Consider the following 72,089-nt stretch of genomic DNA (forward strand, 5'->3'; position numbering starts at 1 on the left):
ACTTGGTCCGGGACCAAGGGCAACCCACCGAGCTCACGGTTCGGGGTTCAAATCCACGTACGACAACCTACAATGACTATGTACAGATCATCAACACACGGTAATTCTATCAAAATCCAAAAACGTCAAATTCCTCCCCTACACCATGGTAGGTTCGGCCATTGTAGTGCAAAATTACAAAATATTTTTCTTTATTTTCTTTTCATTTTTCTTAAGCATCTCAAGGTTACCCCAATGACATTTTAGGTGCCAATTTGCATCCTACATCATTCAAACATCATTATGCCAATTAATTTACTCTAGGTTCAATACATAATCCAACACCATCCAATATTTTTCCATTGATTTTCCAAGCTTCCAACCATCACACAACCCTTCTAATTGCCATTTAACAACACAACACATCAACCAATTAATTTTTACAACATCCAATCCTCATTTTCCCTCACAAGGCCGAAATGCACATAAGCATATACCAAGGGATTTTCAATCCAATTCAACTTCTCCAAACCTCATACAATCCTATTATTAACTCATATAAACATCCAACAATCCAATTACACAATCCTAACAACAATCTCCAACACAAAGTCATAACATTTCATCCAAATTTTCCTAAGTTATGAGCACATTTTCTTAATAATTTTTAATGCATTTATAGCTCCAACACATCATTCTAAGACATATTTATCTAATACACAATCTCATTTTCAACTCTCTAACTCCATAAATCAAGCATACAAGCCCTAGGTTTTCATGAAATTAAATCATCAAATCAATCCATGAAAGTTGTTGAAACTTACCCACAATTAAGTCACAAGACTCCTCCAATTGATCTCCAAGCAATGGCTTGAGCAAACAACTCCAAAATCACAAAAATCCTCTTCATTTTCGTGGCTGACTTTGCCCTTTATCTCACAAATGAGAGGTTTCAAGGGAAACTAATCGGTGGGATGTGTTCGGGTGATGATTTCTGTAAGAACCCGCACCGTTAATTAAGGAAATTAATCAGTTAATTATGAGTTTAATGAGATAATTCTATAATTGACCCTAATAATTATTATGAGGCTCTAATAATTATAGTAAGTGAGTAATAATGCTGAAAGTCGCTTTTCTGACGAAAATTGCAAATACCGGTTCTGCTAATCGGTATAAATGTGTACCGAAAAAGTATCCTGAAAAATTATAATAAGTACATGATAATTACTAAAATAATATGTAGGACTTGTAAAATGAGTTTCAAGTTAAAATAATGAGAACTGGTGCCAGAAACTGGGACTAGCTATGAAAAACGCGTACCGGAAAGGTGCTTTGAAAAATATAAGAAAAATATGATAATTCTTGTAAAATTGAGTAGGTTAAGAATCCTGAGTTTGGGATTAAAATGCTAAGAGTAGCAATTAATGTTAATACTGTGTGTTTAATTCTTAAGTGGCCTATATATAAGACTTTTGCACAAAACCCTAGGCCATATTGTTGCCTCTACGTGAGTTTTTGCTGAGCCTTGTAGTAGCCATCCATTGCCACCTTCTCCTCCATTTTGGGAGCCAAGGAGCCTCTTTTCTTCTTGGTTTCTTCTCCAAAATACCTTGGGCTTGTGAGAGCTTGCATGGTGAGGGAGTGTGAGTGTGCATTCTAAGTTTTCAGCCACTGTGAGTGGGTGTGGGTGCTGACCTTGGGTGGTTGGGTGTTGTGAAGCCATGTTGTGAAGCCATCGTTATGACATTTTGAGCTTCAAAGTGTCACCTTTGTGAAGAAAGAACCAACCTTTGGTGTGGCATTTTCGTGCATCATCTTGGTCTGCATATTTGGAGCTGTTTGGAGAGCTCCATGAGCCTTTGCTTCTGAGTTTTGGAGCTTGGGTATGTTATACCAACCTTTGACCATGAGTTTAATGCTTAAAACTGGAATCTTGATGCATATAATGAGCTAAGTTGATAACTTAAGGGTGGGTAACGTTAAACAAACCTAGAAATGCATGTTTAGGCTTCTGTAAATGGGTAAAAGTGGTACCTTTGAAGGATATCTTCACGAAATGCAGAACTGCATTCTGTCGTGAAATATCCGGATATGGATATCCAGATATGCATATCCTGATATGATATCTGGATATTGATATCCGGATATGGGGTCTCTGATATCCAGATATGAATATCCGAATATGCCCCCGAGGAATATCCGGATATTTTGTGTTTTCGAGGAACAGTAAGGTACTGTTCATACAGAACTGAGCTATGAGTTTGTGGACTCTATTTTGATGGAGTTGAACTTCTGTAAATACTTAACTAAGTCAGAATCAAGTGATTAATGGCTTATGGCTTTGTGGGAAGCCTTAAGACGTAAAACGTAAAAGGAAAACGTAGTCTTTATGTTTATGCTATGGAGCTATGAATGTTGATATGCTTGCTGGTTCTAAATCAGATTATGATCTGCTGTGTTTGGACATTGAGCTTGTGTGGACTTGACTTGGATTGATTACTTAAGAGGTAAGCTTTCGTGTCCTCGGTTTAGCCATGTTGTGGTTTCACCATGTCCCATGGGGGTATGATTATATGCATGTTGTGTTCATGTTTTGGATATTTGAAATGCTGTTGAGCTTTATGTGTAATGGCTTTTAATATGCATGTGTTGTTCCATCTTGACGGTAAGCCTGAGTATGTGGCGCCATACAAGACGGTGATCCGGGGTGGATGCAAGTAGCATCTTGCACTATTTGTGGGTATTAGACGTATATAAATTCTGCATTTCTCTGGCCAGTAGAATAAAATTGACACACATGACATGATTATCTGCTGCATTGCACTATTTTAGAACTGATGATGATAAACTGCTTTTGAACTTATATTGCACATGTAAGTGAGCTTGGGGTGGAAGATCCTTGAGGACCCCTTGCCTTACTGAGATTTCTTGTTTAGAGATCTCACCCCACGTTTGGGGAATGCTTATTTCAGGTTCAGGTAGTATGGGGACTGATGCCTCTGGCGGCAGGAGGCCAGAGCTTAGTTGATGTTTAGTGCTGTTCATATTATGCTGGCATAACTAGATTGGATGCTGTTTATGTTTTCTGTCGTTTATGATTATTGAGTTGAGACTTATGTTGGGCTTTGTTGCCTTATTTGGGTGAGCATGAGAGTTGTCCATGCCACTATGTTGTTAGTAATTTTGAGTTGAGTTGTATAAACTGCTAGTTGGTCCGGTCTACGTGTGGTAGTTCAGTGACTAGAGACATACTTATGTTATTTAATTAATGGGGTATTTCAGTTAGCTGTTTATTGCAATGTACATACAGGCGATGTTTTGAAAATGGTTAAGTAATCAAGTTGGTAATGATTAATGACATCATAATTGAAAAGAAGTTATTCCGCAATTTTTAATTAAGCGCAACTTAATACGATAGTTTGATAACATTACCGGATATATACGGGGTGTTACAATTTCCAACAACTTTGCTAACAAACTTTTCTTGATTTGAAGTAGTATTGAAGGAGTTATTAGAGGAAGAAATTTTTGGAAGCAAAGGCCATGGAGGAAGGGGCTGATCGGTTTTAGGAGAGAGAAAGGGAGGGGAAGATGAACATGAATAGTGATTGTCCATGTGGCTTAAGTGATTTAAGTGGGATGGGTCCCAACGCCACCTCACGCGATTTCAAACTAATTTAAAACTCCCGCTTAATCCGCTAAACGTCCGTAAATTCATAACCTATTTAGAAACTCTAATTTTTAACATTAACCATTGTTCTTTAATTACCCTTGATCAGATGAATCCTGAGTTTTTCGGTCGTTCGGAGAAAATGCTGTTTTAAGCTGTTATGCGCGCTGTAGGCACGCTTCCCCAAACTCACTAATTTCCGACAAATTCCATCAAAAATTATATTTTCTAGTCCTATACACCATTTATAACTTATATCCAAAACCTAGAGCTCAAAATTCAATCGACACGATTTACGGTGCAACTGTACCGCGATATTTTTACCCGGTAAAAATACTATTCGCTGAATTTTCTGAAACTTGCCTAACCACTCAATTTTTCGTTCTGAATCCGTTTCCAGGGTTATTTTTATCATTTGAGACCTCCTACTCAATTTTACCTTCCTAGGGTTGTATGTTTGGCTAACTACCGGTTTACCCTTCCTTTGTATTTTGACTTGATTTTCAGGATTTTCACTAATTCTTCCCTTTAATCCATGTTTAATATATTAATATATAATTTAGAAATGCGAGGTGTTATAAACCACTACTCCAAGCCCTCTCTAAACCTCTCAAAATACCCCACAATTCTGCTTTAAAGGAAGAACAAAAGCCCAACCTATAAGCAAATCCGTCCAACCAAATACCTTGAGAGTTTCTAATTACTCCTCCACAAACTGCCATGCTAGGATTACCACGGGATGCTCCATCAGTATTCTCCTTCACAAAGCCTTCCTCAGGAAAATTCCAAGTTACTATAACATTTTTGAAATGAGGATTATATCTATATGAATTTTGAAGTGATGCAGCCATATCAATATCTTTAACATAATTTTTAATTATTTGTACTCTACTCCCAATCAGTCGCACATTTCCACCATGATTCAACATATTCCTCCAACTCCAAATTTTCCAGCAAGCGACCATAAAAATAGAAAGCCACCTGTCATGATCACTCTGAAAAAAATCATCACTGAAATTAAATGTAAGCCAGTGATCTATTGTAGCATTATAAAAGTTAGCACTATGTGTAGTTGGAATAAGACAATCCCAAACCATTTTAGCCCTGTGACAGTCTCTTAAAGAATGAATAATAGTTTCCAACTCACCACTTCCACAATTACACAATCCATCTCCACCATACCAAGAGGAAATCATACTATTTGTTAACAGTTTCTAATGCAGCAGCTTCCATGCAAATTTTTTGATTTTGCGAGGTCCCTTCCAAGACCAAAGCCTACTCCAAATCTTCTCAGTATCATCATCAATAACTTCATTGTTAGAAAGATAATCATATAAAGCACCAACAGAAATAGAATGGGATTTTTGGATCTCCCATATCTTTTTGTCAGGTCCATCTTTGACCATGGGAGGCAAAACACTACGAATAATATCAATTGGTAACTAATTATTCAGCTTAATAAAATCCCACTCACCTGATTGCTTTACTACATTAGCAACCTTTAAGTTATCCAGCTGTTGTGTGTCCTCATTAACAGCAAAATCTTCCAATGTCAAGGAGCTTGGCAACCACTTGTCCTTCCAAAACCTAACCTCCTTACCATTTCAAAATTCCCACACCATATTATCCTCGCCACATCCTGCACACATTTTTCCATAGACTAGAATCACCCTTTTTTGCAGCAAAAAAGGAATTTATCCTATTACCAACCTTGTATTTAGCTTGAAGCACTTGCACCCAAAGCTGGTCTGGCTCTGTATAAATTTTCCACGCCTTTTTTGCCAGAAAAGAATCATTCATCTGAGCTAAATTTCTCAACCCCAGGCTAACATGAAGTTTAGGAGATGTGACTATATTCCAATTAATGGAATGATGTCTACGAGCCTTTTCATTATCACCCCATATAAAATTTCTTTACAGCTTCTCTATGTTCTCACACATAGGGGTGTTCAAAATGTCCAAAAGAACCAAACCAATCCATAATCAAACTGCTCCATATTTTAAAAATCTGTTATTTTTAAAAACCGGTTTCATATGAAACTACATTTTATTTTATAAACCGGTTATTTACCAAAACATAAAAATAATTGGTTATCCATAATCAAACTGCTTTACAATTAAAGAACAAATAAGTATTATCTTTTATCATGTCTATTATATTAGTCAATTAACTCAAACTTTCAAACAATAAACTAGCAAAAAAAGTTAAGCAGCTCAAGTAGAAAATATTTATTTAAAAAAAATTACACATAAATCGAAAGGTCACATCCTAAGAAAGCACTTCTTATGTAATGTAACAACTTTTTTTCCAAAAAAAAAATAACCACATAAAAACCTCCGGGTAAACTCACAACTTGACAAGGCAAAGGCTTTGAAATGGCAAAGATGAAGTTAAAAAATCATAAACGAAAAGAGCAACGAAATTAATCAATTGACTTAACATCTCTAAGATGTTTAAGATGATGAATCAACATCGTTAAAAGGACAACTCACAACGAATTTACTTATTTGTTCTTTAATTATGGAGCAGTTTGGTTATGGATAACCAATTATTTTTATGGTTTGATAAATAACAAGTTTATAAAATAAAATACAGTTTCATATGAAACCGATTTTTAAAAATAATCGATTTTTAAAATGTGGAGCAGTCTGGTTATGGATTGGTTTGGTTCTTTTGGACATTTTGAACATCCCTATCCATACCTTCCTCCATCAGTTCAAATGAAACTCTAAGTAACATAAATCTTGAGAGAACGAAGAACAATTTTTTTATAATTTTAAATTAGTTCAACAATTCTTCTATCAATCACTCTAAAAAATAACGTGAAATAATTTCTATAAGAATCATTTCGTACTTAGAGTTCCAAAACAATGAAGATTCTTGCAAGAAATAGTTGGTCAACTACCTATAACTGGGAGAAACAAACGACTACTTATAAAATAGCACAATTAATCAAAAACTGATTTTGAATTTGTTAAAATACCGATTTTGAAATTGATAATCAGTTTATGGTTCATAACAGGTGTTGATTTAAAACCGGTTTAAAATCGATTTTCAATCAAAACCGGTTTAAAATCGGTTTTAATTCAAAACCGGTTATAAACCATAAACCGGTTTTGGAAACGATTTGAAACCGGTTTAGAAAATTAAAAAACTGGTTTTAAAAGAAAAAATCGGTTCGGTTTGAAAACCAAACCATTTAAAATCGGTTCGGTTCTTGTTAAAACCGGTTATGAACCGCTCCACGCACACCCTTACTCACACACCATCAAAGGAAGTTTACAACTTTGCATTTGATAAGATGGAATTGTAGACAAAATAGATTGAGAAAGAGTAATCTTACTTGCTTGTGAAAGGCACTGTTGCTCCCAACTTTTAAGCTTGCTCTTAACTTTTTCCACCAACCCTCCATATAAGTTCTTAGAAACTCTACCTTGACACATCATATCTCCAAGATACCTTCCTACATTTATCTACTACTTAAACATAAAAGGAGCGACCCCATCATTTTTTTGTTTCTCATTTCTTTCTATTTTCTCTCTCTATTCTTTTGTCTACTTTAAAAACAGAAATAATATTTCTTTAAATTAATTCTTCAATGATGGGATTATAGTACCTTAGAAAGCCCCCTCAGACACAAAAGCATGGTGGGGCCTCCCATATTTAAAAAAAATATAAAGAAATTTGAGTCTATAGACACCGATACATTCCGACACGCGATCAATATTTTTGGATATGCGGTCAATGCTCCGACACGTTTCGACACTTTTTTTGGACACGCAGTCAACATTTTCCGACACGCGGTCAACGTTCCGACACATTTTTTTTTACTTCTTAATTTTATTTTATTAACTAAAAATAAAAAAAACTAAAAATCAATTTTTTTCTGTTATGATATTTACATGAAAAAATTAACAAGGTACGAAAAATTAATTTTGTTTATATTTATGTTATGAAATTTGAATATTTGATTGGGTATATGACTTATTATAGGTTGTTATATGTATAAAATATAAATTATATTATATATTTTAAAAACATTATTTAATATCAAAACGTATCCCAACGTGTCGAAATATGACATTTTCTGGAATTAACGTGTCGGCGTGTCGAGTCGTATCCCGTGTCTCGTGTCAGTGCCGGTGCATCATAGTCTATGGCATAAGAAAAACACTTTTTTTTCCCATTTTAAAAACCAACTTAATAATATCATTTTTAAAGAATTATGTTGTGATATATTAATTTTTCAAAAGGATAATTTAATAAAAAAATATTTAAAATAATAATGTAGTAACAACATAATTTTCTAAAGACATAAAAAAATCACTATTATTAAATTAAAATTAGTATCATATTAAATATTAAATATCATTTTTATTATTATGAACTATGAATGTATTTTTGATAAAAAAAATGTTTAAAATTCTAGTTTTTATGCATGATATAAATATAATATAACTAGTACATTTCAAGTGTGGTTATTGTATTAATAAAATTTCATTTTTTAAACCACCAAAAAAACCTCATTTTTAAATTCATTTAAAAAGCTTTTATTTGTCATAGAATATAATTATTTGAAAGCGGAAATTGTTGCAAGCGGCAAAAGTTTTTTTTTTCAGTTGTATTTAGAATAATGTTCTTAGTATTAGTTTAGTAGCAAGAGTTGTAAAATATGATTTATGTTTTGAATAATGTTCTTAGTATTAATAAGTATAACATCTCCCAATCATAAAATATGATTTTTCTTTTGGAGAACACTTATTTATAAAAATAATTATTTTTTAAAGTTATCTTAAGATTAAAATTAATTTAAACACGAATTGACACTAAAAGAGTAATAATATCAAACCAGCCTAGCATGATCAATTTGTCAAATTATGTAAAGTCGGATTAACAAACTGAAACTCAAAAATCAAAATTGTTTAAAAAAAATTAATAATAATAATAATTGAAAATTTCATCTAAATTAATCTAATCAGAATTATTATAGGGTTCGTTTTTCCTGATAAGTTATCTGCAGTAAGCCCAATACAACATCGTTTTGAGGCGAAAATTTATAATTTTTTAAGATTTCAATATCAAAACGACGTTGTTTTGAAATAAATGCAGATAACTTATCTGCATTAACTGCAGAAATATTTTTCTCATTATTATAACAAATTACCATTTAAGTTAATTTTAGCTTTACAAATATTTGTTTTTATAAGTTTTTATTTAACTATGAAAATAAACCTAAAATATCTTATATCAATTTCAAAAGTTGTTTCAATAAGCTGAACTAAACATTGCCAAAAACTTCGTAAGTGCTCATTACCTTAATAAATTCATCAAAATAGAGCTATAGCTTGACACTGTACAGTAGAATAAATAAGCTGCAAGGCTATTTTGTGACTCAGAGATAACTTTGTCCTCGTTTAATATTAACTTGTAATCATGTGATGTGACAATACTGCAATTAGAAAAATAACTATAATTAATTGTCATTTAAAAAAAAATTCAGTATACCATAATTTTTCTGAAAATGTATTAGATTGGTAATATTAGTTTAAACATAAGCAAAATCTGAATACATAGCTATATTGGAACATGGGTCAATATGACCCTGGTTTCCTTGACAAGGACAAAAAATGCTTACAAAAACAACCAAAAAAATGAGAATCCTAAGGCGAGTCCTATCAGAAAACCGTTCTAACAATTAATAAATTACCGAACTATCAAAATTCACTAATAAATAGTTTTCCCAGCTAAAAGCCTTCATCTTCTCTTGCATCTTAAGAAGCTAATCTGCTACTTAACAAATACTGGCTTCCTCAGTTTCTGCAACTTAAGCATGATGTTTATGGAGGGCTTCTTCAGGTAACAAAACCCTGAAAACAGCATAATGATGATTTAAGCTCTTCTCTCCCTGTAATCTGTGAACACTACCCAAGGCACCGGCATTAGGGTTTGGGAAAGCATAAAATATCCGCCTAATTCTCTGATGGACAAGAGCCATAGCACACCTGGCATCACAGTGGAGGGCAAATTTAGGCAAATATATCAGATAAGATTTAATCATCTGAAAGTGAAACCTCATATAAAAGGAGAATCAGAATTATAAAATTTCTCTCATCATTCTATGAGGCACAGGGCATTGGAGAATCAAAATGCTATTGCTAGCCTCTTATCTTGGTATTCCCCTCATAGATAAGTAAACAAGACCAATTCAGACTTCAAAGGGAATTCAACGAAGTTACAGAAGTATCTTGTCTATAAGCTTACATTGGGCATGGCTCCCAAACAAGATAGATGTCATAACCAGTGCATAAGTACGGGCGCGCTGACAGCTGGTCAGAAGTCAGACTATGAGTATTCAATTTATCATCATCCTCAACCTGAAACCCCAAATCCAATACCAAAATAAAGATTTCAACGTAATATACTCGATTGAAAATGATCAACAACTATAATCAACATAAAGGTCATTGCATATGTATATTATGTTTCCATATTGCCAATGTTGACTTTGGTGTGAAATGCTTCATTAGGTTTAGGTTATCAGCAATAACTAATTGTCAGAGTTTTCCATCTAGACAATTCTTTGGACAACTGTTGTAAAGATAATATACATGTCAAGTAAATGCATGCTTCTGCCTCCTTAGCCATCTGCACAATATTTATGCAAACAATATTACAGACTTAATATTTTAAGGTCATAAAAACCTCCATAAAGTTTCCTACAGAATAAGTTACTTGAAACTAAGAAAGCGATACCAGGAGTTCAGGACGTTCTTAATATTTTTGTTGGAGTGGTAAAGTTAAAACTTCATATAGATGAGCAGCTGCAACTGGTTACTAAAGTATACACTAGCCAGGTTCCTTAAATAGACCAAATATCAGGTGTCCGTAAACTTACATTCGCACAAACAATTTTCTGTCTCTTTGTAGGAGAGCTTGTCCAAGAAGAATTCTCGTGATCCAGTTCCAAATATTTTTCTTCATTGTTCCCCTCACTGGGAAAAAAAGATCTATCCCTGGCAGCAGATGATTCTATAGCTGCAATGGCAGCATGTTGCAAAGGATGCCAATGACATGAACTCTGTGAATGTGATTGCTGCTCAGCCCATTGCCAAGGATATAAACAAGCAACACCCTTATATGGTTGTTTGAGCTGATTGGAGGAACCATTTGTATGCAATGGTTCATGGGGTGTAAATCCATTGGAAATAGGATTGGAACTTAATAATTCTGGTTTTTTATAGAAGCTGGAGTCGATGCTACTGTCCTCTTTGCAAGAGTTCCAAGCAAAAACCTGATCACGTGCACTAGAAATTATTTGCTTAGCTGAAGGATCCACTATCACTGCAGCATTGACTACCTAAACAGATCAAAATTTAGGTAAGTAGCAGCTGAACGCATTAAAAATAATTCAAGCTGTTTCTCATGAAGTGAAGCAACTGAAGTTAAGTCAGGTATGAGTGCATTATTTCTTGTGCACAAATTGTATGAAAAAGGAAAAAATTGCACATTTACCAAGCCTTCAGATGTTGCCAACTCAATAGATGATTGCATAAACTTCAAAACTAATTGTGAGTCCTCCTCGCTAAATCCAGTAATGCCATCAATGTTGCTGTAATTTAATAGAAAATGCCAAGCCAACTCCATTAGCAAAGTCAGCTATTATCATACAAGACAAGGTTTTGTATTCTCATCTAGTAAGATTATTGACAAATATGAAACCAATACATGTTGAGATATCCAACATATGACATCCACAAAATTTCACTCAAAACAATAAATAAATAATACCATGCTTTAATATGTTTTGTAAAAATTTGATGATCAGAATTTTTCTGACGTGTGAAACAAATAAAAACAAGACCTCGATGGACCAGAGGGTCCTCACATCCACCATGTCTCCAATTTCAATATTTACACAGTCCAAAATTTCAAAAACCTCCTTTGTCCCTTTCCCAGTCAAACTCCCAACACACCCAGTTTTTACCCACAGAATATACTTTGCTTAGATCAATACATAGAATAAAACTTTCATACAAACCACCGACAAATATTATATGTCAGATACTATAATTACAAGATATATCATAAAAATGTAATCAAGCCTGGGTTATTTACGAAAATTGAAAACAATGTGTTAGGAACTTCCAATTCAATAACAGCAATCAACTCAGAAACACCAGTTATGGGACTGAATAATCCATTTTCATATATTTGTGAAACAAATTACAACCGAGACTAGAATTCAAATACAATGCTTAAGTAAACTAACAACTCTTCTGTAAGAAAAATAACAATGCAAAGCAGAACGAAAAGTAAAGATAAGCGTGAGACAGTTGGAGAGGTCTCACTCTCTCCCAAGCACCAATGTTCTACTATTTTCTCTTGATATCTGGTATCATGCGTCTCCACTTCCTTATAACAGAATTCCCCCAGCCTTGCCCTCCCACGCATGCATTCTGTTAAGGGGCAACTTGGTCATCCCCTCCAGCTGTTACAGATTCATTACCCAATGGCCCTTCAATCTGGCTTGAGCCCATTTCGACATTGCCCAATTGATTTGAGCCCATTTCAGCCTTAGCAGCCCATGTTCGTCTGTTTTTATCCCTCTTATACACATGTGTAACTGGGTTCCTAACACAATGATTACACACTGGATATTAAAAAAAACAAGGGTGCTCACCCTAGTTTATTATTCTGATCCAGGAAGCGCCAGTAATTACAACTACTGTGTGAATTACCAAGCAAACTAGACACGTTGGCTAACAGGTAACTCTCATAGATATTTTATATTAAGTGTCTGGCTGTCTTGCCAATCAGCACTTCAAGTTAAAAGATGTATTCCTTGGAATTTCATTTAACAGTACTTATTATTTTAATATGGATTGTTTTATTCATCTGATGATAGCTTTCATATATAAGCTACCTGAACTTTAATATACTTAAAATGGAACCAACAGTTTTTGATTTTTTTATAAAAGGCAGCAAAGATAATGCAAAAGAAAGAGAGAAAGAGTAACAATATGAAGCTTACTAAGTCCTCGGATGATATGACGTAGGCCAAAATTTGCATTGCTCTTGCCACTCTTCTTTTGATGTGGCAGCATATTTGCAGACCTAAAGTAAATTAAATACAAATTTAATGCACGAACCAACTTATGTAAAAACAACAAAGACCAAGAGTCCTCAGGATTCCAACCAAAACTCACGGTAATTTCTTAAATTAATCAATAATCTTACTTTGTCTACATTGACAGTGGACCCTAAAAAAATATTGGATAGGCAGTTAACTAACATACATTGACATTTGATAAACAAATGATTAAATTAAACTAAAACTCCATTCAAATGTAAATTACTGATTTCCAATGCTGAGGGTTTGCTGTTTCTTTTAAATTGATGATTTAGTTAGCGAACTTTAGAAGACCAAAAAAAAGGAAGAAGAAGAAATGATAGAAGCTTTGAGATTAAATTTTAATGATTAACTTAGTATCATAAACTAAAATATGAAATTACTTACATGAAAATGAGAAGTAAATTACCATTCATTCCACTATAAATATCATATAGCTATACAACTTCAACCATAATCACAATAATCAAAACAAAATAAGTCAAAACTCGCCATAACCATTTAGAAATCAATATTTGAAACACTCTTCATATTTTTCATCTTATATCTTTCTATGATCAAACCACAATATAAGCAAGTATTAACTAATGTAAAAACAAAAAAATACCAAAATAAACGAAGACCCACTTTTGTGATAAAAGGACTCAACTGATACGAATTGATCAACTCCTGAAGATGAGGTGGCACATTATCCAATTGATTGTCACCTTCAGATGCCAGACACAAGATCACAGATAGATGTATTTGTCCTGTCAAACATTCCCAATGCCACCAGCAATTAAATTCCACAACAGTTGATGACTATGATTTTTCAGGACTCATAGGTTTTATACACACTCATATATATTCCAATAACCTTGATTCACAGCCAAGAATATTTTCAACACTTAGGTGTGAGAGTTTATGCATTTGTTAAAAGTGAATATACTCACTCACTAAAAATAAAATAAAAAGGATCAATTTAAGAGCTTCATCAATGATATCCATTTAATAAAAAATAATGGAAATTAGACAACAAATTGACACAAAAATAGCATTAAGAAAAAAAGATATGAGAAACCATCAGACCTCCTTCTAGAACGTTCTTCTGAATTCGTTTCACGTGACGGAGGTTTTCGAGTGGTGCTATCTGATTCAAACGCCTAACAAGAAATTTAACAAACTTCCACAAATTAGTTCATAAAGCTCATAGGCATTAAGATTTCGAACAAGAGCTAACCTCACAATCTGGTTGGCATGCTTTGGGTCTATGGCTGAAGCAAAAACGTTCTCTGCAAGTAGCAAACAAAGCATCACTGTTCAGTTAATACCAAAGAAAAACGAAAAGCTTGAAGTAATAATAGGTTTTGATAATGTTACCAGTGGGTTGGTGGTGAAGGTCGTGTAGCTGCTTGTCTGGGATATGCACAATCAAGTGGTTATTCATCGTTATTTCACTGTTCTCGTTTTGCTACGTTTCGTTACGTTTCGTATCGTTATGTTTCCCCTAAAACTGAACGATGCTGATGCAGTGAATGAGGAGCGTGTCGAAAATTAAATGGGCTGAGAATTGGGCCAACATAATGACAATCATAAGGCCCAATTAGCTAGTAATTGACGTGTCACGTGGAATGGGTGTTGTGGAGTGTGGAGAAGCAAAAGGGATAACAGAAGTTGAAAGCTAAGAACAGAATAAATTGCCAACGTTGGAAAACAAAAACGCAGGACTGTCTGTGTCTCCAGTGCACGAATACCATACTATACAATCTTTTAAACATTGGTGCCTCTTATGTTGGTTTCAATTTTGTGTTTCTCATAATTTAATGGTTGATGCATATTTAATGGGATGGGAGCTCAGAAGAGCATCCATGCTGGCAAAGGTTAGATTAATCAAATGCTCAAATCTTTCATTTTTTGTTTGCTCCCTTCATTGCAAAACTTTTTTTTTTTTTTAAATATATTTGTTTTTACTGATAAGTTTTTCTTTTTGCTATCTGTTCGGGTGGTTTTACAGCAAAGATTGACGTTAATGTTGATTTTACTCACAAGCTATGCGCTTCTATGATGTTCCCTACCCTCAGGTTTGTGTTGGCTTCATTTATTTCAGGAACATATTTGAAAAATGTTATTTTTTTATTTATTTTGTTTAAACTCATAAATATGTTACCGATTATTATTTTGCATTTTCCGCTAACAGAAGTTCTGGCAGTCCTCTTTCACTGGTGATTGGGAGGTAAGAATCTCAGTTTTTGTTAGAGATATTAATATAAAAATCATTAATGCTGTCATCATTTTCCGTCTTAAACTTTTAGATTGAATTGTTTCTTTACATGATAATAGACCTAGAGTTTTCCTCGTAACCCTTATTCTATTAATAAATAATTAAATATTGTGAAATTTATTTACGGTTTTTTTTATTTTTTATTTTTGTAACTTGGTTCTTTATAGTTTGTTTCCTTGGTGTTATCATTTTATGTAAGTGAAATCTTGGTTGGATCTGTATGGCAAAATTTAGAACTTGGTAACTTTGTGTTATGCATTTTGTTGTTGAGGGAATTGCAATGTTCTCCCAGAATTGTGGAATGAATAATTCAACTTTTTTTGTTCTGATTAGTATTTGCATCAAACATCCAAACTTATTTGGTGGAAGTGAGAAGCTCGATCTTTCATGGGACAAGGGTCTGTATGATTCAAATGTCCTAGTCGCCTATAGAAGGCCACTTCCAGAATGGCTTGCTCAGCAGTCTTTTGTATTGCAGGTTGGCTTTGTTTTTCTATCATTATATTTTATGGCATGAGAGATTATGCAAGACCATGCTGTTCAATAAGCTTATTTTCAAATGGAGTTTTCTTTGTGCCAGCGGGAGGATAAATCAAACCATTAAACCCCGACTAGTTGGAGGATCTTAAGCTGAATTTAAGTTATTTAATCTGTGAAACCTACAAATTTGGGTGAAATTTTGTAGCAAATTCTTAAAATCTACTTGTGTGTCACCCTTTTTCTTCTTCCAGCATTCTCTTTCACCTGAGATTGGAGTCCATGGTATCCCTGTAAACAATTTCTCCCGCTCAGGAAGTGGAGGTGTAAATTTATCTCGATTATCAGTGGGGCTGGACCTGAAGGAACCTGCGAGTTCAAAATGGAGCAGCACAACCAGCATAAAGTTTGAGGTTCAGCTAGACTTTTCTTGAATCTGTCATAATATTAAATTCCAACCTACATGTGTTTATTTGCTTCACATTACTCTTTGATTTGGTTATAAAGTGCAAACTAATATTGTAAACCATCATGCAGCATGTTCGCCCATTGAACAATGATGGTCGCTCTATAAGTAGAGATTATGATGGCTTTCCTTTGACTTGCAGGTAATCAAGGAGTCTAGTATTCCAGTTCTCAAAATGTTGAATTTTTTTTTTATTTTTTGAAAGAATGTTGAACTGATTTTGATCATATGATGTACATTGCTTGTTGCAGTGGCAATCCACATGACAGTATGGTGGTGTTAAAGCAAGAGTCTCGATTTGCAAAGGCCAATGATCGTAGCTTTTTTCATGTAATAAGATTTATTTTTTATTTCCAGTTTGCTTCCTAGTTCCTATTTATATGATTGTGAAACCATTAGTTTGTATGTGTTTTTATCTCAAAAGAAATTGTTGTGCATGTATTCCACTGACTTAATGCCTGTCTTTTTCAGTTTAATCTTCAAATAGAACAAGGTATTCCAGTTCTTTCTAAGTGGATAATCTTCAATCGATTTAAATTTGTTGCTTCTAAAGGAATCAAACTGGGACCAGCATTGCTCTTGACAAGGTTGGTACTTTCTGGCAATTTAAGTGGATATATCTTTCTATTTGTCACAGTTAAGAGACATCAAAGGATAAATACTAAGTGCTATTAGACAAACAACCTCACCGAGCTGGGAATTAAGTTAAAACACAGTAGTGCTTGGATTCAGATACATGACATATTGACATAAACTCTACTACTTCATGAATCCTAATTTCAACCTGAAATCTAATCCCACTTTTTCCATTTCCTATTTGTTTTATTTGACAAACAGTTAACTATGTGGTTATATCTTTTTTTAATTATCATCCTTACCCTTTCGGACAGACTTACTGGTGGTTCAATTGTCGGGGACATGGCTCCTTACCAAGCATTTGCCATCGGAGGGCTTGGGAGCGTGCGAGGGTATGGTGAAGGAGCAGTTGGATCTGGGCGATCATGTCTGGTGGCTAATAGCGAACTGACAATCCCTTTGGTACGTAATAGACTCATAAACAGCAATCCTACAATGTGAAATTGGACAGATTGTAACTTTCTTTCCCTAAAATATTCTTATACTGCTAAACTGCTGTTTCTTTTATATAGAAATTACTTTCTTGAAAGTTCTACTTTGTCTAGTGCTACTAATGTCTAGTAAGATGCTAGTAGGCTTGAATGGCATGATCCCATGTTCTCCATCTTTGGCAAGAACTGCTTTTACAACTGTAGGTGTTGAAATAGCTGAGGACCCCGGTTTTAATGAATATTTAGTGTATGTGGGAATATATATCCCCATTTGGGAAGAGGTTGATAGGATATCGTTTGCCTGGCTGTGTTTGATTTATGTTACATGCAGCATATTCGCCATCTTCTCTGGCCTCTTGTTTGTGCTTTGATCATGGCATTATTGACTTTAAAGTTTAAAGTTCTACTGTTAAGGGTCATATCTTCCTTGAAATATTAAAAATTAAGTTTTTCATTTCTATTGCAATTTTCACATTTCTCCCTATGACTTATTTGAAAGAGTTCAATTGTTTTTCTTATGAACTTTTTGAATTTAAATTCTATACAATGTATCAGAGTCAGCCTATCCTGCCCTCCCACTATGCTTACACATGTTACAATTAGTAATGCCTTGTATATGATTGTAATATTTAATATTCCTCAGATCTGGTGTTGCTGAAAATACTTTCCCTTTAAACAAACATAGAGCTTATGCATGGACTATAACTACATCTCTTCAAAATTATTTTTGATTTTCCTTTTTCCATTATACACACTCAAGCAGACAAACGGAATTAAACACAAGCACAATGTCATTCATATTTTTAATTTCCTACATTTATTGTTAAATTGAAATGCCCTGTACCAAACTGCTTGATGTCTTCTACTCTTCTTTACTATAGAATAAGATGTTGGAAGGTGCCATTTTCTTGGATTGCGGAACAGACTTGCGGTCTGGTCATCTTGTACCTGGTGAGTAATATCATTCCTGCTCAGGATACTCAAATTACTTGCAAATTTACTTCCAAATTATTTTTAAATGTTTTCTTTCTTGATTATCTTGTTAATATTTTATCAATATGTTTTAGCATATTAAATGTTTTATTTTTTGGGTCTACTGAGTATACTTAACGACCTAAACCTAGGGCACCTTTACTTAAAATCCAAATGTTTTATTTGCCCGGTTAGGCAAGTTCTTGAGATAGGGTTCTTTCTTCAGATTTTTCTTCTTGCTTGTGAAATGGAAAGTGAACACCAAAGATGAAATCACAGTGAATTTCTCTACGTAACCTATTATTTTTTGGTCATATAATACCTAAAAAAGTCTATCTATTGCGGTCAAAAACATTAACTGGTGGGCAAATCCTCTACAATTACAGTACAGTGATATTTGAAGAACCAAGTAAAAAGAAGTTGATTGGGATGGACAGTTTCTTGTAATAGGGAATACCATGTTAACAAAAACACTGCAAGCATAAATTAAGTCATCCAAATTTTGACCAGTAAACATGATGTCATGAACAACTTCTACTTCTGCGTTAGTTTAAATTATACTTTTCTGTGGTAGGAGACATTCATTCCAGGCCTTTCCCATATTCTTGTACTGTTTGGGTTTTCTGTGTCTAGTTCTGATTTGTGCTCCATTCCATTTTCGGAGAGCATATTTAGTGCTCCTGGAGCACACAATATTCAGTGGGACGGAGGAGTGAGAAAGAGATAAAAAGCTGATGAGAGAGGAGAGAAAAAAGATTAAAAAAAATTTAAGTCAAATGTCAAAATTTCAATTGAAGGACCACGGAAGTCCAGGTGCACCATAAACTTTTTCCCATTTTCATGTTTGTTGGTAGGAGGAAGTTACTTGGAAGTAGGAACCAGTGTGTAGTAAAATAAGGGCTACAAGCCTACAATTATAAGAGCTAGACAATAATCTCGAGTAACAAATGTTCCTCATTATTTAGTGTTCCGTCGTAGAGTTTGATGATGAGTTTGGGAATTTGGGTACCTCGTACCCAAGCTTTGAAACAAACTCTAATGTCTTGTGGGATGGTCTTGTAAAAGTGTTGAGATATATAGTCCCACATTAATTGTGTAGGTAACTAATGTGGCCTTTATAAGGCCTTGGACACTCTCACCCTTTGAGCTAGTTTTTGGGGTGGTGTATCCCAAGGCTCTTAACATGGTATCAGAGCGTTCGAAATCTCACCGCCTCCCAGCTAGCTTTTGGGGTGGTGTATCCTCAAGGTTCTTAACAAAAAGCATATCCTTAATTGCAACGAGTGATCCAACATCAGCCATTACATTTCAGTTGCAGTTCACCGTGTTTTGTCATAGCTTGTGGTTTGCTTTGTTCTGTTTTTATCTTGAATTAATATACTTGATCATTTTTGTGCTCAGTGCACATTATCTTGAGCCTTTTAGCTCAGACCCATGTCAAATGTGCTCTCATGGTGTTGAGCTCTTGGAAATGCAGGAAATCCAGCCTTAAGGCAGGGTAAACCAGGATCTGGTGTTGGATTGGGATATGGACTTCGATTTAAATCACAGTTTGGTCATTTTCAAGTTGATTATGCTATTAATGCATTTCAGCAGAAAACTCTCTATTTTGGCCTCAGCAACTTTTCATGAGATCCCTTGACCAATGAGGTTGCAGAACTCTAGTGCATTCCTTAGTCCATGGAAAAGATGGAATGGTGAAGCTACAAAAGCTGCAATATTTTGTCATCAATTCACAGCCCCATCAATTTTATGAACTGCATTCTCTCTATTTCTAACTCCGCAGTATATTTTGCATGTGGAGAGAGAAATAGTTACTATATTAGTATATTCTTTTCTTACAATTCATGGTAGTTGGAAATTTTCTTGGCATTTATTTTTGATTAATGAATGCTTATTGTAAATTGCTTTCAACCGAAAGGAGATAGAATTGTGTTCTTACACGTGAATGAAAGCACACAGAGATCTTGCTAGTTTAAGGTATAGCTTCACGCTTTTATTTTAATTGTGTTCTTACAAGATGATCTTCTGATTGCGCAATCTTGTTTTTTTGAACAAGATTAAATTTTCCACTGCATGAAACACATCCATCTATCTTTCAATACAAGTTCTGCAAAATAAATCCAAGCTGATTAAATGAAAAAATATCAAAGCTATTCAATCTCTGCAAATATGCTGCAAAACACATCCTTCTGAAACTCTAGCACCTAATTAAATGAAAAATCCAAGCTATTCAATCAGATTATTAACAAACCAAAATATCAAAGTTATCAGGTTCTTGACTTAAAAAAGTTCTTACAAGAATAAAACTCCCTATGTATGTGCTAGTGCTGTCTGCAACAAATGCACGTGGAGATCTTGCAGCATATTTCTGACCCGTGAAGGCCACCATATGAAAGAAAATTATGATTTAGTTACTATGACTCTTAAGTTATTAGACTTACAACTGTAAGTCATCATTCCCTTATATATAAATAAGGCAATCTACTAAACCTAAGAAGATTTTTTTAGAGAAGTCTGAAACCTAACTTATTTAATTAAACAGATATTTTTTAAAAAGAAAAAGAAAAAATTGGTCTATCTTTTTTGCTAACGGACTAACATAATCCCACTCCTAAATTTTTTTACACTGATACTAAGTTTTTTTTTTTTTTTTATGCGAGTCGAACTCAGATACTTCCAGAAGCTTTGAGTCGGCTATATAATTAATACTGAGTCGGTGCTTAGTTTAAAATTCTTCATCTCTCCCCAATAATGTATTTAGTAGGAATTGAATCAAAGTTCTCTCTTCGTCTATTCAGCTTATATTGTCAACTAAGTTATACACATTAGATTTGCGCTCCTAATTTTAAATTATGCATAATCATAAATATATAAAATAAAATAAAAACCTAAACACTAATCACGTTGTAATGGCGGGTAAGCAGTCGCGTGAGCGCGGTAGGAATTTACTAAACCTGGTCACCAAACCTGTCTTATGGATTATCCAAGATAGAAGACCAAGCATCAATTATTAGTTTGTTGCGTTTTTTTTTTTTTTTTTTGCAGTAAAAGAATTTCTATCACATTCAGACACTTATAGAAAAGTGAACGAGTCCTGTTATAAAAACAATTAATGAAATTCACTCACTTTTACATAAATATACTGACAGAAACAAAAAAATTATAATAAAAATAGAAACATTAAACCCATCAATTAAAAATAGAAACATTAAACCCTTCAATTTTTTCATAAAAAGAAGAAAGTTGTATTTTATTTTGTTTTTTGTTTTGTTTTTTTGGCGGACTTGTAAATTAATTGAAAGATCATTTTTTTCACAATATATATTTATTAGACGAACTAAAGAATCAACGAAATAGAATGCCATGCTTTTGATTTGAATTAAATTTTAACGACCCGTGATGGTATCTTAGACCACACAATAATAATTAGATTTTATGCGGCAAAAAAAATTAAAATAATATTATTTTAATAAATAATTACGGATAGATGACAGTTTGGATATTATTTTTGAATCTATAATGCCCAAAAATGGGAAATGGAGTTATTATTAGTCACATAAAGAATGGAAACGTATGATTGTTAGCATAAAACAATATGATAGTTAAGTGTTGTATTCTCTCTTCCCTGGCTTGTTATAGTAAAAAAAAGTGAACAAAAGAACGGGACCTTGTTACGTTGTACATGGTGAGAAAGAATTTAATGCTCTGGGATCACTTTTGAATTGGTGGGACTGAAGAGAAAGAAAGAGAGAAGAGATTGAGGAGAAAGAAAATAAAAATTTAATCCAAGTGTCATGCTCTCAGTGGAAGGATCGCCAAAATTCTGGACCATATTAAATCAATTATTTACAATTGGCTTATGAATTATGTGATGTTTACATATCTGCAAATTTACAACCCAAAAGTCAACTTTTTATTGAAATTTGGCCTCATAGTTAACGTAATGGTTCTCGCAGGGACCAATGAACTATATCATGCCCAATGTGATGTACAGCAATAGTAATTATTTAGGAAAAAATGTTTTTGCACAGTTACTAGAGATAAATTATCTGTATTTATTCCCAAAACGATGTCGTTTTGGAATTGAAATCTTAAAAAATTATAAATATAAAGACCATTATAACCCTGAAATAAATTAAAATTACATAAACACTATAATTTCCGCCCCAAAACAACGTCATATTGTGCTTACTGCAGATAACTTATCTGCAGTAAGTGCAGAAAAAACAAACCCAATTATTTATCATCTGAGTTCAAGAATAATTTCTGCTCTCTGATATAATCAATTACTTCATCTGAAGTAAGGTATTTTATTGATAATCCTCTTGCAATACAATCCCTGAAATTAGTAAAACAATACAAGAAAATTGTCAATGTCTCCCTTCGGTGAAATCATCGTGCTTTAACTCTTATGAAAGTAAACAAGGTCATAGTATTACCTTACTCTCGTTGAGCTGATTTGATTTGGTACAAGTTCATCCACAACTTTGATATTTGCCTGAAAAAATTGTAAAGGAATTGATCAATTTTAAGCCGTCACAGCAACAAAAAACACATCCAGAATACACAGCCGCGTTTCATTTTAAACACATACAGTAAAATGGGACAAGTTTGGTACGTGATATACCTGATTCTCATTCAAAATTTCATCACTACATATAGTCTTCTCCACATCTTGTCCTTCTCTGCGAATGCACACTACTCCATAATCTCTGCATAGAGTCTTAACCTAAAGTACAATAACCAAGTTATAGTCCATTGTAGTTATACTCCAACCATGCCTTGTATGTAGGAAGAAGCAAAACTTATTTAACTTAATAAGCATGTCAATTCTAACAATAAAAACACCACAAAATCAATTTAATTCCTCTGACTTCAAATTCCACTGCCATTTAAGGATGTTTACCTAAAATATTATGTGGCTCAATCAAACTGACAGGATCTTGTTCCAAGAGTCCTCAAATAAAACAATGTGAAGCTATTCTATTATAAACAATATCAGATTTTTCTATTATACTGAATGCATAAGCACCTGGTCAGGAATCCAGACTCCAGGAACGCCAAAAGAATGGAGGAGATCAGAACCGCAGACAAGCATGACCTTGAGGGATTCTACACTAATCAATACAAAAGCAAGTTATTGTCTTGCTTTTACATCATCATAAATAATAAACGTGTAGATCACTTTTGAAGGCTTTAGTACCATACAGCCCGATTGATTCTATCAACCAGGGTTTTAAAATGCGGACTGCATCACATGCTATGTTGCGTCTAGCAGTGAATGCAGACCGCATCGTTTGCAGTTGGTCACATCAGCTCTCAACAACCACAATGCAAAACAACTGCAATTTAAAACCCTGGTATCCACATAGCACTAACAAATGCTAAAAATACTAGTATCAATGGACCACCTAAACCAGAGCGAAGAAAACGTGCCTAACATTATCCATACATTAATCATTTAAATAACGTGTTCCTATATGAACACCTAATCCTAAGCCCTATATTTTTTTGAAAGTTCATAAGCAGTAGGGATTAGCATTCATGTGACTAGTGTTTCAATCTTAAAAGAGATTAAGAGAGCTGGTGTTGCTTCTTCTTTACCTTGTTCTAAATTTTAAGATGGGGCAAGGGAGCAATATGAGATAATTGTAAAGAATCATTTAAATTCAAAAGCTGTTAGGTGAAGATCACATTAATGGTTTTATATTTCTTTAACACTCATCTCACCAAGAGTCCTTTGGCTTTAAGGGTGGACAATATACATGCCCTCATATACTCATACTAAGAAACTCTATAATATTCTAATTATTTATTAATAGAATAGAGGTGGAGAGGATTGAACATGTGACCATTAGGTTACAAAGGTTCTGATACTATGTAAAGAATAATTTCAACTCAAAAGTTTAAGTTGTTAGACTAATGTGATTTCATTGAAGACTTGTTTATCGAGCATACCTCTAGATACCAACCCTGTCTCACAAATAGAACGGTGGACTCTGGAGAGAACAGTTAAAGTGCGTTGGTATGTGCTTTGATTTGCCTGTAGGAATTTGTAGCCAGATAAAAATGCAAAATATGAAGAAATCAGACCGGCCAAACTGATAAGTTTCTCGCAATGCACATGATATCAAAGAACTGTCTCTGAAAGTCAAATCTTTGGAAAATGAATATTTTCTACTTGCGTAGAGAAGAGAGAGATGTGTATTCTAGCAGAAAGTAAGAATAATTTACCTCCCACGGATCAACCATTACAAATTCTGAACTTTTGCAGGCTTGATGACATAGTCGTATTCGATGTTCAGCAGATATTAGGCCCTATATTAATGTACAAGTAAGAGACAATTAGACCAATGCACGGCTGTGAAACTCTTAGTATCACTTCATATGGCCAAAAAAAAACTTTAATTGCATGAATAGCATCTTAGGATTTGATCTCCATGTCTTAATACCAAGGAGAAAAATAATTTAAAAAATTAAAGGAGTATTTTAAACGTCAAATAGAGTGCTCCCTGAATGTCATTTTCCCACATGCCAAGCATAATTTTTTTTCCTTATTCAATCATTTATTTTGCTTACAAGTTTTACAGATGCACACATATGGATATAATAAACGATCTTTTTCTCCGTTTGCTTGATAGCAACCTACCTTTTTCTTGTATGCATCATTAACAGGTGACATGTAACCTCCAATTACGCAGTAGCCTTTGGAATTCAACACATCTCTTGCAAGCTCTAAGATTAAAAAAATAATAATTAAATAAGACAAATAGAAAATAATTGAAAATGAACATAAAAGTACACAGTTCAAGAAATCATGTCAATGAAATTCCATAAAGTGGTAGTTGCAGTAAAGTAGAGGGAATAGTCTGAATATATATATATCACTCCCCTTTACATTCATTCAGAAAGTAGAAACTTGGAGATAATAATTTAAGGAAGTTAACAGTACTGGAAGACACCACAGATATGAATTGGTTCCTATGCAAAACCAACTCTTTCGAACATCTTTGTAAAGTTTAAAATTTCAATAGCAATTCTGGTATACGCTGAAACTATATTGAGTATATGCCTTCAAAGGTTAACAAATTTTTGAGCAAGAAATGCCAAATTAACAGTTACTGGACTTTTATATTTTGGGATAAGAATCACATTATAAGGAGTTCTACATACTTCTACCCTAAAAACCACTGTAATTAGTAAAATGTTTATCATGTCAAGCACCATTGGCTATTATACTATCCAGCAACCACTGCACTCTTACTTTATTCACATGATGTATCTGAGGTCATAATTATTTTTCCCTTAATTTTCTACACTCAACGGCAGAAAAATAAAAGAATCAAAATTTTCAAAAATCAATACGTTTAAGAATGAACTCGCATTCAAGATGTCATTTGTTTTTTGTTTGAGAGGGGGGAGGGGTGGAGGAGTTAAAATTATTCAGACTTGACTTTTAGGAGCGCCAAAGCAGTAATAGATGTCTAAAGCTAATGGAATAACAATTTGCACAATGTAAACCTAAGGAAACGAAAACACAAGAAACAATCTGAGCTCCAAACTCAACTCAACTCACCAAACATGCGTAAATGCATGAAAGTAGGTGGATTAAAGCTTCCAGTTGCCACCAGAATTACATATATCTTGTCGCTGTTTTTTTGGAGACAGTGTGTGTCATAATTCATAATAATGTCAATAGAAAACTCTCCCACAAAATAACCCAAAATGAATAAATAATAAAGGAACATACTTGCTAGAGTTTCCAGGGGATGGTTCATTACTAATCAGTTCTAAAGCTAATTTATCCAATGGCAATGGAGCATCCATGACCTGAAACCATTAGAAAAAAGCATTAATAATGTGTTTTTTCTCAGTTAAACGTGGATAGATGGAGTTTTAAGCTCAAATTACTAATATCAATGTCAACCATGATTTCCTTTCTTAATCAAACAACCAAGTTTGATATTGCAAAATCGATCCATGAAAAGAAAGGATATTATGTGAAATAATATTTGCAAATTGATCCAAGAAATTCATTATCAAAGAGAGAGATATCTCAGGGAACAAAACACCAGAAATAACACGAACTTCAATTAAACACACAAACGCAGAAACCGAAATTTAAAATTTTGAATAGAACCCATTAATCGCTACGCCTCATGATTAAAAACAAAAAAAAAAGAGAAAAAGTTAAGCAACTAATAAGCTCATTCACAAAGAAAGCTTGAAAAAGCAGAAAGAAACAAGCTACCAATCAGCTCATTCACAAACAAGTAATAATGAAAATTACGAAATGAAGTAAATTATGAATTTTAACAGTTATTATTTGGTAGAAGGAAAGGAGCAAGCCAAACAAATGGAAAAGAAGGATGAGATAATCTCACCGTAGATGGATCTAATTGAAGAAAAATGTTGAAACTTTGATATGAAATGTGAGAATATAAAGTTCAATGCAGACGGCAAAAACAAGCGTTGGAATTCCTCGCCCCAATCCCCACGCTTTTAAGTTGAATGTTCAATGTGGCCCATCCCCGAGCCCACTCTTTAAATTGCTATGTTATGTATTTGGGTCTGATGCTGGGCTTCTTGTGTTTTGTCCAAATGCCATGCTAGCCCAATTGGGGACTCTACATGTCACTGAACCACGAGCTCTGGATAAAGAATGTTCTGACTTAAGATGTTAATGGATCCGAACTAGAAATCAACGAGCTCTAGATCTCAACGAAGTGCAGATGAGGAAGCGCTACGCCAGGGTAATTCTCTTTATCATGTATATATTGGGGAACTTGTTTAATGGACGGCTAGGATCGAATGTTAAAATTTATTACGTCACGCAGAAGGGTATAGAATTATTTCTGAACCAAGCTTTTGAGAGAAAGCGTGGACCGTTGGATCTGAACGTTTGATCTGCGATTTTCTTCCAGATCCTTCCGAGCAAGCTTCAGCAACGCTTTCATTCTGTTCTCTTTCACTTGTGAAAGTAAGGAAAATAATATCTCATATTACATGAGATAATTATTTTTGTAACAAAAATAAATAATAAGATTCACTATTTTATTTTATTTTTTTAAAAAAAATAGTGCATTTCTTATCTTATTTTTATTATATGAGATAATTATCATGTAACATAAGATAAACAGATGGCTTAAATTAAATATTCTGTCCCACTTCTTACGGTGCCAGCTTTGACTTCTTCTGTATTTGACCGCTCCTACCAAACGTATGGTAACTTTCAATTTATTCGGTTTTTCAGTTTTTTTACTACAGACTTATTATCATTCTAATTATTGTTAGATTTCATTTTATAGACAATAATTTCTGAAAAATTTCTAAAAAAAGAAAAAAGAAAAATAATTTTTAATATATTTTTCAAATATATAATTATATTAAAATGATAATGAGTTGATAGTAAAAAGAATTGATAATAAAAATATCATTACTCATACTTCTTTACCACTTCAGTAAAAAAATAGCGACTTATAAGTCTAGTGGTATGATACATATCTTTATTGGTCAATTATAAGTCCCTTTTTTTTTACATTTTATGCTTATTTCCTAATTTTAGAGTATTTATTCTATTTGGTGTAAATATATGGATTAAGGATTTTGGCTTTTTTATGTATCATATCATGATAATATACCATATTATTATATTTATTACGGATTAATATTGCATTATTAATGAAGTTCTCACATCCATGAGCATTTTTATCGGATGTAAATTTAATCCTTATCCAATTATACCCCCCCTTGTTAGCAACGAAAGACAATTTTTATGTCGCACAATCTTAGTTTTAACTAGTATATTATCTTTGCGATGCACGAAAAAAAAAAATCAAAATTTTTGTCGTCTATCGTGCACTGCAAAACTTATAGTTACAAAAAACTGTGTTGCTATCTTGTTCTATATTTCAGGTGGAAAAAACTACAACATTGACACAGAACTTTGCAAATATCAACTATAAACAAAAATCTACTATCCAGAGTGATCAATATTATGCAAATCAAATATAGTTATATACTCGATGAGTTATGTAAAAATAAATACGCCATAGTAGACTATGTAAAATGAGGATGACTAAAAAAAGAAAAATGCATACAACTTATTGCTAACTATAACAGCAACTAATAAAATCAAGGTAACAAACAGACCAAGCAAATATGGAATTAAAAGATCAGTTTGTACCAATAATAAGAAAATGCTATTAATTCAGTATAATTCTGTAGCAATCATTGCAGGGATCAGTTCAACACATACCAAAGATGTGATTTCCTATGTTTGTGCATTACCAGAGACATCATCTTCTACCATCATATTTATGCCTACGATACAAAATGCAAATGTTCCTTCAAAATTAAGTATTACTCGCGCGGTGCACGTGGAAAAAGAAATTGGTTTGTCTTTCTCGTAAAAGTTAATGCAAATCGTAAAAATATATCTCTGCATTTTATTTAAATCAATACTGTTAGGTACTGTAACACCCCGTGTGCACTTGGTGTATTAAACATACATATGGCAATAGCGCAGCTAAATAAATGCGGAAGCTAACTTTTTCTTTTCAATTATGACGTTATCATTATTAACCAAATTGATTACTTATTCCTTTTCAAAATATAGACGGTATGTGTTCGAATCTCTCCAGTACCACCTTTGGGAGGTGTTTAAAGTAGGGTTGGCAAAACGGACCAACCCAGCTCGACCCGGCCCAATCCGCATTCAACCCGTAAAAAACGGATCGAGTTAGGGTTGGCCCGAAAAATTAAACGAGTCAGCAAACCCAACCCAGCCCGACCTGAGCCGGGTTAGGGTTGACTCGCGGGTTGACTCGATAATCAGCTCGCGGGTTGGCTCAGAAAAAAGCTCGCGGGTTGCGTTTGTCACTTTCCTGTATGACCCTGCAATGTTCTACAGCAAACCAGATCTGTGGGTCCAAAGGTCACAGCGTACCCAGCAACTGAAAAATTCCCATAAAAAAAATGAGTTCAGATAAATATAAAGCGAACTATTACCACAAAGTTACAAGTTCTACATCGAAATCGAATATATTCCAAGAGAAATGAAAACTTTTACCATCTGTATCAAGCAAAGAAAGACGTTTCTACTTTTGCTATCCAAGGACAACGATGTGAGCGAGCTTTGGAGTTTTCATATATATATATATATATATATATATATATATATATATATATATATATATGTATATATATTTAATACAGCCATTTTTTTTTAATAATAAAAAAAAATACCCAACCCGCGAGCTGGTCCGTTTGACCCGCGGGCTGACTCGTTTGGGTCTGGGTTGTATCGGGTCGGGTTGAGTCGAGTTGGCAGCTTATTTAGGCCAATCCAACCCAACTCATTTAGGACGGGTTGGCTCGTTTTTGCCACCCGTAGTTTAAAGCCTTAATCCTGGACCTGTCCCGAATCGGATTAATTGCAAAGTGATGAACTGATTGGAATATTTTTAAAAATATAATTTGTATGTAAATTACAATTAAAGCTAACTGAATATCCTCGTAAAATAAATGTGTATATAGTCTTATGGTATCTTCTACCATCATAATATCCTCATAAAATGCGGAAGCTAACTTGATCATTTTTGTGCTCAGTGCACATTATCTTGAGCCTTTTAGCTCAGACCCATGTCAAATGTGCTCTCATGGTGTTGATCTCTTGGAAATGCAGGAAATCCAGCCTTAAGGCAGGGTAAACCAGGATCTGGTGTTGGATTGGGATATGGACTTCGATTTAAATCACAGTTTGGTCATAAGTTGATTATGCTATTAATGCATTTCAGCAGAAAACTCTCTATTTTGGCCTCAGCAACTTTTCATGAGATCCCTTGACCCATGAGGTTGCAGAACTCTAGTGCATTCCTTAGTCCATGGAAAAGATGGCACGGTGAAGCTACAGAAGCTGCAATATTTTGTCATCAATTCACAGCCCCATCAATTTTATGAACTGCATTTTCTCTATTTCTAACTCCGCAGTATATTTTGCATGTGGAGAGAAATAGTTACTATATTCTTTTCTTCCAATTCATGGTAGTTGGAAATTTTCTTGGCATTTATTTTTAGTTAATGAGTGCAGACAGAACGATAATTTATTGTAAATTGCTTTCAACTGAGAGGAGATAGGATTGTGTTATTACACGTGAATGAAAGCACACAGAGATCTTGCTAGTTTAAATGAAAGCACACAGAGATCTTGCTAGTTTAAGGTATAGCTTCACGCTTTTATTTTAATTTTTTTAGGGCACTATTTCTCCACGCATTGTCAACTATTTCCCCTTTAGGCCATCATTCTAGAGATAATCTATGATTGGTGGTGAACTTTGTAATAAAGCTAGGAAAAGGGACTGTGGTCCAGTGAATGAAATGCTGCCGGAGGATTGTCCACTTCATACCATGAATTAAGCACTGAAAGATGTTTGTTTGTACCAAAAAAGGGTAGATGTATCACAAGACTACAATATGATCTTCTGATTGCGCAATCTTGTTTTTTAAGTCAAACAAGATTAAATTTTTCACTGCATGAAACACATCCATCTATCTTCCAATACAAGTTATGCAAAATAAATCCAAGCTAATTAAATGAAAAAAAATATCAAAGCTATTCAATCTCTGCAAATATGCTGCAAAACACATCCTTCTGAAACTCTAGCACCTAATTAAATGAAAAATCCAAGCTATTTAATCAGATTATTAACAAACCAAAATATCAAAGTTATCAGGTTCTTGACTTAAAAAAGTTCTTACAAGAATAAAACTCCCTATGTACGTGCTAGTGCTGTCTGAAACAAATGCACGTGGAGATCTTGCAGCATTCTTCTGACCCGTGAAGGCCACCATATGAAAGAAGATTATGATTTAGTTACTATTGACTAGTTATTAGACTTACAACTGTAAGTCATCATTCCCTTATATATAAATAAGGCAATCTACTAAACCTAAGAAGATTTTTTTAGAAAAGTCTGAAACCTAACTTATTTAATTAAACAGATTTTTTTTAAAAAGAAAAAGAAAAAATTGGTCTATCTTTTTTGCTAACGGACTAACATAATCGCACTCCTAAGACATGAATCATTTAGTGTTGACACGTGACAAAAAAAAATCAACTTACGAACCGTAAAACTTTGAAATGCCATAACTTTTGACTCAGATATCCGAATGAGATAATTCTTTTTTTTATTCCACATAACTTCTCGATATTTACGCAATGACATCTCATTTGATATATTTTATCTCTCCCAAACACAATTCAAATTTACAATAATTGTATTATATAGTGTATTATCAAAAAAAATTAAAAAATTATTGTTAATAAGAAAAACAAAATAAAGATTTAATTTATGAATTAAACTCAAAAATCAATTTGAAAAATCTGTATTAATAAAGAAAATAATTAAATAATTATTCTAAACACTTGGTAGAATATTATATAAATTTGTATATATTTTAATAATTAAATAAAAAACCCTGTGCACTATTTTTTTTCAAACACTTGGTAGAAGTATATATTTAATATGACATTAAGTATCCTTATTTATAGATGAGTTAATCCACTTTGGTGCCATCTTTATAGTACCATTGTTGTAAATTTGAATTGTGTTTGTGAGAGATAAAAGATATCAAATAAGATGTCATTGCGTAGATCTCGAATAATTATGTGGAATCAAAAAAAGAATTACCTTATTCAGATACCCGAGTCAAAAATTATGGCCTTATAAAATTTTAGGATTAAATTATTAATTTTTTGTGCCACATGTCAACATCAGACGAGTCACGCCTAATTTAGGCGTGAATGCCTTGAGAGTCACGCCTAACTTAGGCGTGAATAGTGACGTCTAATTTGGACGTGAACGAGTGTAATAGATTCGTATACAGGTTCGAAACATCAATTTATTCGTAATTATTTATTAAAATAGTAATATTTTAATTATTATTTTTCCCGATTTTATGCTTCGAAAACTACCGACACATGTTTTAAATTGAAAATCCACGTCGCATTGGAACGCGTACCAGAAGCCAAAAGCATTAAGGAAAGGTTTCTTCAATAAGTAGTGGTTAGCTTTGAAGTCTCTTGGACTGGTTAACATAATCATGTGACATTGAGAATTGTAATTATATAAAAGTAAATCAATAATAATAAAGAAAGAGAAAAAAATATTAGAATAGATAATTATAAAATTATTATCATTGATTCATTCTTAAATAGATAAAATCGTTTCACATAAAATGATTATGTTAATTAATATATAAGAGACATATTCGATTAGAAGATAGTGCAGAAAATGATTAACGATTAAACGCGTAATTATCTCAATTTGTTGTTATCTTCTGTTTCGGGGAAGGTGAAGGCCCCGTTTGCCTCTATGGTGGCATGCATTTCTTGCAGCCAGATCAAGTGTATTATTTCCCCTTTTTTCTCTCATGAATATAATTTATTTATTTTTTTAAGAAAAGCATTCTATAGAGCCTGTGTGGGAACAGTGGCACTTTGCAAAGAAAAAAACACTAAAATCTCACGTCAACAGTAAATTTTGTCAAAATGTCACGTAGTATATTTTTCTACACTGTGTAGCGAAATACGTGTGCAAATATTTCGCTACATGGTGTAGCGAAATATGCCACGTCAGAACAAAAAATGTCACGCGTCAAACAGGGAGAATTTCGCTACACTGTCTGACACGTGGCATTTTTGGTTCTGTGCATTCTGACGCGGCATATTTCGCTACACTGTGTAGCGAATTATTTGCACACATATTTCGTTACACAATGTAGCAAAATATGCCACGTAACATTTTGACAAAATTAACTGTTAGCGTGATATTTTGATATATTTTTTTTTGCCAACAGTAGCACTTTGGCCACTGTCCCGCTGTGTGCTGGTTCATTATATTTTACATAGGTGGCGGCGCTTAGTTCATTCACAGCAACTACCCAACTTCAACTACAAGAATTTTTTCAGATGCAAACAAACTTGAATAATTGTTCAATTTTCAACTGGGACTTGGGATGAATTTCAAAATTTGGTGGTAAGTTGACAACTAACCTAACCTTCTCCTTTATGCTATTCTTATCTCCATGCCGATCAGAACAAGAGCGTCAGATGATTAAAGTAATCCATTATAATATCAAGTTGTTCTTAAAATTAGTGTTTATTTTGAGTATTTTTTTTTTTTTTTGTAAAAGTTATAAGAAAAGAAAGATGTAATGTAAGTCATATATTTTTTAATAATTGAATGGAAGAAAAATTCAATTTTAGCTCACAATTAATAAAGAGTCGGGTGAAATTATTTAGTGAGAGTAGAAATTTCATCTCATAATTAAAAGAGCATTAAAAATAGAATTTCGATATTGCTCGATAAAAATTAACGGAAATATAATAATCATGTTGTACGGTTCATATTTCTGTAACTATTTTTTAATTATATATTTCTGAAAATATATAATTAAAAAAATAATTTTAATATTATAATTATTTATTTCACAAAAATACATAATTAAAAATAATTACAGAATGTCTTGTAACAGAATATCCAATCCATCTTAAAATTAAATATGTAACAAGTCAGATTATTAAACACCGTCATCCAAAACAACAAATATAAGAATGTGTTCATCACACTTTTCTATGTTTTTGTCCAGTTTCAGAATGAGATTAGAAATCAAAAAGAAAGAAATCCCGAGGGAATATGGGTTACAAACTTACAAATTACGAAATTTACTGAAATCAAATGTAGAGTTGTTGTTTTGTGCTTGTGTTACTCAACTCATAAGACAAATATTAAGGAAATATAATATAAAAATTATTAATTGAATAAATTCTTCGATAAAAACAGCTCTCCAGAAATGATTATTGGCATCTGTTTGAAGAATTCTTTTGCCAGTATTGAAAATTTTCAAGGCTAGTGGATTTTGAGCAATTTTTTTCAATTCTTTGACAGTTTGAGTTTGTTCTGGATTCAAAAAAGAGGATCTTTCTTTAAAAGTTTTGACAATACACTAAGTATTTTGTTGCATATTAGAGTTTTTAGTCAAGTAATTACCCGTTTGATTTGAATGACCTCACTCTATTAATAAATAATTAATATTTAAAATTTAATAACATAAGTATATGGATATGGGCATTGTTTATTCTTACAGTCTAACGAATTTTTATATTAAAAAATAATTAAAGAACATTGATTTATTTTTTTACAGATAAACATACTTGAGCTTTTTGCATTCAATGAATTTTTTAGAAGAGATGATGGAAGCCAACTGTGTTGGAATGGGCGAGTGGGCCCGTCTCATGGCAAAGCAAACAAAGGGGTGTGACTTTATTTGTCCTTCGAATTCCTAAATCATGCCGCTGGGACCCCTTTTTTTTAATCGAGAAAGAGAAATAACACCCACCACCGACAACTTCATATATTTGTCGCAACTCACGGTGGCTGTAGCTTATCCTCGAGATCTTCTTCTGTATATCTATAGTATATATATCTGTTATTTAATAACTGACACTTAAATAAAAAAAATATATTTTTTTTCTTTCCATAAAAACATGACAGTCATTTTTCTTTTTTATTGGATAAATATACTGAATAAATGGTACAACAATAATATCATAAATATTTTACTCATGCTCATGTTAATCTTTAAAAGGAAAATTGTGTATTGTTAGAGTATTACATTCAGCTAACTAAAATATTAGTGTAGACTCATCCGCGTTTCACTGAAACCTGATTATTTATAATACGGGCGTAATGTTTCTTCTTTGCTTAAAAAAAAATTATTACTCACATTTGTATAAAAATGAATAGATCTTAATTTTTTTTTTCTCTTCTGTTTATAATAAAACTTACACATTTTTATGAGTATTTCTCTTTCTTTTATCTACAATGAAATCTATTCACTTTTATATAATATACAAAAATTTGTGCAGCACAAGGATAGTGCCAAAAAGGGAAATGAACACACTCACATAGTGGCTCCACCGCGCTAGCGTAGTCAAATCGTTATATTCATAAATAAATGGAATTAAATAATATACGGCGACCGAAAGGAAAAGAATTTGATACCATTACTACTCTACACACATTCTGCAAAATGCTTTATTTCTTTTCTTTCATATAATTCTCTAATACAAAGGAATTAAAGCCACTATTTGATACTTTTCAAGGAAGAAAGAGATCACCGACTAATGAAAAGAGGACAGTGATCAAAAATGTCACTGTTCATCAATTTTTTTATCTAAATGTCACGCGGATAATGTTATTTCTCAATCTGCCACGAGCAGTGACGGACGGAGAAAAATTTATTCATGTCCGCACATTTAATTTTTTTTTAAAATTTAAATACATTAAAAATTAAAGAATATAAAAAAACTTCAAACTTAGAGAAAGGATTGTTTACGGATTTTTTTTACAAATTTTTGCAAATTGCACTATGTTCTCTCGGGAGAAGATAGAGTGACCTAGTATTCTTTTGGAAGAAGATAATGTAAGTTGTAAAAGTTTGTAAATATAATATTCCCCTCAAACTTAATATAAAAAGATAATAATAAAAAATCAACTAATCTATTAAAATATAGAGAAGGCCACCACCACATACATAACCTTAGAATATCATTGAAATTCGTTTTGAAAATAAATGGCGAGACTTCTGGTTGACGCAGGGGGTGCTTCTTACTTACCTTGATTTGAAGCGAGGGACATCATGCACGAAACACACTCGCACACCATAGTCTCAAGGCCCCACCATCATCAATAACAACTACCCTCCCCCTCATACCTCATCATCATCATCATCATCATCATCATCAACCCAAATGTCTCTCTACTCTGTCTTCGTTTCCACCACTCCGTCTTGATTATTTTGTTTCCCTGGCCTTCTACTTTGCATCTAAGCCACCTCGAGCACCAGAATCAGCCACCACATAACCAATGGTTTATGTCCGCAAGTGCACCCCAATCACCTCGAGCACCAGAATCAGCCACCAGAATCAACCATCAAAAAAAAAAAAAATTTTAAAAAAAAGTTTATGTCCGCAAATGCAGACAATGGCGCTTGACTCAGTCTGCCACCGGCTACGAAAGCAAGTTCGTTACCTGATGTAGCGAACTCGATTTGCTGACGTGTCACGTTTCTAGTGGACACCAAGTTCGCTACACGAGGTAACGATCGCTACCCAATGTAGCGAACTTCAAACCTATTTTTTTTTTTTTTTAACTTGGTAGTTGTTATTCACTAAAAATGTGACACATCAGCAAATCGAGTTCGCTACACTAGGTAGCGAACTTGCCCCCCGTGACAGATTGAGAAATAACATTGTTCGCGTGGCATTAGGTAAAAAAGTTGGTGAAGAGTGACATTTTGATCACTGTTCCAATGAAAAGAACCAAAAAAAACAAAAGGAAAAGGAGTTGCAAAGGGATCAATAGCAGAAAAATGAGAGCAGAGCTTTTTTCTTTTTCTATCATTGCAGTCATTGTTGCCTCACGTTCAGGCAACAGCTCTTGTTTCGTCCAAAACCAGTAACATTGTAGACCTTTTTATCAATGTTTTTACACGATTCGTATATATACAAAAATCATACCACAAAAATACCTACATAATCTTCTCTGGCAATCACTAGAGCTCTTGCACCAATTGAATACACCTGACCAGAGCACCCCCGCCTTTCTTTCTTAACTCACGCAGGTGTCTAACTCTTTCTTTGCTTTCTGTTTTGATTCCTCATTACTGTAATCTCGAGTTCTCTCCATTAGAGAGTTCCAGGAATATAAGTTGTGGGCTATTTATGCCTCTTCAAACGATATACCCCCAATGAAGCTATAGCCATAGCAACACCAAGCAATATCATCTCACCATAAATCAATCTCTTCACTGACCTGTTCCACCTGTGAGAATAAAATTTGATTGAACAAAGTTATCTCAACTGCAGAATCTGATAAAGAAATTAATAAAATTCCACGCCATCACTTGCAAGTGCTGCAAGGTGTTTGTAATTTCTACATAAAAAGCAAACTAATAGAAACAATCCAGAAAATGATTTCCAACAAACAGATAGGATATGCCAATGCCATGCATAATACTTCAGATTAGGCACGCCCGAGTCTTCATCATCAACGCTAGTTTTCACCAAAAAGAAGAAGATAAAAGCACCTAGTAGACTAGCTCCATAATTTTGACATTCAGAATACAAGATGTCATAATTCATAAACCTTTTTTTCCTCATCTTAAAGCATAAACACCACAAATGCCAAAAGCAATTATATGTTCCATAAACAGTAAGAGAATCTCATTCCCAAGAGAGCACTACAGCACAGCACTTACATATACATACATTAATCAAAAAGCCATTTGAAGTCCCTCAAAATTTCAGTGCCCTTGATATCTTAAATTTTCTTTTCTTCCAACTAATGAGTTAGTAAATGAACAAACCCATATAAATATCATGGAATATTTTGAGAATGCAAACAAAACGAGAACATGAAGAAAAGCGCACACACACAAGCATCAACCCCAGATTCTATTCTAACACATAAAGCTGAAAATGGACACATCCATTTTACAACAACAAGTAGTGCAAATTAACATCAATAAAGTTCCAAACTTTTTCTGACTCACTGCTAACCAAAATCATAGAACTAAAAAAAAAAACAATAAAAAAAAAACATAGATAACAACGTACCACGTTAAAATTTCAATCCCTGAAAATGACCGATTTAGCTATGCGCATCAAGGGTTCCAAGCAATCTGGAGTGAATTTCCTCGCAAACAAATAAGATTCGGAATGATTGGACTGGCGCAGCCGGCTAATGAGCTCCGGCGAGACCTCGGCAGGACGATAAGTATAAGGGTGGCCGTTGACGGTGCCGGTCCAATTGACCCGCGTAAGCGTGTACTTGGTGCAACCGTCGGGATCCGCCATTGACAACAGCGTCGGAAAATAATGTTCCTCCGGGTAACACTCATCTTCGCGGTAACAAGGTATCTTAAATTTCCTCCACAAGCTTCGATCCTTGATGACCACCAACGCGTGACGTCGAGCGAGGGTGAAAAACTGAGATCCGACCCGAAACTTCTCGAACGGAACTTCCGGCGTCATCGCGTAACGACCCCTCGCGACGTAACGCTTCCATAGCTTAGGCGCATTGGAGAGAATCTCAACGAAGCTCTTGTATTTGAGACGAACACCGAACTGAGTCGACTCGGGATCGGTCAAATCGAAGGTAGGTGAAACGAAGAGGGAATGGTAGATGTAATTGAAGGAATGGAGAGGGATGCAGTACTGGGAGAGGACGGCGAAGTAGGCATTGGCGGGGTCGTCGAGGAGTGCGGTGGCGAGGAGACGGCGCGTGGCGGAGATTAAGGTCGGTGACGCGCGGTAGGTCCGTTTAGCGGCGATGAACTTGCCGCGGAAGACAGGGGAGTCAGGGCGCGTGACATTCACGGAGGGGTCAGCGTGTATGTAAATGTTGTAAAGGTTGGTTGGGTTGTTTTGGAAGAAGCGATCCCAGAGAGGCGCGAAGTGGAGATCGGAGTTAGTTAAGAAGAGGAATGCGATTTTGAGGTTTGGGTTTTTGGATGAAAGGTGAAAGAATTTCGAAGGGTTAGATTTGGATTTGGGATTTGAATGGGATTGGGTGATGGCGCGGTTGAAGAGGTTGACGTCATCGAGTTCATCGGAGGGTGAAATGTGAACGGAGTGTGGCCGTGGAGGGAGGATTCGCGGTGCGAGGAAGAAGAGGATTGGGAGAGAGAGGAGGAGAGAGAAAGTGAGAACGAATGGGGTTGAGAACATTGAGTTAGGTGCAATCCTCAATTGAGAGAGAATGAACCAATTTGGGATTAAAACTCGTTGGGAATGAGAATGGTCTGGAATTGTGATATTCTTAATTGTAGCAGCAACTGATTCTCCAGTGTTTGTTAACTTGCGTGTTTGTTAAAACAAACAAACAAACAAACACGCAAGACTCCTTTTTGAGAGTTGCAACCGAATTCTGTTTTGGGTTAGGGTTGGGGTAGTGAGAAGAACTGAAGAAGGAGGTTGAGGTTTTCTTTTTTCTTTTTTAATTTGTTGTTGTGTGTTGTGTGTTGTGTTCTGAGGTGTTTTAGAGTGAGAAGGAGGAGAAAATGAGGGTTCGGGTTAAGACTTCAATGTTGAGTTGAGAGAGACAAGAAAATTGGGTGCCAGAGAGAAGATGATTTGGGGTTTGATAGGGCAGTGGGCGTTTGGTACGAAGGTGCGTTGTTGTGACTTTTTCTTTTTTGCTGTTATCTCTGACGGTGTTTTGTAAATTTTGTAACTCCCGTGCCACTAATAACGCCCTTTATTTGTTTTTGTTTTTTTTGGAATTCAATTTAAAACCAACTGTAAACAACCCCAAAAAAACTTTGAAACTAATTAATGTATTTATGTACGACGATAATACCTATTTTGAAATCAATTAAGGTGTAAATTAGTGCACTACACGTCTGAATCACGGAGAAAAAAGATTTAATTTTTTATTGGTGTCTGTCATTGGTTAATTGCTGAAAGTGAGAACGGTGTAAACTAGTGCAGTACACATGCGATGCACGAAGGAAAAAAAATCTAATTTTTTGTCAGTATCTGTCGTTGCAGGGGCGGACCGAGGGGGTGCTAGGGTAGGCGGCCGTCCCCCTCAAATTTGAAGTTTTTTTTTTTTTTTGGTACATAGAAGAAATTTTTTAACATAAGTATAATGCAAGAAACCTTCATTTTTTTCGCCATTAATGTGAAGTAGTTTTCTCCCACCGCAGAGAGTTTATAGAGCTTCTTTATATTCTCAGGTCCTATATATATTGAAACCCCTCTAACTCTGATTGTATTTTTTTACAAATTACATTAAGTATGATCAGTCATACACTCTTGATTAAAGTGTATGACGGTCAGACACAGTGTAGTTTGTAAGAGTTTCTAAAAAAAATTTGTAAATATAACCTTCCCCTTAAATTATAGTTTAAACCTCGACTTGAAACTTACAGTTTCTACTTTTATTATGCTTAGATGTTAGCACAAATCTTCTCATCCATGAATAAAAATAAGAAGTCCGAGAGTCTTACGAAAGAATGAACCTTATTCTTTCGACCCCTCTCCTTTTCTGATGATTCGTGATAGAGAGGGAAGTGAGGGGCAGAAGGGTTTTGGTGATTGTGCTTCTTGGCAATCTGTCTCTTCTGCTTCTGATTTATCTTTGGCTTTTTTTTCTTCTTGGGCTAACAGTGAGTAAATAGAAAAAGAGGTTAAGAAATGAGAGAGGTTTACTTTGAATTATCTATTTAGATTATAGTAATTAGTACATATTTTTTGTGAAATCTAAACCTTTGCTCTCTTCTCTTTTTCTTTGTATAAAAAATGTTCATTTTAGGGGTTGAAAATATGTAGTTTTTTAAATTGATAATAGATTTGACTGTGACATCTTCCACCTCTCTCTCCTTCTTTCTCTTTATAACAAGTTAAAAGAGGTATTTATGAGTTATGTTCTCTAGAGTGGTATTTCGGTCTCCCACATATTGTGGTTGAAAAAAAAAATTAATTTTTCGTATTTTGACCTCTCATATATTATGTTGGAAGAGAAAAACAAATATTTAATTTTTAGCCCCCCACAAGAAAAATTCCTGGATCCGCCAATGTGTCGTTGGTTAATCGCCGGAAGAAAAAACCGTGTCAATATTCTTTGTTAATTTTCGAGGTAAAAAAACTACAACACTCACATATAAATTTGTTAGTATCTACCACAAACAAAACTCTACAACTAAGAAACATGAATTGTTATGCAAATAAAAAAGTATTATATACTTTATATTTGATTATTTTCATATACAATAATACATATAACAGCAACAGTGATAAAATACATGTTATTTTACCAAATAGAGGAATATTATCGAGTAACAACGGCAAATATCCATTGGCATACATAAAAAAAAATTATTTTTGTAGATAAAAAGTTTAGGAAATGAAAAATTGTCAGGGCTCCTATGAAATTTCGAACCACCAAACCTTGACGTATATAAAATTCTCATAAACATTTATTAAATATTACTAAATATATTCTGCAAGGATATAATATATAAAACTGTCCGTCAAATGTGCAAATCTTCAAAAATAGCGTACTTCAATGGTTTTCATGTGTGTATTTATTCATAGAGTTATGTTCAATATCGGTCCATTACAATACGTATGAGGTATTATTAGATATACTCGACAAATGATGTTACACATAATTTATTCAATGATTCTTGAGTGAAATGAAATATAATATATAATATACATGACTCTTAAATATTACTGCATGGTTTAATATATTCCATTAATTATATGTATATACGTAGCATATTTATTATATTCTTAAATATTTATATATTAAAATTTAACATAATAAACCGAAAAGATTTACACAAAGTTAGTACAAAATTTTTCTAAAGTGATTTTGTGATAAATATGTAATTATTCCTATAATATGATTTGAAGAAAATTTTGATAAATAAAATTTTATGCAGGCCTATCAAGTTATAGCATGGTTCAAACAGTTTTAGGATGGTTTTTATATTTAAGTAGAAAATTAGTGAATAATATTGACAGTGGAACAAATTATAGGTTTTTTTTTTTTGGTAATCAGAACAAATTATAGGTTGTTCGATGTAGGGGTGACAATTTGGGTTGACCCGTCCCGACCCGCCACCAACCCGCCAAAAACGGGGCGGGGCGGGTTGACCCGTCAAAAAATATGGGTTGTCAAAATGAACCCACCCCGTTTTATGGTGGGTTGGCGGTTGGCGGGTCAACCCACCAACCCGCCAATTAAAAAAAATTAATTAAAATTCAAAATAAATTATATTTTATGAATTTTTTAATATTATTTTATTTTATTTCACACTTCTCTATATTTTTTTTAGTCTCAATCTTAAATGTATACTAATATTTGTCAAACATTATTTAGGAATTTATAAATAGATAACATTTGTCATAAATAAAATTGTTATTCTTTATTTTTTCTAGAAAGTACTAAGATAAAAAAAAATTGAATATCACAAAAATTTAAGTACTAATGAAATACTACCTAATTGTAAAAAAATAAAAAAATAATAAAAAAATTTAAAACCTGGTGGGTCAACCCGCCCCGCAGTGGGTTGAACCCGTTTTGACCCACTTCTAGGCGGGGCGGGTTGAGGTGGGTTGGTGGGTTGAAAATCTCAACCCAACCCGCCCCGTTTTGGCGGGTTGACCTGCCGGGCTCAACCCATATTGCCACCCCTAGTTCGATGTTAACTATAACAATGTATTTTTTTATAAGAGTTTGATATTTCTCATGTTATGAGATAAATATTATTTCTCATAAACATAAAAATATGTGAGTTACGTGAAAAAAAAAAAAAAGATAAAACATAAATCTCACACACATTTATTTGTGTATAAGAAATAAATTTATCTACTACAATATGAGGAATAATAAACCCTTTTTATAATTTTTAACAATGTTGCATTAAACCATGATAATAATAAAAATATTATATCAAGTTACCAATCATAATTACTTCTTTGAGACGAATAGACTCTCTGAATATCCTTACAAGTTTCGATTCTTTAAATAGAATCTGAGATTAAGATTTTATGCCGCTCGTATGATTGTTTATTTTACTATACTACCATTTAATTTTGTATTAATACATTATTTAATGAATTAAACTATATTAATATTACATCGCATCATTAATAAATGGAAGCATATTGCGTTTGGCAAGGGGAAAATTTAGATTCCTATGTCTAGGTCCGGTTTTAAATATATTGACACGAGCTGCTTTTATGAATCTGTTTTTCAGGGGTCAGCAAAATTGGAATGGAATTTTTTTGGTTAGGTTTGGGTTGGATAGGTTTGGGTTGGATAGTTACAATTGAGTAAGTGAGGTTGATGTTTTGTTGGGTGTTTATTGTCTTCTGATTTATTAAGAGTGAGAAGGAGGAGAAAAAGAGACTTCAGCTTCATGTCCAGACTTTAGTGTTGTGTTCAGAGAGGAAGGGAAAATGGGTGAGGATGGTGGGTGTTTGGTACAAGGTGGGTTGAGACTTCTCTTTCATTGTGTACCTGCCACAAGTAACACGGTTTATTTTGTTTTGTTTGTAAATTCAAAAACTATTTGCATATCCGTACGATGATGATATTATCGAGTAACATCGGCAATTCGTTCGTTGTTAACAATAACAATGTGTGTGTTTTTTTATAATGGTTAACAATGTTACATTAAATTACAATCATAAGAAAGAAAAAATTGTTACTAACAATGTGTCAATTTTATATTAACACATTATTTAATAAATTTCATTATAATAATATCACATCACATAGAACATAGATTTTTTCTATGTTCTTGTGCTCCACGTTCTCAGAAAAACACTTGTTAGTAACATGGAAGGCAATGTACTCAGAAAATAATACTTGGGCACTTGGCAACAGCAATAAAATAAAATGGAAGGCAATCGTACACTGAATGACTGAACGGTGTACATTTGAACATAAATACACCATGTGATCACATAACTGACAATCTTACAAGTTACAACAACAAATATTGCATAATTACTACATACATGTATCAACCGGACAAATCTTATTCCATTCGTAACCCAAGACAATCTCCTCAAAACCTTGAAACCACATTGGCTGCTTCGAGGAGGAACTTGTTACATTGTGGTTGAAAGCCCTCCACGCTTGACATCATATGTACAGACCGACAAATGGCCAGATCTCACATATCCGTGGACTGTGCAATTGATTTTGTAAGATTCACATCCCCTACTCCATTGAGCTTAGGTTTATCCCTACTAGGCTTTTGCGTGCTTAGTATCCCTTTCACATTAGTTTTAATAGGATTCCTGGCTGTTTGAGACCCAGGGCCACCCCCTGCTAACAGATTTAAGAAATAAAATTTAGAAGGTTCCATCCTAACATAATCCAACCATCTAAATTTTCAGATTGCTTACTATGTTTTTTTGTCAACATAAGACTTTCAGAAATGAATATGTTTACATAAAGTTTATAAATTGCAAAATAATTCTGAATTGTTAGTTTGATGAGCTTAGGTTTGTTTGTTTCCCTTGATAGGATGAAATATCTCGCTGTAATGGTGATCTTAGAGGCAGTAGTATGAATCAAAGATGAGGGAATCACAGGTGTTAAGAGACTCTATATTTTGGCAAAATAACAGCTCATAACAACAATAGATGCAAGATGTCGCTTCAATCGATGAAGAAGTATATATAAGTGGAAAAATATTCCCTAATACTAACAACCATTGAGTCAAGTGGTAAGGAGCTTATTTCTCTTAATCAAAAATCTCGAGTTCGAATTCTTGGGAATAGAGAAAATAATTTTGGGAGAGTCACCCCCTATACTGGGTCTGACAATGCTCAAACCGGACTAGTCAGATAATCGGTGGATATATCAAAAACATATATTCCCTAATGATGAGAGAGAGGGAGCGATAACCATTTTATCCAGTGGACCCCACTACTATGTGTGAGACGTCGCGCCTCCAATCATGTATAAAGCGAGTTGTTCATAGAGTGAGATATCTTCAACGAGGGTTTAAAAATCTTATTTTGGGGAGGTAAGGGGAGAGTGACCCTTTAAATGGGCCTCTAAAGGCCAGTCCATAGAGCAGGGCTATGAAACCGGTCCAAAACAAATTCCTTAGGGGGGTTTACAAAACATCAGTGATCACATTCTTTACTAAACAAATTTGCGATTACTTGGTGATGAGAATCCTCTTCCTGAGAGTAACATTTTAAGAGAATTGATAGCTCAACCTATCAGTACAGTGGAATGGGTCTTCAACAGTGTTGGCCAACATTTGTAAATTGGAAAATGCTAAACTTCACCAAAACTTCTCTACAATATTCCATACTAATCAAAGTCGCCATGCAGTTATTTTAGAAAACTACTATTCAACCTTATTGTGACTGTATCTCGCTTGGTGGTGATTGGTCATCAGCACTTCCGTAAAACTTTTCATGGAAAACATTCTGTGACAAATAGCATTGCTCTTGTAAATTAATGAATGCCTGAAACAGGTATTCATGCTACCAGTTAGAGTTTAAGGTTTACGGTCTTCTACAATGTTGGCATGCATCTGTAAATGAGGAGTGAATGCACCTAGATACATACAAACGCAATTCCTTTCGAACTTTTTGTCAAGCTCAAACTCAAACTGGTTAAAGTGGAATGCAATGATTAGGTTAGTTTACCTATAGTTCCCTTGATAATTTTTCCAGCCTGCTGAAGTGGCTGTAAGACCCCCAGACCCCAGTGTACAGGAAAATATAAAATGCACAGAAAGAGAACAAACTCACCAATGTTAGGCAGAGATAATCGTTTTTTGGCCTGCTTATTTGCCTGTGATGTTCTCTCCTTTGGATTACTATGAGATCTTGACCCAATCCCAGGTTTTGAGTTAGCTTCTTCAACGGGATTTCCAACATTTGCCTTACAATTTGGCTTAACAGGCTGTGCGTTTGATGATTCTAGCAAACCTGCTAACTTCCTAGGTGAAGAATCACAGCCATCAGAAAGAGTGGGACCAGTTCTCTGACTTGCAGGGTTGGGATGAATGTTTGATGCAAATGTTTTCTTGTTAGCAGATCTTAACTGAGGTCTGATTCCACTTTTACCATCCATAGCTCCATTTTCATGTACCCTCACTTCATCCCTCAGATTAATGTCAACAAAGCGATTCTCCCAAGGACGGACAGCCATCCATCTTTCCAACCAATTCCAACCCCAGCTATGTTTATCTGGTTCAAATCCAGAGGAAACAGCCTGATGTCTTGGTCCTGCCTGCCACTGCCAGGTGGAAATATTGAAAAATCTTACACCAAGCTTTTGGACTGAGAAGAAGTATCAAAGCAAATACAATAATGCAAAGCTGTTGATCAAGTGATGGGGAAATTGTTGGACAAAAGTTCTGTGTTCGTTTTGCTTCAAGGACTTCATTACCACTTGATAACATCATCTAGTAACCATACAATGTTATCCTATCAACATAACTCATTAACAGTCATAAAACTACGTTGCTTGATTAAATTATGTTTAAATTGGTACCATATTTTTCTTTTTATTTGGTTGGGAAAAACGACCTTGTATTCAGTATTCTCTTCCATAATTCTATATACAAACTTGTGTTAAAGATGGGCCATTCAAAAGCTCATATTGAACTTCCAATACTTTCGTAGGATATAACAAGCAATTACTTATGTCTCACGATGGAGAATAGCTTGAAGGCAATGAGGACTTGAACCCTGCTTGTACATTAATGATATTACAAATTTCAGATATTTCTTATTATGCAAGTTGCAGAAAAATTTAATTATATAATGCCCACCACCCATATAATTCAACAAGATAAGCTATTGTAACTTTACCTGATGAGCTAGAGCATATACCATGGCTCTCTCACGTCTAGCTGCAGCCTCCTGTCTCTTTAATATTTTAGCCTGAATTTCTTGAACAGATCCTACACTGTCACACCATCCTCCCTGTTTTTTTTTTTAAAAATAAAAAAATAAGTAAATAAAAACTCAGTTGCTACTCGCTATTATTAAGTTAGGAGGTGCCTTGAACATATATTTGATAAGAAAACAGCAATTTAATTACATTATATCATACCAAGCACTAAATTATGGCATTTTGCAAATACAGTTCTTTACAGAAATACTACCTTCATCAAAACATTCTGAGCACAAATGGGATGCACATGCAACTAGATCAAAATTAGAATGGCATTAGCACAGATATTTGTTTTGGGTGTCGTATTTGTATATGGTAACTTATCCCCACTTTTCTTCCTTCCTTCCTAGTTCCTTCCATTCTTTCTTTTCAAATTTTGTCAAGGTTTAACCAAGAACATTTCTGAAAGGAAACTATAGAAGTCCCGAGAGATATTGGACTTTGATGGGCCACTAGAGCCATTTACAAGAAGTTATAAAAGAAGGAAGGCTAGCACAAGTTCAGCCCAACAATGTATTGCTGTTCAACAAATTAATAAGGAGGTAGCAAGCCCAACAGTCCAGGAAGATGATCAAACAGCCCAAGAAGATAATTCTGGTCCAAGCCAAGGCAGCGATAAAGAGAAGAGGAAAGAGGTGGTCCAAAGAGATAGCAGAGGAATGGAGTTAGTTATGCAAAATGAAGGATTGGAGCAAGGAAATGTGATGGATGGTAGTTATATTGGAGGTGAGAGCGAGAGGGGTGTGAAGAAACTTGTATCAACTTGGGGAAAGGGAAAGGTGAACTCTACAAACGGGTATTGATTTGTAGAGGGAGCTGAGTGTGGGTCTTAGTTGTTGGTTCTGTATTTTGTGTCGTTGTTGAGTCATTCTGGGGTCTTGTGAGTATGTCTTTTGGAGACTGCAAGTGCTCTTTGTTATTGTTGTTGATTGAGTCTGTAATTCCCTGTCACTGTGTGATAGGTTGGAGTCCATTAGTGCTTTTCTGTAATTAGGAGACTCTAACTCTGGTGAGTTCATCCTAATGAATAAAATGGAGTCATGGATGTATTTCAGGAATTGATGTTGCTTCTCTGTTTTTTTTTAATAATTTTGCTATGAAATTGAACAAGTGTTAAGTGTTAAAATACCCACTGGTACCACCAAACTATCTCAAATTCATGAAGCTCAATTTATCAATACCCATCCCCCTGGTAAATGTATAATAAGGAAATAATAATGAAAGAGATGAAGATATTCCACAATAAAAAAGCAGTGTCTCTTTCAAAACAGTGCTCCTTACTTCTATTTCTCGATCTCTAGCTTCGCTTGCAAGCTGTTGCTGAAGTTTCTGCTCTGCAGCTTGACTTTCCACTGCTAAGCAAACACGCCTTGCCCGAACGCGAGCCTGAACCCTTACCAAAGCTTGCATACAACGGAGCGTTATTGCAGCTTGTTTTCTCACTGCATGGCCTCTTACAATGGCCTGAAGCTTTACCAATCCTTTCAAAGCTCGTAGTGCTCTTCTGGCCTGATAAATACAACAAAATTTTCCAGCTTGGTCAAAGTCATTGGCAAAAAAACACTCTTGAAAATGATCACTATAAGTCTCAAAATAAATACAGAAGTAAATAAAAGAAAGAAAGATCCTCAAAATATATATGAAGCACATCTTTAAGAAAAACAAATTAAATTCTGATTGCAGAAACATAACATCCTTGAGGTAGATAGATCACTTTAGTCAAGCACTACACTGCAGTATCTGATTCTTCAATGCAAAAAGTAACTTAAGAGAATAAGAAATACTTCTGAAGTATAAAGAGAAAATAAATAAATGCTATGACACCAACACTGCCCTGCATCAATTTAAATAGAAGAACAATATTTAAGGCAACAATTATTCAGATAATTTTTTTTAAAATAAAATATTTCAGTTCAGCTCAGACAATTAAGCAAAATTTAATACGAAAAATTACCAGAAATCCTCGAAATGCTGTTTGAATGTGTATTGCAGCCAATTCCTCCCTCTTAAGTTGATTATTATGTGCGGCATCATGTGCTTGTTGTGAAGTAGAAGGTGAATAATGGGCATCATGGTTTGGATGGCCATTGTCGTCTCCAATATGTGGAGTATCATCATCATCAAAATCGTTTGGAGGTTTATCATCAAATTCGATGGAATGCTTTCTCTCATGGCGAAACTTGCCAACCTTCTGATCATTGAAAAGATCAAGATTACACAAGGTTATTTTACGATATGAAATGTGTGGTGTTTTATACAAGGGGGGAACCAGAAGAACTCATTTTGGATGGGGGCAAACCTTAAGTGGCCTCTCTCATATGCTTAGAACACCATCTCTTGAGCTTAGCATTAACATTGGCCTGCCATCAGGTTTGGGAATGCAAATTCCCCCGTCATCTATAATGTGGGTCCACCACTGGTTTTACTTTTTATTATATTCAGTTTATATAGTTTCCAAGAGGAAAAAGTTTCTTGAGCATAGGCCAGAAGGGGATTTTTTAAAATGATCAATAACAAAACTACTTAATCGAGTTGAACCATGCTCTGACATTTAAAAAATCAAAACAACTCCACTAAATGTCCTCCGAGTATAACACTTGCACACAAAAAAACCAACACCTTTTCCCCACTTATGGGGTGCAGGACATGAGAAATAACTAAGTGATGACACACAACTTCAGCTAAAAGCACAATGTGTGATAATTACATTTGCCCACCAGAACATGAAAGAAATATTAAAAATCATGAATAGAAGTATAAAATAATTTTAAGAGAGAGAGAGAGAGATAAACTCACGTTTCCATCCTTCTCTGAAAACTCTGCCTTTTCTGATCTCTTTGGACCAACCAATGCTTTGATCCACTTCCTTGAGATACCCATTGTCAGCCCAAATTTACTTTATCCCAATCTAGCATAACCTGGCAAAGGAATTTTATGACCAAGTCAGTACAAAAGTAGTAGATTGCATGCAATCTTAACTAGCCTATTGAATAATAAGCTATGGGAATGAAGATGATGAAGCAGGTAGCAAAGCATCAAAGGGAGCACAAGCTTAACCGATAAAAACTATTTACAAGTGACAACTAACTCAAATTTGTCACAGTAACACACCTTCTTGTGACCTTCATAGTCTATATTGGTTATCCCTAAATGCTAGTAGTTCACTAGAATGATTATAAGAACAGGGTTTTAACTTTTAAGCAATCATAAGCAGTAGGGAAACACAAAACGCAGGACCTCATAATAACTCAAGTAGCATTCATTGTCGGACGAGGATTTGGGCTAACAAAGTTGCTACATATAAGGTGAAAATGCACCTTTTGAAAAGACTTGTTTTTTACCCTTTTTTTGGGGCCTTAAGTCTAATACTACTTGAACAAGACATTGACCTAGTATAAAACAAGGGCCATTTGTAAGGGTGCTCATGAGCTGAATAGCTCCAATATCAAACCCAGATTTCGTGCTGTGGGGAATCAGGCATAAATTGCAAACCAGAACACACAAGGCTAGCCTAGTAAAGTTCTTTCAACGTCATATTAAAACCTGCGCAATAGCCAAATGTAGTGAACAAGTTCAGATTGCGTTAGAGGGTAGAGACTACAAATAGTAGGAGTAATGCTAAAATTCCCAAAATTTGTAATTAAAATCTTATGGCAAATAACGTGGTAATCCAAGTCAAGTCATCAACTGTTAAGTGTTAACCATTGACAAATTCCAAAAAAAAAGAAAAAAAGAGACTTCAATAGAACTGTGTAAGAGCATGGCAAAAATGTCTTTTCAACCCATGTGCAAGTAATTGTAAGCTAGAATTTTTACACGAAACATGAAGTAAAAACGATCATAAAAAAGCGACAGATATTACAACAATCGAGATAATAGTAAGCAACACAAATTAGATAGGTAGTAATAAGAAAGGATGTTGACAAGTTCCCTTTGGTAGGATAACAACTGCGTTGACTCGGTTGCTTGAAAAATGAATTCACTGTTTGAGTTTGACGTAAATGCCCGATAGATTTGGTTGCTTCAGAATAGTTTAATTTAATTTAATTTCATTTCATTTCATTTAATGGCTATTGAAACCTAGAATTCCAAATAAAGACAAGAAGGTTTTGAGAGCAGAAAGGGAAACCGAGAAGGCACGAAAACAGCGCAGATTGCATAGTTGAAACGCAATTCACCTGAAAAGTCATAGCGAGCGAGACTGTTTCTGAGCTACATCATCATCATCGGCCACGAAAAACTAAGAAACCATCACTGAGTCAAAAGCCGAGTTCTCAGTCACTGAGTCAAAAACCTTTTCAGAGGATTTCAAAGTTTACTCGAGACTGCTCCGTTTCTAATTTCTATCACTCTGCAATACGTTTAACTGTTTAAGAGAAAAATAAAATAAAATGTTATCCAAAAAAAAAAAAAAAAATTAACGCGGAGGAAGTGAATTATGAATAAATGTATAACTCAATTTAACAAATAATTAAAGCCATCATTTTAAAGAAGTAGTTTTAACTTTTAAGGGATTTATTAATTTAAAAATAAAAATTCAGAGGGAGCATAGACCGGAACAGTGACCAATTCATCACATATTGGTCACTTTTTTACCAATGTGTCACCCAACACTATTATTTTGCAATATGTCATGTGTCCAAGTTCACTATAGCATGTAAACTTGGTTTTCTGATGTGGCATGTTTCTGGTGGCCACCTAATTTACTACTGGCTACATCGAACTAGGTGGCAATTAATGCCACTTGCTATGCCCATATGTCATGCCATGTGGCAGGCTAAGAGGAGTTTGTTGGACCGCAACGGTAATAAAAAAGACGTGGACAAGTTCACTGTGGTGGGTAGCGAACTTAGTCCAACAGCTACCCACCCCACCCTTGCCTAAATAAACCCCCTCTTCCCCCCACACCCAACTCCCTCTCCCTCTCCTTCCCTCTTTCTCTCACTTACACTACCTCTTTCTCTTTCTCTCTATAACCCTTTTTTTTGGCAAATTTGATATATTTTAAAAGAAGCATCATAAAGGTTAATATAGAAGATAGAAAGTCTTGTGTCAACTGCATGGTCTACCCTGTAGAGTGTGCCGCTACGCAACATAAGCTAGTAGTTCTAGAGGTTCGATTCAACAAAGTACCTAAAATAAGGAAGATGGTTCAAAACCCAAGGATAAGATGATGGAAGCTAAAGGAGGAAAAATTATTATAGTTCAAAGAAAGAATGTTGCAAGAAGGACCATGGAAGTTTGTTGGAGGAGCTAATGAAATATGGAATGAGATGACTATGTGTATCCAAACTGTGGGAAAGAGATGCTAGAAGAAAGCAAAGGAATTGGATTCCATACAAAGGAAACATAGTGGTGGAATGGAGAGGTGCAAGGGGCAATTAAACAGAAAAAGAAATGCTTTAGATCTTTGCATAAAAGTCTCAATGATAATAATTTGCAAAAGTTTAGATTGACGAGAAAAATGTAAAAAAAGCAGTGCGAGAAGCTAGAGGTAAGGCTTTCGTCGATTTGCATAAAAATCATGGCAGCAAGAATGGTGAAAAAGGTATATACATACTTGCAAAAATGAGGGATAAGAAAAGTAAAGACCTCACTCGAGTTAGATGCATCAAAGATGAAAACTAAAAACTTTTGATAAGAAATGAAGATGTAAATGAAAGATGGATGAACTACTTTAACAAACTTTTTAATGGGGATGGTGATAAAAGAGAGGTGGACTTGGAGGATGTTATGATAATCTGAATAAAAGATTTGTGCGCAGAATCAATACACATGAAGTTAAAAAGGCTTTAAAGAGGATGAAGACTAATAAAGCTTTGGGACCCGATGGCGTACCTATTGAAGTGTGGAGGGGTTTGGGGAGGTGGCAATAAATTGGCTGACCACTCTTTTCAATAAGATTCTTCAAACAAATATGATGCCTGATGCTTGGAGGAAGAGTGTCCTTGTGTCTATTTACAAAAACAATGGAGATGTCCAGAATCGTTCTAACTATAGAGGCATTAAGCTTATGAGTCATACTATGAAGTTGTGGGAGACAGTTATTAAACATCGTTTGAGGAGAGAGACCAATGTTTCTGTAAATCAATTTAGATTTATACCAGGAAGATGTACCACAAAAGCTATTTTCTTGATGCGTCAATTGATGGAAAGATATTGAGAAAAAAGAAGGATTTACATATGGTGTTCATAGATCTTGAGAAATCATACGATAAGGTCCCAAGAAAATTTTTAAGGTGGGTTCTTGAGAAGAAAAAAGTACCTTCAAAGTATGTAAATGCAATCAAGGATATGTATGATGGGGCTACTACATGTGTGAAAGCTTGTAATGGAACATCAAGGTATTTTCCTATTACCTTAGGTGTACATCAAGGTTCGGCTCTGAGTCCTTATCTCTTTGCCTTAGTGATGGATGAACTAACAAAAGACATTCAAGAGGAAGTGTCGTGGTGTATGCTTTTTGCAGATGATATTATGCTTATTGATGAGACCAAAGGCAGTGTTAATAGGAAACTTGAATTATGGAGAAGCAATTTGGAGTCTAAAGGTTTCACGTTAAGCCGGAGCAAGACTGAGTATATGAAGTGTGAGTTTTCTCTGGTAAGAGATGGAGATCAAGACCAGTGTTATCAGACCCGGCCTGACCCAGCCGGGTCGACTCGGAACCCGGTGACCCGGTGACCCGGTGGGGTAACCAGTTTGGGTTGCACTTTGGATCGGCTATGCAATCAGCCCAGTACGACATGGACGACCCGGCCGGGTTTTGACAGAACCTGTTGACCCTCCGGGTCTTATGAACCAATGCGCGGGTCAGATACTCAAATTGAAAAAAAAATCACTCTAATAATGTCCCTAAAAAGAACACAACCCAGAACCAGAAGAATCCCTAACCTAAGCCATAAACTTAAAACCCATTTCATCTTTGTTCTTTTTCATAGATTCGTTTTCTCACCTCTTTCTGCTCAGAGCTTGGAACCCACAAGCTTCAGATTCAAGTTGATCCAAGTTACTCTCTTTGTGATTTGTTTCTGCCCACAGCTTGGAACCCACATCTTCTCACAGGTTCGTTTTCACAGATTCGTTTACTCAGATTTGTTTTCAGCTTTTACTCACAGATTCGTTTTGAAGTCTCTACCCACAGCTTGGCTCCATAATAAAGGCGTTTTGAAGTCTTTTATAAAAATGTAGTAGGATGAACATTTTTTTTATAAAAATTGGAGGATTTATGTTGTCCTTGGTCGGATAGGCCTCAAATTATACAAACAATGGCTTTTATAAAAATGCAGTAGGATGAACATTTTTTTTTCATTTTAATAAAGGATACGAATTATTTTTAACTCATGTTAATATTTTTCTGCACATTCAACCATCTTTTTCACATTTTGCATTTTTTTAAATGATGTTAGTGCATGAGATTGACAATTTTTCATGATATTATTTTTAATGAAGTTGCATGTTTATTATCCCCACAATGATTCAAAGAAGATCGAATCATATTGCCTATTGCAGCTGCTTGACATATTGAAGACAAATATGTTTATTATTTTTAATGAAGTTGCATGTTAATATTATCCCCGAAATGTTCATTTGTCTCTGCATGATTATGCTCCCAAAATTTGATAACAAATATGCAGCTATCTTCGTTGCAGGATTATGCTTCCAAAATAGTTGGATGTTGCACTTTGAAGATTTGAAGACTCTGTTTTATATTTTACCTCACTTCAAATTGGATGAGTTGCAAGAGTACTTGCTTATGATCATACCTTGTAAGTTTTAACTTTCTTCATGTAATCTGGTATTAATTGGGTTATTATTATTACTTTGTTTTTTTAATTATGATCGTGTTATATTAATTTTATGTTACTTGATATGGACCAGATGTGTGTACCCTTATATAACTAGAGGCGATTGCCAAAGAAAAATATGGGTGAATATCTGCAGCATTTGGTATCTGTTTGATATCTGCAGCATGCACCATAATATTTCCAACTTGCATTTTGTTTTAATTTTGACTTATTGCATTCCCTGGATTTGCCCAACTCCATGGAGATCCCTTCTAGTTGTTATCTTTTTTGAAAAATGTTTGTGTACTATACTTTTTAGTGCTTTAAATCTAATAATGTTGAATGCTTGTGCGAACTAATCTAGTTCCAACCACCAATGAATACAAGTTTCCTTTGCATAATTCAGAAAGTCTATCTTAGCGCACATTGTATTTTTTCTGGTGGTAGTGGGGCTAGCATGTCACATGGCCATAGCTACCATTGCACCATTATAATAAGGGTATGCAACTACCATTTTTTAGTGAAGATAAGCCTGCCATGGGATTTCTTTACCAGGCCATAATTAAAGCGAGATAGGAGATGGAGAAGAGGTTTCAAAGAAATAAGAAGAAGGTTGAGCCATATTTGAAAATCTTATATACTTGTTGGGATTCACAGCTTCGTAAAAATTTGCATGCTGCAGGTTATTGGTTAAATCCAGGATGTCATTTCAATGTAGATGAATTTGAAAAATATGAATTCACAACATCTGACCTTTTGGATGTCATTGAGAGGTATTCTTATGGGGATTCTAAGTTGCAATCTAAATTGACAAATGAGATGAGGATATTCAAATATGCTCAATCTGATTTTGGAAGGCAATCAGCTTTACGTGAACGAAATACAGTGATGCCTGGTAAAATTATTAACTTATTATAGTTGAAAATATGTTAGTATGAATTTATGAATACTAATTTATTTTATTTCGTTCCAGATAAATGGTGAGAATGTTATGGCTTTGGTGCACCGAACTTGAGAAAATTAGCAATCTGTCCTAAGCCAAACTTGCAGTGCGTCAGGCTGTGAGCAAAATTGGAGTATATTTGAGCATATTCATTCAAAAAAAAAAGAAATAGGTTACACCATAAAAAGCTTAATGATCTTGTCTACGTTTGTTGCAACTTGAATCTGCAAACAAAGTATTATCATGTTCATTCGATTTTTACATTCTTTTATTATATTATATGAATCACATAAATTTCCTACTTTTTTTACTTAACATGAAATCTGATTAGTCTATGATGGCAACTTGATTGATCATTGCATTTGATTAGACTCAGCGATATATTGGATATACGACTCTGCTACGGTTTGTGAATGATGGATATACTAGTTTCTCTTCTTAGATATACTTGATATTTGAAAATTGGATTCTACTTTCAATTTTGTAATTAATGGTGTAATCCTGTAAATTGAATATTTGTAATGTTAATATAAATAATATGTGCAACTAGTTTTCTGATGTTTAAAATTCAAAAATTTAGGGATCAAACTAAGCGCCAAAATTATGACCCAATTGATTTGGCAATATTTGAGGAGCATTCTGATTGGATTTTGGAGATGTCACTAGCATTATTAAGTGATGAAGAAGAGGAAGTTTTACGTCGAAACATAGACTTGAATGTCGTTCCACCAGTTGCAAATGATATTGGTATGCTTTTGTACAACATAATAATTAAAATTTTATTATTCAATTTGATTTTGAGCACTTAATATTTTTTAGTAACTTACATGAAAATTTAATTGTCATAGATCAATTAAATTTGGATGAGGATAATGATGTAGATGCACACAACTTGGAAATTACAGACCAAAATGCAAGCAATGTTGGTCAAGATGTAGATAAGTATGGTGGAGAAAGAGAGCCTGTGATTGACATTGACACAACTTTGGAGCCATGGGCATAATGATAACATGCAGTTTCATTATTTGTTCTTATTTTGTGCAATTTACTGATTAAGTATGATCTTGTAATAGTGTGATAGGGTAACTTTTGAATTTATTTAATGAATCTTGTTTATCTCTTTTATATATGGAGAATATTTTAAAATTATATGTTTATATTTATATATATTTATAGATATCCGGGTCAACCGGTCCGATCAGTGACCCAGTACCTCGACCGGGTCGATGTCCGGGTCGGGTTTAATAACACTGATCAAGACCCTGAGCATCTACTTGGTCAAGAGGTACCCAAGAAAGATGCTTTTAGATACCTGGGATCAATTTTGCAAAAAGGTGGTGAGATTGATGAGGATGTAAATCATAGAATCGGAGCAGGATGGATAAAATGGCAGAGTGCATCTGGATTTTTGTGTGACCGCAAAATTTCCCTTAACCTAAAAGAAAATTTATATAGGACAACAGTAAGGCCTGTAATGTTATATGGAGCCGAATGTTGGCCAGCACATAGGCAACACGAGCATAAAATGGGAGAACCAGAAATAAGGATGTTAAGGTGGATGCGTGGTTATACGAGAATGGATAAAATAAGAAATGAAGATATTCGACGAAAGGTAGAAGTAGTACCGGTAACTAAAAAGAAGATGAAACAGAGATTGAGGTGGTTTGGGCACGTAATGAGACAACCCCTGGATGCTCCTGTAAGAACAAAAATTTGTTACCAAGAGCTCTACACAAAAAGAGGTAAAGGTAGATCGAAACTTACCTGGGAAAGGTAGTTAAACAAGAGTTAATGGAGTGGAATATAGATTGGTGGACAGTGTATCTTAGGACGGAATGGAGAAAAGCTATAAGTAGGGTAGAAGGTTAAATTCGTTGTTATTTCTATGTGTCATATGGTCCCTTTTTAGTCCTTTTCCTCTTCAATCCCCTTCTCTTTCTTTTCCTATTCTTGTCTTTTATCTTGTTTCCTCCTTCCCTAATTTTTTTTATTTTTTTATTTTTATTTTTGTATTTATGTAATTTTTTATTATTTATTTATTTATTTATTTTTTAATCTCCTCTTATTTATCGTTGGGTTCATCTATCACCGACCCTAATTAGCTTGGGTTAAAGGTGCTATTGATGTTGATGTGATTATTTGATATTAATTATTTATAGGGTAGAAACCTTAGGTTAGAAGACATTTTATATTTTATTATTTCTGCATTATTTGATATTAATTGTTTATAGGGTAGAAAACTTACGGTAAAAACCTTAGGTTAGAAGACATGTATATTAATGTTATTATATTCTTTTGTATAAATATTAATATATAGGATAATGTATGTACTATTTGATAGTTCTTAATTAAATTTAGGAAGAAATTTTTATTATGTTTTATATATTTTATTTTAATATTAATTTTTATGACTTGACACCTTAGAAGATATATATATATATATATATATATATATATATATATATATATATTTAAAGAATATAGGATAGAGCACATATGGAATTGTTATTGTATTAATATTATTATATTAGTGCGTGATTTATTTTTGGTGTTAAAATTAAAATTTTGAATTATGTTAAATTGCTTTTATTTTTATCATTTTGATTTTAGGTCTCCAAACCTTAGGTTAAAGGACATTTATTTTTAGTTTTCTTGTTCCCCTAAGATATAGCCCATGTTTAATTTTTAGTTGTTGAACGATATAAATTTTCAAATTTTGTTTATTATTTTTGCTGTCGATAATTTTTTAATTGAGGTCTTGTAACCATAGGTTTTACTTTGCTTGTTATTGATATTGTTTAGTTAAATTATTATAAATGAAATTATTAATATAATATAATTTTTGCTGCAAATAGATCCATGGAACATGATGACCCGCCACAGAGTGCAATCGATCCAGGTCCCTCTGATCGTACTCTCCTGACATTACAAGAGAAACACATATCAATGTATGTGTGGAACACGTAGGAGGACCCACATGTCCAGGATCGTATGGTTAATGTTAGACATGCTGCCACACATGATCATCACAATATACCTGAAGACATCCAGCCATTTTGAGGCAGCTTGGTTTTATCACGTTACATGGTTGCGCAACCACGAGGTTAGTATACTATTATTGTAATGTCATCATTATATGTCCTATTTGTAAAATTTTGCTCATATCTTATTGTTTTGGAAGCATATTGACCATGCACTTATATCAGTGCTTGTTGAGAGATGGCGCCTTGAAATGCTTACATTCCACATGCCGATGGTGAGTTTACCATCACCCTAGTGGATGTACACAATCTGTTGGGTATAGCCACGGATGGTGAGGTTATTTCTGGGAGGCCATCCATTCCGCTAGATGATTATTGACTTTTTAGGAGTTTAGCCAGAGCGAGAGAGGGATTTCTATAAAAACCAGTTATCCCTCCACTTTTTCAGATAGCGTTTTTAGGATTATGTGCAGCACGCTGGCAGTTTAGTTGGTCGTATGAGTACACGCATGCATTGATCCTGCGCATATTGGGCGGGATGTTGTTTATCGAGTCCGCATCCAGCTTTGTCCATGCCCGTTATTTTTTATTTCTTGATGATTTCCAGCGGACCGATACTTTCAATTGGGGTTCAACTGTACTTCCATCCTTGTACAAGGAGTTGTGCAAGGTCACAGATCGACGACGGTCCGATATGGGAGGGTGTACTCTCTTACTACAGTTATGGGCATGGACACGTTTCTCGAAGATCTCTCCTGGTCTCCTTGATGTGTCTGATGCAGATGCGCTTTTCGGAGCCAGGTACTGAATAACTTAATAGTTGGTATCTTTCTTTTGCATATTTAATGTGTATATTGCGCGACAGGTCGTATACACTCACATCCGACGATATCCTCACCACATTGACGTTATGCCTAGACGCAGGATACGATGTAGGCCTTATCATAGATTCCCTACACATGAGCCTATGTCTGACGAGGCGCACAAATGGCTAGCTATATGTCCACTCATTCACTACCAGATTGTGGTTTACCAGCAGTCGGATAGAGTTCTCCGCCAGTTTGTTTGCAGCAGTTGATCCCCAATGATCTGATACCATGTTTTGAGCTGCTCAGCATTACCCTTTCAGGTAAAGGTGATGTGAATTGGAGGGATCATCATGGTTTATATATTGCACAATGGCATTTGAGGGATGCCCTTGTGATACAAAGGGTTCAGCCAGACACATCGGACAACCATCTGTCGGTAAACAATGATTATTTAATAATAATGTAGGTTTTATATAGTTTATAAACAACATTTCCGATAACCAATAATCGCTCGGTGGGCTGGCATGATGGACAATGACGTCTATCATGGCCAATAACCCTACAATAACCACATCTTTTGCGAGTAATAGATCCTTCTCGCGTGTCCATTTCATTACGGATACGTGTACTTTGTGGCCTTCCTTTTTTATGCCTCATCGACACATTCGGCAGGACCGTTGGTGCTTGGCTGGCGGGTATGAAATCTTCATTACCAATTGGGTACCATTATCCAGAATATACCTTACAACATTAATGTACTGTAAGGAATCATGGTTTATGGATGTGCATACTGCAATGACATTACTACAAGGGTACCTAAAAGTAGTGAGCTCACCACACTGACATGCCCGATCAGGTAACGAAACCCATCATTTCTTGCCGCCTCGGTGAGTTCGTTGATTGTACGACTCTTGAACTTCAAATCTTATTTTTTTTGTCGTAAGATGTTACCCAATGTGTTGCATCCTTTTGTTGGTTCTCAACATATGAACGCCAAAGTACTTTGGAGAAACGATTACCTCTGTCCATCTCCTCACGGGCTTCTTGGCCATGTGTCAAGAAGTATTTATTTAGCCTAGCGTATGTGATCCGCACCAATGATGTGATAGGTAGGTTTCTGGCACCTTTAAGGACCTTCTTAACACACTCTGACAGATTTGTGATCATGTGGCCAAACCTTCTATCCTCAGCATCATAAGCATTACTTCACTTCTCCTTGGGAATACGATCAACATACTGCAATTTGCGGGCTTGATTCTGTAAATTTTTCTAACCCAGCATCAAAATCTAAGTGTGAGGTAGTATAACCTGCAGACTCCAACACAAATATTAATCAAAACCCATATTTCTCAGTAAATACTGATATACGAGTTCTATATATACACATGCATACCTAACTTCTTCAATTGCTTTTTCAACATCACATTCTTGAACTTGTGATTAAAATTTCTCCTTAGATGCCAAAGGCAAAAGATATGGTAAGCTTTCCTTGCTCTACATAATTAACTGCAGACAAAATACCCACATGCCGATCAGAAATAAGACATATTTCGTGTCTCTAAGTCACATGGATTCGAACCAAAGCCAAAAACCATGACCAATTATCAATATTCTCCCCGGAAATAATAGCAAATGCAATTGGCAGGACATAATTGTTGTAGCAATCAATAGTGTTCCCTGGTATTTCCCATATAATTGTGTCCCATCGATCTGGATAACCGGCTTACAAAAATTAAAAGCATCACAACACAGTTTGAATGTCAAAAAACCCTATTGAACACCTTGTGAGATCCATCGAGGCGACCACCAATAAAATGATCATTCAAATCCAACTTATAAGCAGACCCTAGAGAAAAAAGCAACATGTAATCCGATCATATTGGGAGGACGCATAGGACTCATCTTTTCACAATTGTCTTTTGCTTTGCCTTCCATACCTTCTTGTAGGATATATGAAATCCAAGATTTGATGCTTTCCTGGATTAAAGCAATTTTAACACTAGGCTCCTCCCTTATTATTTATACGTTTGGTAAAACAATAATGTATTAGTAAACATTCCAAAAATCAATATAAAAACAAAGGATATTTGACTTACCAATGAGCAATGAACAAATGAAATTTGAGTCCAGCTATTTGTGATATTGAGAAAGTGATTGACTAACATATATGTGTTCGTTGTTCCATATGCCTATAAACCATTCAATGCCACCTTTTTTAAGGTATCCCCTCATTCACCACAGACAACTGTCATTTTGATTTTGACATACCATTATCAACCTTTTCGTATCACTTTTTTCTACTATGGTTGCACGATGGTTCGCCATATAGCATTATGTTATTGCCATATGTACATCCTGCCTGTTCTCAAACACCTGGTCCTTATAAAGCTCTTGCCTCATCTACTAGTTTGGTATTTTCGCTCCATCCATTTCAACACACTCCTGATCTGGGTGTGCCCAGTTTATATTCGTGTAACGGTTTATCTGAGACCAAAACGGTACAATATTGTCCCCTGTATAATCCCACATTCGTAACAATTTATGAATATGTGTCATTAATCATTTTATTTAATTTTTTTTACCCCATTAAAGTTACTAACCTGCAGGTGGATCGTGCATTCCGACAATGCCTAGTGAAGGAATTTGGTGACACAGTGCGCTAGACGGCCCCCTCTTGAAATCCCGATCGACATCTATATCTGATGAGTCATTATCAGGAACAACATCTTCGTCCACCTCTTCCTCGGAACTGTCCGTAGGCCCAGCCTGATCACCCATGTCTTATGCAGGAATTATTTCTAAAGACATTGGTGGGGGTGATGGTGGTGTGGGTGACTCAAATTTATCTTTCGGATTGACCAACGGCTCCTTGTTAATGTCGATCGAGTGACTGGAAGGGAGGGAATGTTTAGTGTTTGACTGTCTGTAACACCCCGTGTATACCCGATTTGTTATTATGTCATCGTATTAAGCTGCGCTTCATTAAAATGCGGAATAAACTTTTTCTTTTCAATTATTACGTCATTATCATTTACCAAGTTGATTATTTAATCATTTTCAAAACACTGCCTGTATGTAATTTGCAATCAAACAACTAACTGAAATACCTCATATTAAGTAATTGTGTCTCTAGTCACGGAACTACAACACGTAGACTGGACCATCCTGATAGTTTATACAACTCAAAACTACAAGCATAACTAACATCAATGTGGCATGAACAATCCCCATGCTCACCAAATATGGCAACAAAGCCCAACAGAGTCTCAAATTCAATAACATGATAATAAATGTAAAACATGTCAACATGCAAGCATATCATCATGAAAGCATAAATCTCAACTCAGCTCCGGCCTCCTGCCGCTTGAGGTATTAACCCCCGATGTACCTGATCCTAAAAAATGTGCTCCAAACGTGGGGTGAGATCTCTAAAAAGAAATCTCAGTAACACAAGGGGTCCTCAAGGACTCTTATGCCCCAAGCTCACTTACAGGCATAATATAAGTTCAAAACAGTAATTTCAATGCATGTTCAAGTTACGCATACATTTCATGACATTATAATCTCTTGCTCAACGAGCTAACATTTAACTCAATAATCATGTGATGTATGCAAATGCGGTTCGATTGGCCAGGGAACATGATAGGGATTATGCACGTTTGCAACCCATCTAAACATAAGAGTCGCAGTCTTATGCCTTACACACCAGAGTTGCTGTCTGATTGTGTAAGTAAACAACATCACTTCCATACACTACATGCCTTACACACTAGAGTCGCAGTCTGATTGTGTAAGTAATCAACAGACATATTCACATATCTCAGGCATATATCAATGCATATAACATTTTCATAAAAGCATACCATGCATATAAACCACCCTCCCATGGAGGTCGGTGGAACAAACAACAGATCAATCTGAGGACACGAAAGCTTACCTGTACCCGTATGCCCCTTTGACTCAAACTAGGTATCGCAAGGGTTCACACCATAAATAGAATCCAATACACTCACAAATCTGGTTCAATGACCATCATAGTATCAATATACATATTCTAAAATTCCATGAAATCGGGTATTATTTTCTTTTTCATTTCGAACCTGAAGATCCTTTCTAAAACATATCATTTAACTTATTTAATTTTAGATAATTATTATTTTATAAATATATATATATATATATGTATTATATATATGTATATATATATATAAAACCGAGAACAGTAAGGTAACAATATATAACTTTAGCAATATAAAACTTTAACAATTTAAAATTACAGTAACATAACATTATAAAAATTTAACAATATAAAACTTTAACAATTTACAACTTTGACGTGGAGTTAGGTAAGGTTAACTTCGACATATATATATATATACAAAACAACTTTGACCAACTTGAAAAGTGCCTTCGTCTTTATCTAGTAACAGTGACCGAATCGCTAGTGTAGAATTTTCATTTTAAAATCACGCAAATCCATAAACCAGTACATACACAGTGACAAAACAAATAGCAAGAAAGACGGTAGCGCACAGTAACACGAATCATTTTTGTTTAATTAACATGGATTCTGAATCAACAGTAACATATAACAAGAAGTATAACCAAAATTATGGATTTATCAAGGGGATAATTAAGTTTACCTTAGTCTTTTTGAGAACAGAAAAAACGGAAGCTTTAGAGGTTGAGAAAGCACACAAATCCTTCAACAATGGGTTTTTCTTCAACAAGACTAGAGCTTTAATGGTTGGGTGATGTTTTAATGGAGAAGAGAGGAAAAAGATGGAAACTTTGGAGGAGAAGGCTAAGACTCCAAGAAAATCCAAAGGGAAGCCACACTCAGCCGCTGGATTAAAAAAAACCTAGGATTTTGTGCAAAAGTTGTATTTATAGACTCACTTAAAATAATCACAGAGTATTAACAATAATATCTACACTTAGAATTTTAATCTCAAACTTTAGATTTTTAACCTAGCCATTTTTCTAAGATTTATCATATTTTTATATTATTTTTCGCAGCACGTTTTCGGTACGCGCTTTTACATAGCCAGTATCAGTTCTGGCACCAGTTCTCATTATTTTAACTTGAAACTTGAAATCACAGTCCTACATATTATTCTAGGAATATTCACGCATTTATTATAATTTTTCGGGATACTTCATCGGTACACACTTATACCGTGGAGCAGAACTGGTATCTGCACTTTTCGTCCGAAAAGCGACTTTCAGCATTATTAATTACTTTCTATAATTATTCAAGCATTCTCATAATTATTAGGGTCAATTATAAAATTATCTCATTAAACTCATAATTATTTAATTAAATTCCTTAATTATCGGTGCAGTTTCTTACACTGTCCACCATAGTTTACTTTCGCATACAATTCGATGAATGAGGACTCTAGTTGCCCTCGAAATGTGTCTACTACTAATGCTATATTTTCATCCACAACAACCCACTGCATCGGGTTACTCGAAACACATCTATCAATCAATGGAGAGAGGGATTGACCTCGATGTAATCTCAACTTCTTGTATATTATTTTCTTCAGGTCATTATAACTGCATTGGATGCCCATTCAGAATATTTTCGTATCTTCTTCAAAATATCCCATCCCATTATAATATAAAATAGCTATTAGATCATTGCTATTCTCACTCATTATGATCAAATTGCAAATACAATAAATAAAAGAAAGAAGAAGATACCGGGAGTTTTTTAATAAAAAAATGCAAAATAAATGTGGAGGGAGTCCGGGGTTGGTAGGGGAGGGAGGGATGGGTATTTATAGAGGTTGACACCAAGTAGTTCGCTATATCCCCCAGTGAACTTGTAGGGGACTGACACATATCTCATTTTGCACTTAGTTAGCTGGCCCATGCAGCGAACTAGGTGAGATGCTGACAGATGGCAACTTTTTGCACCTAGCTCATTGGGCCAAGCAGCGAACTAGGTGAGATGCTAACAGTTGGCATTTGCTTCCCACCTAGTTCATTGGCTCATCCAACGAACTCCTTTGAGTCTGCCATGTGGCATAACAGATGGGCATAACAAGTAGCATTAATTGCCCCTTAGTTCACTGTATCAAGTAGCGAACTATGTGGCCACCAGAAACTAGGGGTGTTCAACAACCGATCTAAACTGATTCAAACCGTGGTGACAGAACTGAAAAACCGATAACCGAAAAAACCATAAATCGAAAAACCGAAAACCGAAAAAAAATTGTAAATTTTAATTGGATTGGATCAGTTTTCGGATTGGTTGATGAAAACCGATCCCATACAAACCGATCCAATATATTAATTCCTCTCTACCTACTTGGGTTTTCCCCCAATCATAGCCCAAAATTTTCTAAATCCAATATCCATTAGCCCATCAACTAAACCTAAGAAAAAACTTAGTCACATCTCATTAACAAAATTTCATCTGTGTAGAGCTTCATATCTCATTGCCACAAAAAAAACTATATTATCGTTTACTGGTACTTTTGTATTTCTAAAAAAAAAGTTACAAAGCCAATATATACAAAAAATGTTATTTGCACAGTAATCATGAAACAAATTTTAGGATTTTTAAAAAATCGAAAACCATCCAATCCAAACCGAAAAAAATTGGATTAGGTCGGATCGAATTTGAAAAAAAATCCAACCGAATGGATGATTACATGATCAAACCGAAGGGATTGGATCAGATGATTTTTGCTTTCAAAATCGATCCAATCCAGGTCGCGAACACCCCTACCAGAAACAGGCCACATTAACAAATCAAGTTTGCTGACTGCTGTAGCGAACTTGGACACATGATATATTGGGAAATAATACTGTTCACGTGGCACATTGATAAAAAAATGACCAATTTACGGTACATTGGTCACTGTTCCACAAGGACTTGGGACAGAGAGAGAAAAGATGATGATGTTACGTGGAAAAATTCCAACCATATAAATATGAAAAAACAATGATAATTTCTAATTAACTATTTTAATATTTTCGCTGGGACGGTAGCAGCTCATAAAACAATAATGTGTAGCAGTTAATAGAGTTAATTACGGGAATGTGTTGCACCCAGCCACCCACGGCCTTGAACAAATTTTGTTTATCTTGTACAAAAAACAAATTTTTTTGAAACTTAAATTAAAATATAATTTAAAATCTGGTTTAAAGTGGAAAAAAATTTCACTTTAAAAAAAAAATGTATGTAAGTGGATATATTTGGTATACCTAAGAAATTTTCCACGGCCCCACCTTGCGCTGATCAATCCAATCATTGAATCGAACAAATCTCCAATACTCTTGTTCCATATGCATCTTGTTAATGGAAGTATGGCATATCAGCGTGACATGTTTCTTGAAAAAAGAATGTTTTTAAATAGTATAACTATATGAGAAAAATGTTCGTCCTTTTAAGTGACATAACTTATGTCATTTCACTCTCACAACTAAGTGGACTCATACTTTTATTTTTTTGTCCACTCTCTCTCTCCCCTTTATCTGTATCTCTCTCTCTTAAAATGACATAACTTTACATCCTTTAAAATGATACACACTTTTCCCTAACTATATATTTGAATACATAGTTTATAATTTCATTTTAAATTATCGTCCCACTTAATTCAATGGGACTGAAGTATATTAATTTTTTGTGTTTTAATTTCTTCATACAGCAGGAAATTGTTTGTCATACTATAAACATATCTTATGTAGGGACCATATTTATTAAAAAAGAGCAAAAGAAAATTTTGCATAAAAATTAAGAATAAATGATAAAAAAAATAATTTTCCATGAGAAAATGTTTTTCCTAGATTTTTTTCCACTGAATCATTGAATTAATTATTGTCTGGGTTACTTTTGGTGCACATTAGCCCGGACTCCGTACATTAGAGTGAAGCAAGCAATGCTAATTTGAAGAACTTTAAAACAAATTTCTATTATTATTCTTTTCCTGTTTTTGCACAATACTATTTGAGAAAGGTTATATTTATAACTTTTTTTTTACAATCTCTTACAATTATATCTTAACACTGTTGATTTCCGTCAATCAACAGTTATAATTTTCGCAAATTAAACTCATTAATTAATTATTAATTCACAATAAATAATAACCGTTGATTGGCGGAAATCAACGGTATTAAGATATGGTTGTAAGAGGTTGCAAAAAAAAAAGTTATAAGTATAACCTTCCTCATACTATTTTATGTTGAATACTTTATTGAGAAACTAAGACTAAGAGATAAATACAATATATAACTAAGCCTTAAAGTGTACACATAAATAAGAAACTTACAAATTTGAATATATGAATTATATAATTTTAGGATTGGTTATTCTATCTACCATTTTTTCTGTCTACTTTTGCCTATCATTTAAAACACCATTAGATTAGAATCTTAATTAATATTTATCTTTTTCTCTCTTCTTAAGATTCTGATTTAATGATATTAGAGAGTGGTAGATAAAGAAAGACAAAAAAATTGGTAAGTAGAATATCCTATATCATGCTTTTATTGTTTATTATTCAGCAAGATTAATAAAAGCCGGTTAACTTCAACATTTTACTATCCTCACATTACCCTTAGGGAGCGTTTGGTACAAGAGAAATTTTTTTTAACCAGGAAACAATGTTTACTGACATATAGTTAAAAATATATTTTACTGAAAAGTTAGTAAAAAGGTGTTTGGTATGATGAAATTTTTTCGGGAAATTAAGAAAAAATTAGTGGTGTGTGTTTGGTTGGTTGTAATATATTTGTGGGAATGTTATGTTGTTTTACTAAAATGTCCCTAGCCGTACGTTATTATTGAAATAAGTTTGCTTTTCACTATTCGAACGTTATCTTTCCAATATTTGAACATCTCGACGAACGCATCTGAGTTCATGGTGTGAGAAAGAAGACATACTTTTTCATAGAAGGGAAAAGATGGGTGTCGTATGATTGGGAAGCCATGGTTTTGTGGAGGCCGCATTTGTTCAGTCCCCGTTGTGGTTGCAGTCAACGGAGAATGCAAACTTGTACAAGCAACTCATCAGGTTTAGTCGTCTGTTCCAGCTGTTACCAAGGTTTTCGTCTTTCATGTGTTTGTTCGAATACTACCTTGCCATCAATAGGTAAAGGTAGCCTGTGATGAATACATTTACTTTCCTTGTCTGTGAGTCCCATAAAATATGAGTTTTAGAAAATCAAACTTTGAACCCTAAACCACCAGAATTTGATTAGGTTTTGGACGGATTATATGCTAGTAATAAGTTTTTTGGAAATTTAATGAAAATATTCTGACATAATTACTGTTTATGTTGCCTCTCATAAAAAATAGAGTCAACAAAAAAATGTTTTGGGGTGGGGAAAAACGACATTCAGTTTGATGTGAAAGAGTACGAGTCAATTGTATGTGCACTTCAATGTTTTGGAACACTGTGTATGTTCTTAACTCATATCCACATGATTGTTGTTGTAGGAGGGATCACAGTCATTGTGTGTCTGCGTCATCAGCTGAAGATTGAAGCTTGAAGGTAGAATAGGTGGAGACAGTATTGGCAAATGCGGGTACGAAAGTGTTTTTTTTTTTGGATTCGTCATGTTCTTCCTCATCGAAGCTGACCATGTGTGGCTGCGGAATGAGGGCAGTTTTGCGGAAGTCTATCACACCAAGAAATCCAGGAAGGAAGTTCCTTGGTTGCCCGAAATTCTCAACAAAACAGAAGTGTAACTTTTTCCAATGGGTTGATGAACCTAGTTGTGCTGATTGCGTTAAGAAGGACACGTTGGTGAAGCTGTTGGTTATTTTGCTAATTACTCAAAGTGTAGCAATAGGGTTTATGTTATATAACAAGTAGTGAGGTAGTTCACTTGGAATTATGTATCTCCTTTGTAAACTTTTTTGTATGGTGTAAAGATGGTAAGAAACCAAGCTGTAAATGGTATGAAGGGTTGTAACCAAATTAAACCTTAACATGATGTAGTCGGTTTAGATGTTATATATTTGTGTTTGTGGCTTGTGAATTTTGTTCGAAATAATTGTCCCCTTAGTCGTATTTGCTGTAAAGTTTAAACTTCATATGCTTATGTATATAAACTTGACTGGCACCATGGACGCGTCATTTTTGTGAATGCTTTTACAAGTTGAAGACAGTTGCCATGGCATGAAGAAAATGTGGCACCAAACTCAGCCTATAGTAGGTATATACATTTCCTTATGCTGGTATTTTTTTTTTCCTTTATGGATTTTTGTAATATAAGTTTACTGAATTGGACTTGTGATTTGTAGTGGTGCAGTTCATTGATGAAGGCTCAATTAATGTGGCAGCAAAAATGAGATGAACCTGTTGGAGAAGGGTGTCTTCTTTGTGGGTTATCCTGTCACTCGTGTCTTCCCTTGTGCTTGTTATTATTTGTTTGCATCCTATGAGCTCTGTAGTTATTTGTTTTTATTGTTAAATATCACAGTTCAAAGATGCCTTTGTCTTAGCTTTGCATGTAAAATTTGTGATAGCAGGCTAGAAGTTAGGAATTTAATAAAAGACTGAGGAAGTTTCTTCCCCGTGAAACAAGGAATTCAATGAGCAACAAAGTCCTCATTTCCCATGCATTTCATTGTTTGTTTAGGGTTCAAAATAAGGGATCAGAATGCACTGTTCCATGTATAGTTTGGAGAAAAATGTCATGATCTATAGCGTTGATGTAGAACACTGGCTGTCATTGCATTGTTTGTTTTCATATCATGTGGACCCATAGGTTCTGGCAGATTTAAGCCATTTCACTCAAAAGCCATCAAAAGAAATTGCATGTTTCAATTTTGCTCTGGGCTTCAAATGTGTGTTACAATGTTTTCCTTATTTCTGAATGCATTACAAACATTATATGCACCCAACAATTTTATGTCAGCCTGAAACTCCATCTTAGCAATTGGTGAACACAATGCTTTGATGAAATCGCAAAGGTCACTTCAGCGAATGAGAAGATCATGACTGCAACTTTGTTTCTTACGGTAATCAAATTCCTATGTGCAATAGGGTAACTTTTGGAACTATGTTTGTGGATGACTTTGCTAGCTACTTACTCTCTTGATTTGTTTTTTGTTAGCTTTAGCTTGTCAATCATTCAGTTTGAAAGTGTGATTGCAAATTAATGTTCTCTTTTGTGAGAATTGCTAATCTAACTGCTAAGTTGGTCCTTAGGAACTCGCTTGGCATCTCACTTGGAAACTTACGCTTCTTCTGTGTCATTTCCTTTATGAACCTTATATTAGCTGTATATGATAGTAGTAGTATGATTTGGTTTCTAATCTGTCCTATTGGATTTTTTGTCCTTGGTTGAGCATTCAATTAGCACCGCTAAGCTGATCATAGGACACATTGTGGTTTTGCTTTTTGGCCAAGTAAACTGTAAAAAAGGATATCACCTGCAAAGCTGTCCTATTTTGCTTTTTGGTTTTAAAATTGTTCACTCTAGGTTCGTTAACTGAAAAGCTTTTTTGAAATAACAAAGGATATCACCTGGATCATCATGAGTTCTTAGTCCTATGAATGCTGTTAATTGCTACTGAAGAAATTTTCTTTTATCATGATAATAGTTTACATGCGCTCCATCAGTTCCTTCCATATTTGTGGCATATACTGTATTATACACATTTCAGAAGATGCTCTGCAGAAGAGAATAGACATTATGCAACATGTTATGTGTTTATAAAATTTAATTTTACTTTTTGAGAAATTATTACAATAATTTATCACATTCCATACAGTGTGCTTGTTATTGCTTTTAATCTTTATCTGTAGGGCTGCTATTTAAGCTGTTTCAATCTCTATCTCTTTTGGATTCTGTGCTTGACTTGGGTATTAAATTACAGACAGTGGAGGACTCAAGATAAAAGGAGACCAAGCATCCATGATATAAACACTGTTAATCTTACATAAACTGCCACATCAGATAAGAACAAGCCCATGTTATTCAATCTATCTCCTATGCTTGCATCGCAGCAGAAGCTGACTAGCATGTCAAAAGTACAATCTGTCTCCTATCCATGATATAGTCACTGCAATGATGGATCTGTAGGTGCTAGTGCTCCCCAACACAAGTCAATTCAAGCAATGGGACCTATAATGGTGCAAATTTACCAATTCAATGGGACCCTTGGACGATGGCTGGTGTGCTCGATACATGCTATGATGAGGGGGTGTGATTCAAGATAATATCCACTTGGGGTCAATGGATTCCCTCTGTTTTTTTTATATTATGGTCAAACAATTCTGTATTTGCTTGTTGTTTTCAATACATGTAAAGGAGTCTGTAAAATAGTTAGGGAGATTTTATGTATCCACTTTGTGGTTTTTTTTAGTTCATCATGATTAATAAAATAGCAGATTTACTTTATGTACTGATTTTCCCTTGATTTTTTATGAATTTGTTTCATTATAGTTCATGTAAAAAAAAGAAGTTTGATAAATGGACCAAGCACTGTGGTAATTGATAATGATAATGTACTAAACTTTGAGCTGTGAAATACAAAGTAAAACATTCTTACACGGTTCACAGACTCATGAAATACCTGTCACACTAATATATGTTTCATACAAGCTATTTTGCAATTGTACATCAACTACATCCCCATTGCACAAATACAAAAAATGACTGTCAACGTGTTCCATTTACTGCTTTCAGTCATCAATCAAAATTCATCTAAACTATGTTTGTGCCCATCATTGCATGCTTTGTAATCTAACTCATTCATGATGATGGATGTCAAACAATGCCCAGCTGGAAAAAGTCATATAACCATATATTATATAAGACACACCCTTGATTATAAGACACAGTTACCATACATTATATTATAGCAAAAAAGTCTAAATATACATACCTACTCCATGACATAATTGATAAAATACCAGTTACCATAGAGATCCTCCTCTTAAGCATGTAGCCTATCCAAAACATGTATTACTCCCTAAGGTTTGTATGTCCCTTTAATACTGGTTGCCAAAAAAAGTTCTAAACTGGCAGACTTCCAAATGTATGATATCATACACAG

At 34.5% G+C, this 72,089-nt stretch overlaps 5 protein-coding genes across 10 annotated transcripts; 1 reads left to right on the forward strand and 4 right to left on the reverse strand.

Moving 5' to 3' along the window:
• Positions 1 to 9,204: 9,204 nt before the first annotated feature.
• LOC133298404 (tRNA-specific adenosine deaminase TAD3) lies at positions 9,205 to 14,290 on the reverse strand. Of its 2 annotated transcripts, none has more exons than XM_061497670.1 (9): positions 14,140 to 14,290; positions 14,000 to 14,051; positions 13,849 to 13,922; positions 13,408 to 13,529; positions 12,682 to 12,764; positions 11,163 to 11,259; positions 10,546 to 10,941; positions 9,912 to 10,024; positions 9,205 to 9,652 (listed from the first exon to the last, which is right to left on the reverse strand). In XM_061497670.1, exons 1-9 carry the CDS (start codon positions 14,204 to 14,206, stop codon positions 9,475 to 9,477), a joined length of 1,182 nt encoding a protein of 393 aa, XP_061353654.1. In that variant the 5' UTR covers positions 14,207 to 14,290; the 3' UTR covers positions 9,205 to 9,474. The 2 variants fall into 2 exon arrangements, with proteins under 2 accessions (XP_061353654.1, XP_061353653.1); XM_061497669.1 differs by having other exon boundaries at positions 10,546 to 11,007.
• A 176-nt stretch (positions 14,291 to 14,466) lies between these two features.
• LOC133298405 (outer envelope protein 39, chloroplastic) lies at positions 14,467 to 19,987 on the forward strand. The gene is made up of 11 exons (XM_061497671.1): positions 14,467 to 14,639; positions 14,774 to 14,840; positions 14,957 to 14,992; positions 15,374 to 15,518; positions 15,772 to 15,930; positions 16,055 to 16,125; positions 16,235 to 16,313; positions 16,455 to 16,570; positions 16,874 to 17,021; positions 17,932 to 18,001; positions 19,500 to 19,987. The coding sequence occupies exons 1-11, from the start codon at positions 14,606 to 14,608 to the stop codon at positions 19,652 to 19,654; spliced, it is 1,080 nt and encodes a 359-aa protein (XP_061353655.1). The 5' UTR covers positions 14,467 to 14,605; the 3' UTR covers positions 19,655 to 19,987.
• A 1,989-nt stretch (positions 19,988 to 21,976) lies between these two features.
• LOC133298407 (nicotinamide/nicotinic acid mononucleotide adenylyltransferase) lies at positions 21,977 to 26,635 on the reverse strand. 3 transcript variants are annotated; one of them, XM_061497675.1, is made up of 10 exons: positions 26,410 to 26,635; positions 25,776 to 25,855; positions 25,602 to 25,675; positions 24,675 to 24,760; positions 24,260 to 24,343; positions 23,984 to 24,068; positions 23,058 to 23,137; positions 22,653 to 22,754; positions 22,465 to 22,523; positions 21,979 to 22,364 (listed from the first exon to the last, which is right to left on the reverse strand). In XM_061497675.1, the coding sequence occupies exons 2-10, from the start codon at positions 25,850 to 25,852 to the stop codon at positions 22,262 to 22,264; spliced, it is 750 nt and encodes a 249-aa protein (XP_061353659.1). In that variant the 5' UTR covers positions 25,853 to 25,855; positions 26,410 to 26,635; the 3' UTR covers positions 21,979 to 22,261. The 3 variants fall into 3 exon arrangements, with proteins under 3 accessions (XP_061353661.1, XP_061353659.1, XP_061353662.1); XM_061497677.1 differs by lacking the exon at positions 26,410 to 26,635 and having other exon boundaries at positions 21,977 to 22,364; positions 25,602 to 25,676; positions 25,801 to 25,852; XM_061497678.1 differs by lacking the exon at positions 25,602 to 25,675 and having other exon boundaries at positions 26,410 to 26,634.
• Positions 26,636 to 36,502: 9,867 nt separating this feature from the next.
• On the reverse strand, positions 36,503 to 39,179 carry LOC133298409 (glycosyltransferase BC10-like). The gene is made up of 2 exons (XM_061497681.1): positions 37,707 to 39,179; positions 36,503 to 36,912 (listed from the first exon to the last, which is right to left on the reverse strand). Exon 1 carries the CDS (start codon positions 38,817 to 38,819, stop codon positions 37,719 to 37,721), a length of 1,101 nt encoding a protein of 366 aa, XP_061353665.1. The 5' UTR covers positions 38,820 to 39,179; the 3' UTR covers positions 36,503 to 36,912; positions 37,707 to 37,718.
• Positions 39,180 to 43,484: 4,305 nt separating this feature from the next.
• LOC133298402 (protein IQ-DOMAIN 5-like) lies at positions 43,485 to 50,881 on the reverse strand. Of its 3 annotated transcripts, none has more exons than XM_061497665.1 (7): positions 50,721 to 50,881; positions 49,339 to 49,460; positions 48,497 to 48,733; positions 47,824 to 48,051; positions 46,458 to 46,571; positions 45,390 to 45,879; positions 43,485 to 43,941 (listed from the first exon to the last, which is right to left on the reverse strand). In XM_061497665.1, exons 2-7 carry the CDS (start codon positions 49,420 to 49,422, stop codon positions 43,787 to 43,789), a joined length of 1,308 nt encoding a protein of 435 aa, XP_061353649.1. In that variant the 5' UTR covers positions 49,423 to 49,460; positions 50,721 to 50,881; the 3' UTR covers positions 43,485 to 43,786. The 3 variants fall into 3 exon arrangements, with proteins under 3 accessions (XP_061353649.1, XP_061353648.1, XP_061353650.1); XM_061497664.1 differs by having other exon boundaries at positions 43,485 to 43,944; XM_061497666.1 differs by lacking the exon at positions 43,485 to 43,941 and adding an exon at positions 44,137 to 45,101.
• Between the last annotated feature and the right edge of the window lie 21,208 nt (positions 50,882 to 72,089).

Source organism: Gastrolobium bilobum, unplaced genomic scaffold (assembly GCF_033153095.1).
Source record: "Gastrolobium bilobum isolate Gb01-03AN ecotype WA unplaced genomic scaffold, APGP_CSIRO_Gbil_v1 utg6312, whole genome shotgun sequence".
Classification (NCBI taxonomy): domain Eukaryota; kingdom Viridiplantae; phylum Streptophyta; class Magnoliopsida; order Fabales; family Fabaceae; genus Gastrolobium; species Gastrolobium bilobum.

Bases quoted from the DNA above. Each gene is read 5' to 3' on its own strand.
- LOC133298405 (XM_061497671.1), top strand. From the start codon at position 14,606: ATGGGAGCTCAGAAGAGCATCCATGCTGGCAAAG. The intron at 14,640-14,773 runs GTTAGATTAATC...GTGGTTTTACAG, and splicing joins GAGCATCCATGCTGGCAAAG to CAAAGATTGACGTTAATGTT. The intron at 16,314-16,454 runs GTAATAAGATTT...TGTCTTTTTCAG, and splicing joins ATGATCGTAGCTTTTTTCAT to TTTAATCTTCAAATAGAACA.
- LOC133298402 (XM_061497664.1), bottom strand. From the start codon at position 49,422: ATGGGTATCTCAAGGAAGTGGATCAAAGCATTGGTTGGTCCAAAGAGA. The intron at 48,734-49,338 runs GTGAGTTTATCT...TTCAATGATCAG, and splicing joins TTTCAGAGAAGGATGGAAAC to AAGGTTGGCAAGTTTCGCCA. The intron at 45,880-46,457 runs GTAAAGTTACAA...TCCACCTGGCAG, and splicing joins TATATGCTCTAGCTCATCAG to TGGCAGGCAGGACCAAGACA.
- LOC133298407 (XM_061497675.1), bottom strand. From the start codon at position 25,852: ATGGATGCTCCATTGCCATTGGATAAATTAGCTTTAGAACTGATTAGT. The intron at 24,069-24,259 runs GTAAATTATTCT...AAATTCCTACAG, and splicing joins TAATGGTTGATCCGTGGGAG to GCAAATCAAAGCACATACCA. The intron at 22,524-22,652 runs GTATATCACGTA...CAATTTTTTCAG, and splicing joins AAATTTTGAATGAGAATCAG to GCAAATATCAAAGTTGTGGA.
- LOC133298404 (XM_061497669.1), bottom strand. From the start codon at position 14,206: ATGAATAACCACTTGATTGTGCATATCCCAGACAAGCAGCTACACGAC. The intron at 14,052-14,139 runs GTAACATTATCA...TGCTACTTGCAG, and splicing joins CCTTCACCACCAACCCACTG to AGAACGTTTTTGCTTCAGCC. The intron at 10,025-10,545 runs GTAAGTTTACGG...TTGGGGTTTCAG, and splicing joins AGAAAATTGTTTGTGCGAAT to GTTGAGGATGATGATAAATT.
- LOC133298409 (XM_061497681.1), bottom strand. From the start codon at position 38,819: ATGTTCTCAACCCCATTCGTTCTCACTTTCTCTCTCCTCCTCTCTCTC.